Raw genomic sequence first — 52,705 nt, forward strand, 5'->3', positions numbered from 1 at the left:
TAATATATGTTGTATAATTTCAGGTCCCTCAAAAAAGGTAAATCTATCAGAATTAGAATAAATCATATCATTTGAAATACGATTATCAATAATACACAAATTGATTTTCTGTACAAATTAATTTGAACTTACTAGGGTTTGGGTAAAGGAAGATAACATGTAACATGAGGTACCTGTCTTAGTTTCCGTAATTTGGAGCATCGATTCAACAGTATTCACTTTTCTAACGTTATCTTCTTTAAATATGTCTTGTATATATTTGCATTAAAGCTAAAAATCATACACATACACACAGAATGTTGCAAAAAGGTCAATTATTTTTTTTAGAATCCGCAGCTTTTGAAATTGTTTATTAAAATAACGATATGAAACAGAGAGAAGTTTGTAAGTTTACTATGTAATGTAATTTCTGAAACAATAGCTTCTTCCTTAAAACATTTTTTCTGCATCAATATTTTCTTAATAAAATTTTAACAGGTGCAGACTAATGGCAAGTAATATTCAGAAAATTCCTGCAATCCTACACTTGTGTTCAGACTACATTGTGATTGACAAGCCGTTTGACTTGCCCATCAACAGTGATGACCCCCACATGGTAACTGTGGAAACATTGTTGAGTAAATATCATCCACATCTCAGGGACCCCACAGTCAAACATGGATTCAGGTTAAGAAACAGTGTGCACTTTCCAATGTATTTTAGTTTGGAATGTAATATTGAGATGGGATGTTTTAACCTATAATAAAGTTTAGAAGTCTGTCCCTGCATTTAAAAAATACTGCTGTTTATCATTTAGAATGTACCATAGACAAGTCTTTGAAAACAAAAAATTGACAATATCATTTTTGCACAAACATGACAAATACATGTTATTTAATAATTTTTTTTAAATCCAAAACTGTTGTTTGTAGTTCTTCATCTATAATTGCAGATTCCAGCACAGGCTAGATTTGGCAACCAGTGGAGTGCTGTGTTTGTGTCGCACAAAGAAATCTGCAAAGAAACTGCATAATGAATTTCAGAGACGATCTGTAGTAAAACATTACATTGCCCTGGTAAGGAAAAGGTTGTATAACAGTGTCTGACCTATTTAATTAAAATAAGACTTATTTAGATACATTTATATATCTTTCTTTCAAACTTTTTGAAGTAAAAGTGTGTTATTTAAGTTTAAGTTAACCAGCTCTTTCTTAGTCATTTAACTAAGTTTATCTAAGAGAAAATTTTTCTTGCCAGTAACTGAAAATTCTGTGACATGCGTATGGCACATTTCAAAGGTGTATGGGCATTTAAAGAGTGAAAACCTGACACTGAACATCGCTATCGGTGAGGACTCGTCAGTGGAGGACATTCACAAGATGTGTACTTCTGACTCAGAAAGTTGTGTTGGTCCCAGAGAAGCCATCACTGAAGTAACACTCATGGAAAGGGGCACTTACAACAATCAACCTGCCAGTAAAGTTTTACTAAGACCTCACACAGGTCAGTTTACTTGTACCGTATTTAGCTTTTCTTGCCTAAATGAAAATTTAATTCAATTGTTCATATGTCTGTTTATCAACTCCTCTTAAATATGCGCTGCAGTAACTTAAGTGCTGTTTGACGAACACATAAAAACATACATGCAAACACATTTCGTGAAATATGCCTTTGTGTAAAGTATCATACCTTCATGAACTTTCAAGACTAAAATACATTTCTTAAATTTGAAGACATAACTGAAGTAAATGTCATTGTGAATTATGTAAACCTGAACTGTGCAAAAAAGACAGAATTTCTTAAAATTCTAGAAATGTTTCAATTCCAAAAGAGACATAAAGAGAAACTTTACAGCAAAAAGAATTTTTAAATCTTTGTGTTCATTTGGATGATTCTGTGAACAAATTTATTTAAAATGCATGCAGATTTTCACAAGATGAATAGGGCTAGCTGACATACACATTCTTAGCCTGATTAAATTTCTACTAGCTTCATCTTTATTAATTTTTGTGCATGCTGCATTAAAGGGGTCATCAAAGTTTAGATAAGACTGTGTATGAAAGGTATTTTGATATTTACTTCTCAAGAGCAAGATGTTTTTGTGAAACTTTGATGCTCCCGTAAGGCAGCTTATGGCGTAGGTTAAAGTTTCTCAAATGCAAGTCAAACTCCAAAGTCAATGTCAAGAGATCAAAAATGTTGTTACCCATAGAAAGAATACATGTCAATGGATATACCAGGTAAATATGAAAGCCCAAGCACCAACCATTCAAAAGTTATGGTCAAGATTAATGTTTTCTAAAAGTCAAACTCCAAGGTCATGGTCAAAGGGTCAAAATAAATTGTACACAGGGGAAGACCTTGTCATAAGAAATATACATGCAAAATATAAAAGCCCTAGCACCAACTGTTCAAAAGTCATGGTGAAGGTTAAAGTTTTTCAAAAGTGGGTCAAACTCCAAGGTCTAAAGGTCAAATTGTTTGTATCCAAAGGAAGGTCTTGTCACAAGGAATATACCTGTGAAATTTGAAAGCCCTAGTGCTAACTGTTCAAAAGTTATGGCCAAGGTTAAAGTTTTTTTAAAAGTGAGTCAAACTCAAAGGTCAAAAGGTCAAAAATATTTTCACCCGTGGAAAAGTCTTGTCACAATGAATTCACATGTGAAATATGAAAGCTCTAACACCAACTGTTCAAAAGTTATGGCCAAGGTTAAAGTTGGGTAAATTTTTGAGAAAGTGGGTCAAACTCCAAGGTCAAGAGGTCAAATATGTTGGTACCCAAAGGAAGGTCTTGTCGCAAGGAATACACATGAGAAATATGAAAGCCATAGCTCCAATCAATCAAAAGCTCTGGGCAAGGTTAAAGTTTTTGCGGACAAACAGACAGACAGATGGACAGGGCAAAAACTATAAACGAATCTTCGATTGCGGGGGCATAAAAATAGGACCACAATGGATGGAATTAATGTGCCCACATCCCTCTGTCATTTACAACACATAGCCACTTTTAACTCTGTTACATATTGTTTGTTTTTTTTTTTTAAAGAATGATCACTTTTCCTTCTGAAAATTTCCAGGTCGCCCTCATCAACTGAGAGTTCATTGCAACCATATTGGACACAGAATTGTGGGTGATTACATGTACAGTAATAGACAAGACATTTTGCCATATAGGATGATGCTTCATGCTACAAGACTAATCTTTGATGGACTAGACATATTTTCAGAGGATCCATTTACACCTACTACTGATAATTTATGGAAAGCAACTGATGTTTTAAAAACATACAGCAGTATATGTTTGTAAAAAATAATTGTCAGATATATAAAATAATATAAGAAGATGCATATTGATTTTTTCATATATTTAATCTCTGAGAAAGTGAGAAATGTTTGGTATTAATATTTTATGTATCCAATACTCAGAGGGGGTCCAGAATTTCTGGAGGTAAAGATTGGGTGGAAGACAAACAAAATTCTATTTAAGAGCTGTTGTAGTGGTTTGCTAGGTAATAGCTTAAGTTGGTTAAAATATTGTTAAAAGTGCAGTACTATAACTCATTCTTCAAGGACTACTAAGGTTGCTATTATTGCCAATGTTTGTTTCTTTTCTTTTTTTGGGGGGTGGGGGGGGGGTGGGGGGGTTAAATTTGGTTCTAATTATAACAATGTGCACATGCAATGCAATTGCAAAATTGAGGTTGCATCCACCAAAAGCTTTATAGGTTACCTGGTAAGTTAGCAGACTAGTCTCCAATAATCATGTCAGGGATATATTTTTTTTAATTCTTACATTCTGTTGTAGCAAGAAGTAAATACATTACTGCGCAATATATTTAAAAACAAATGGAAAGATAATTTTTTGCATTAATCATGTTCAACTTATGTAAGAGTTATGGTTCTTATCATATTTGATTTGTATTTAAATGATTGGCAGTGCTGAATGGAGTGATTAGAATTAAACTAATTATTATGCATGAAAACAATGTGCCTTTTAAACTTTTTGTCTACAGAACAGATAGACACTTATAGTCTCTGGATTAAACCAGCATGTAGAAGCCCCCCCCCCCCCCCAAAAAATGTACCTTAAATTATTTGTCTCAGATTTTTATTACCAAATACATTTTTAAGAATACACTATTTGGTATACCTTTTATTTGTTTTTCTAAATAAGCAATTCTATTAGCATTTTCATATTTATGTTTTTGGGGGGAGGGGGGTGTACAAAGGATTCAAGGTATATTTTACTTGCGTTTTGCGTCTGCTGATCATCTTATTTTCCTAGTTGATACCAAATTTCAAGGTCGATTTTAGGTCTTTGAAAATATACTATCTTTTTCGCATATCCTCTCTTTTTTCTGCATGCACCCCCCTTTTCACTTCTCACAGCTGATTTATATTGATAATAAATATTTGAACTGCTACTGTTATTTGATCTTATGTTTTCAAGAAGAGTACACTATCAGTTTGTCTGTGTGACAAAATTTAAGTTTTTCTGTTAGTTTTCATCAATTCTTTTTACTTTAGTGGATCAAGGAATTCTTGGTTACGAAGTGTCGAAACTTAGAGAAATAAAAAGAAACTCGTTTTAATCTTCCAATGAAGTGTAGCAATCGTAATTTTGAGATTAGTGAACAATTTCAGTGCTCGTCCTTTTAATCTTATCTGGTCAAGGGCTGTCATCAAAGGCCATTCGATACCCACTTGAGGGAAATCAGGTCACAGTTAACGCTACGTTACGTCAGGCCCAGCGATTGGCGACTTCCGAGGTCTTTGATGTTCCATACAGTTTACAGATAGTTGTAAGAATTGATATGTATCCGCCACTGGTTAAAAAGGGATTAAACGGACCGCGAGGCTCTTTGCATGCAGAGAAAATTTACTAAGAGTTGGTGGTGTGAAGAAATTGCGCTTTATTGATTATGTGGTCCCCCAAGGATACACTTGCCGCAAACCAAATCTAATGCTTTGACCTTATATTTGCACTTATTACTACTATATGAAAAGAGAACGTGTTAAGTTTCAAATGAATCCCTTGATAGACAATTAATACAAATTTCCAATTGAAAATTATGTGCATTTTCAGAAAATGTTAAATTTTGAAAAAAAAAGAAAAGAAACTATAATTTCTTTTTTATTATAAAGTTAAAAGTGAAATATTTTAATCATTTAAATTTTGATTTGAATTTAATTAAAAGATAATAAAAAAAAAAGGAACTTTGAGAAACCATAATTTCTTATTATCATAACTCTCTGATAACGTGTAGAAAAAAAATAATTACTATATTAGATTAAACATTGTCTAACGTTTTTCATATTATTCCTAGAAAAAAATTCAACAATGACTTCATTTAAACTAGTCTTTACAAATCTCTGTCGGTAAACATCAAAGGCAATTAACAAGGTGATGTAATAGGCGATTAAAAGAAGGAGTCTTTGAAGCCGCTGACAAAGAGATCTTTAGTAGATTGTTCTGCCTTTTGTAAACAAGCAAGATCTAAACACGAGCATTTGAACTCTTGTTACAAATAAAATTATTAAAGAGACATATTTTCACAAAGTTTATTAGTCATATTATAATCGAGTTCACTCAGACGGCATTCCCTTTGAAGTCCAACGTGTTTTGATCTGATCACAAGCCATCACGGACTGATAGATCTATCTTTTAATCATTACTATTAATGCTGTTTTCAATTTCCTTAAGATTTTTTTATGGATCTTCTTCAGCACGCTCAGTCTAACGTTTTTATTTATTTTATTTTTTAAATTTTGGTAAAAAAACATGTTTGTACAGAAAGTGGCTAGAATCATCAAACGATTGTAATAATCCCTCTGTGAAATCTTATAGGATCTGTGTTAAAATACTTGTAAAGATTGAATAAGCATTATAGCACTATTGTTCTATGGTCTGCAGGTCCTAAATCATTAGAATAAACAGACAACATACGTCTTTATACCAATATTTCTTTGTGAAACATATTTTGTATCTATCGAATCTTTGTGAAAATAGCGATTTAAATAAGACAAAAATGATCAAAGATTTCTTATTCTCCCAACTTAGTTTACTTCGGAAGTTTGAAATCCTTTGAAAATTTATTGGGGGTGCAAAGATCAATTACATTATATGTGAATGACTTAAACCCAAAATATTTCAATTCCTAAAATTTACATGATTCTTTTTATATAATTTTCGTGTATATATTTATTAAAATAAGCCGTATTTTGGGCTTATTTACAAAGATTTTATTTACTTGCTTAACCTGATCAACCCCATTAAATAGACTAGCCCCAAGATATTTCTGAATGTTGATTCTATCTGAAAGCTGATTGGTGCGGTACATCAAAAGAAGTGACGTCACGGTGTACAATCCTGCTGGATCGCCGCATGTGTCTTTGATGTTAAATATTCGAACACTTTTAAATAAAAAAATATCGTGGACGCCATTTTTTTTAAGAATTCAAGTTGATTATGACATCGAATAACTTTCGGCAAGGTATGTGATACTGCACAAAGCTGGTCAACTGTGTATCAGAGTTTACGAAGTTAATTATTTTGGAAAAAGGAACGTAACTCCGTTCGTATGCTGTATCAGATCACACAACACGGAGTAAGTTCATATGTGATTTGTTTACCTAACTGGATTACTCTCATGGATTTTATAATTTTTACTTTATGATGTGTTTTGTGTATAGAGGATCATTTCGACTTATTTCAACGGAATAAGTGTGTTCTTCAACATTCACGTGTACTGAAAACATTATTTATCGAGAGGTATTTTGTGTTTAGATATTCACGAGGTCATCTTTTAAAAGAACTTGGTAATTTTGAGGTCTATAGTAATGTAATAAACACATGCATATTGCATAACGTAAGATAAACACAAGTTTTATGATAATAGCAGGTGCTCGTTGTACATGTATTTTTGTTTCATGTGTAGTGTAAGTTATGGCCCTTTGTGTGCCCCGATTTGCATAGGCCGTAATGGCGGCGATTAAACTTTTGTACTCATAAGATATATTTTTGAGTTTTCGGGTGCTACTGAACCAGCATCGTGAGTATTTTATGTAATTTATATGTGTATTGATGAAAGAATTATTTAAAAACATGAATATTATATGTGAATTTCGATAAGATAATGTAGAATTGGCATGGCTTCGTCGCTCAAAAGAAAGAGGTCACGGAGAAAATGTGAATGGCTACCGAAATGTTTGTTAGGAATTCGCTTTTGATATCAACATTTATTGATTAAAGTGATAAATTTTCTATAGATTGAATACGAATACAATTATAAAAAATGTTTAAAACATAGTGGCTCTTAAAAAAAAACATGTAACCGAGGTTTGTTATTTGTTGAAAAGGTAACTTAAGCATGCACACTCTGATAGACTAGTGCACTCTTTGATACACAGTGTATTGAAAGCGAGGAAAGGCGAATCATTTTGCAAATTGTAGAATCAGCATTTTAGTTTGATATGGGTTCAGGTTTTAATGATTGATGCATTTGATGGAATTAATCATCTGCGTGCCATGAGTAGGTGATATATTTAAAAATTAAGAATAAAAAAGAATGTGAAATGCATTATTATTATTCGGTCGGCATGAGTGAATTTACAATTAAGCTGCTAAAAAAAAAAATGGTAATGCCCTTTTTAATGTTTTGATTTATTTTTTTGTATTTTTCAAATTTCTTTTTTAGATGAGATGAGAGTAACTCCTCTCCCCCTGTGATTACCACTGGCAGCATGACAAGCAACAAAGTTTGTCAATTTCTGAGTGAGTCTGGGGGGAACAACTTCACTGAATCTGCGCCACGCCCTCCTGTACCAGGGGAGGAAAATGAAATAGTGTCGAATGGTGGCATGTCTACCCGTTCCAGTGAATCTATGAAGAGTCATGTGTCCACAAAGTCCAACAAAAGCCAAACATCCAATAAGAGTACTACATCCAATCGGGACTTGACAACACATTCTCCGGCAGCCACACCAAGGCGATCGGCAAAAGAGAAATCATTGTTCTTAAGTGGTTGTGACACTGAGGAGGCCCCCTTGGGCTTTGAGCCTGAAGGGAGTGACTCAAATTCTCCTCCATTTCATGAAAATATGGAAAATAGTTCAACTCCTCCATTCATGAGATGGGCAGAAAATCTGACATATCTTTTAGATGATCGTGATGGATTATCTTTGTTCACTACTTTCTTGGATCAGGAGGGATTCGGAAAGAACTACGTTGAATTTTATTTTGCGTGTGAGGGCTTGAAGAAAAGTGAACTTGAGAAAGTTCCACAGATTATTAAAATCATAAATAGGAAATATTTCAAAAGTGATAAACTACCATGTGTGTCTGAACAAACAAAGTGTGCTATTCAAGAAAAAATTAAGAGGCAGACTGTGGACAGGACAATTTTCGATGGTGCCCAATTAGAAGTCAGAAATGAAATGAACTGTCAAAGCTATCCTTTATTTATAAAAAGTGACCTGTATGTGCAATATATTCAAAAAGGAGGGGGCAGCCCCAATAGTAACAGTTCTAGTGGCTCCAATAGTGCTAGGCCTATGTCCATGCCGCTGCCCACGTTGCCAGAAGACAAGATGCTGGCGGATGTTTCCACAGGCAATGCAGCAACAGTGTGTGGTCCTCCCTCCAGTAGTAAAAGAACCACTAGTGCTAAAAGAACATTAGAATCCTTTACAAGTACAAGGTGAGGAACTCAAGGCCATAACATTTTCTTTCCATGGATATTTTTGAGATCATTTTTGGATGTATACAAAGCATATACATGGTGATCCTTGACCTTAGCAGATTCATTGTCTGTAAATTATGTAAGGTCAAGGTCTCTTACCCATTGACCCTGTTGATTAGGTACCATTTCATTATTGTGAGCGTGGGGTGTCAATGTTTGTGCCAGACGAGATCAGTTCAGAACACACCAAACTTGAAAGCACAGAGTTCATGAACTGGCAGGTCATATTTCAGTGCAAAAATTGGAATGTTGATTTTTATCACAACTACCACTTAATAGTAGAGATTGCACCCTGCGTAGTCTTCAGCATTTCAAAGGAAACTGGAGAAGTTCTGAGCAAATATATATCTGCAGCATTAGAATCGGGGCTTAAATTTACCATGCCTATCATAACACAAAGTACCTGGGCTTGTAACATGCAGGTTTTACATTAGTAAATTTCTAAGTCTGTACCAAGTAATTGATACAAAGAAAATCATACAACATATCTTTTCAGATTTTGCAGAACAAATGTGTCCCACACTATACAACATATGCTGTCAATCATGAAAGTAGTTTGATAGAAAAAGAATTTAAACATAGTCCATTTTGACATTATGTCAGATCTTGGGTTAAAGCGAGAGAGAAAGAGAGGGGGGAAAAATAAGCATCATAAATTTTTTGCAATCAGCCAGTTGTAGTTTGGGCGATCATCAAAGCTATGGCTTTTTCATTGTTGAAGTGGTAAAGGGCTTGTAAGCAAGATGAAATATGATATGGCTTGGTTTACTTAGGTCTTAATTCACATACCAGGTAAATTGGAAAGGGCACCTGGTGCAAAAATTAAATGTAATATGATCTATATCAATGTGAGGTAATGTTTTTGAGTACTTTGTCAATGGAATGCTTTTCAATCACACACTCTTCATAGTTTTGTCAGTTTGATTGTGGCTCAAATGTATTAAAGTTTTTGATCACAATTTGTGTGCTCAGAAATTTAGGTGAAGAGCACAAAATTCAGAAAATTGTTAAAGTAAACATCAGGTAACACCTGAATAAAAAAGAACGGTAGGAAGTTACAAAGTAAATAGATAGATAGATAAAATTTTGTTTCATGTAGTGATTGAAGTGAGGAGGATCTGTTGATATAGCATTAGGTGATAAAGTTATCGGCTGTACATGCAACTCAACTCGGCAATTCTGTTGACAAGGCATACCTGACCCACTTTTGGTTGAAGCACACCTTTATGTGCACACTCACACACACACACACATACACACACACATAAACATATGTGACAGCTTCTATAAAAATGTACAAAATTATTTACCAGAACAACATAATATTTTAAGAGATTCATAAGATATTTGGTTGCACAGGACAATCTTTCCTTATAAGTACCATACATTTGCTGAAGCAACTATCTTGATTCTCAAGTGAGTACTGAATGATTGGAAATATCATATAATGAATCTTTGGTAGAGAGCGAACTAGGTCCACATCCATGGCAATGTGCTCTTACAGCCAGACACTACTGGGAAATTCAGAGGATCAGATAAACTGTTTATTATGGGATCATCTTATACATGTCTGTCTTCCCGACTGCAGATATTTTAATCAATGAAGCATGATTGTTTATAAAATTATTTTTATTTCTATAAGTAGCATATGATGAAATAAATAGTGCTAAATTCTTGAGTATCTAAAAGTTAACTTGATTTTGAAAAGCTGTAAATGAGTTAGACTGAGAATAAGCTAGCATTTTATTTGGCTGTGACCTAGTTTGAACAAATAGAGCCAGATCATTTCAGTATATTTATATGCATCCATTTATTAGAATAAAAAAATAATGTTAATTCAGTACATACATAAATACACATAATTATATAATACCAGGGATAGCCCATGAAAGCTCACAAGCTTATTTCCAATGTGTCCTTTATTGCATGGATGTTGGCTCGAGAGGGTCATTTCTATGGGTGGAAATAAGGTTCCAAGAAAACCCACATGTCAGAGCGGATGACCACCTTACCCTCTCAAATACAACCACTGTCCATCACAGGGATCAAACTCTGGACTCCCAGGGGCGAAAAGCTAGTGCTCTAACCAGTGCGCTACACCCCTATCACATTAGCAGCAAACCTTTACTGGATTCTCTATCCCTGTCCATTGAAATGCTAACGTGATTCATTTGACGTAATCATTTGCAGAAAAATGCTCAAAAGTCATTTTTAATTATTTTCACTATCATTAATTTCAATTGTATTTGTGCAGTTTAACATGCTTCATTGTTAGGTTTACTAGATGATTTTGTATTCTGCGTAAATCAAACATCAAACAACAGAGTATAATTAATAGTAGAAAAAATTAATTGTGTGCAGTTAAAATCATGCGAGTGATTATTTTGATTAAAAAAATTTTGCTTGCTTTGAATACCATACAGTATGCATGTAAATTTATTAGTATAATTACGTCAGTCATTATTTTTCAATACAATTAGTAAAATAGATTATGTAAATGAAATTTAATGATGTAAAACAAAAAGAGGATATATTTGACTGTTGATTTTGTCTTTTCAGTTTTCCTGCCCCTCCTCGGGTTCCCCCTCACCCCTACCATGTGTCATACGCCCCCACCTCAGAACAGGAGAGTGAGATCCAGAGTCTGTCCAGTGATGCCCTTACTGAGGACACCCTCTCTATCACAGATACCTCCAGCATGTAAGTACTTGTGTACTAAAAATTCTCTCATGGGGTGAAACGTATCTTCCACTCAGTCGGTACTGTTACAGGTAGATCTTGTAGTAAAACTGATAGGTTTTTGTAAGTGATGATGAAAAATTGTGTATCATTACCAGAATTAGGACTGCAAGAATTTACACTTAAAATTTTTCACACTGTGGTACTGTACATATCTCTCCCTGTGGGTAAATCAGTGCACATCTTCGTGATATGGGAAATTCGAAAAATTGCACTGGTACTTTCAATTGTTAAAGTGACTTAGTGAAGGAGTTGAAAAGTATGTGTTTTGGTCATGTTCTGTTTAACTGGGAAAGGAAATGTTGAGATATTTCAAAGTATGGGTTATGAGATAGTACTTACGTGGTAATAGAAGAGGAGGGGGAAAATCGAGGCTATGAAAAAGATTTTTGTATATAGGTATAAGTAACTACTTATAATCCTGCCTGGCATAAATCAATTAGTTTTTTTTACCCTTGAAAATACTTGAGTTAGAAATGGCCATTCCCTTGGTCGACATTTTTATGTTACTAAGCAGCTGCAAATGTTTGATGGGAGAGAGAGGAAAAGAAACTTCCAAAGGTTCAAGACCACAGAAATAAGTTTTAAAAGTCGTAAGACATAAAATAAGAAGACGGAACAAATGCAGGTAAAGATTGGTAACCAAGATGATCGGAGAATGCCCGTAGAATAGCAAAACATTGACAAAACTGTTCTGCTTTAATTTACTGATAAAGTCGAGCTCTATCCTTTGAAACAGTGGGGCAGTAGAAGATTCAAAGTGGATAGGGATCCTTGCCCAGTGTTGACACAGGACTGAATGCACTCCTTTGATGTGCTTTTAATAACACTTAAGGCCAAAAAATTTTAACTTTGAAAGTCACTGTGATCTTTTACACATGTACTTTTATGAGTAAGATATGGGAGAAGTTGTGTGCTGGCTAGTCTAGAACGTCTTCAAAGAAAAATTGATTTGTTTCTTATCGATTTTTTTTTTTCAAAACCTTTGACAAAATAGGAGGTTGTTTTATTAGGTTAATATCTTTGTAAACTCTTCTTTTCTCTTTGCTATAAGATGTGTATCATAAATCAAAAACCTGCAAAGAAAGAAAAAAAAATTAGAAGATATCAATTTAGTTGTTGATAATTTCGTATTTTAAGAAGGCTTTGTGAGCACATACTACTTTTAAGGTGGGACACTGTCGTTTTTTTGTCAGACAGATAATTTAATTGCCAGATGGCATGCGATTTCGTTTGAGATGAATGTAAATATTGTCTGTTACATACAGCAAATGGGTTAACAAATTGGTTGCATGTCTTCCATATTTGCAGTCTTCACGCAACAATTAAAAGAGCTGGGTGCATTACGAAAGGTTTCATGAGCTGGTGTTTTGTTCTTCAGTTCAACGTTTTGCATCATGAATGACTTGTAGGTACTTGTGCTGCAAAGCCCCTTCTTTCATTATAGGGAACTGCATGTTGAAGTTTATATATATATTTTTTCAACTCAACAAAATAACCAAAGGAGTTGCCGACAAAAGCTCCATATTCACCTGTGTGACTGGTCATTAAGAGTATTGACTGTTCACCCTTTTGATCACTGAAGCATAGCAATGTCATAATTTTCCTTTAAAATAAAGTTCCTGCATTGCCGCTTTTACCTTTTGTTGGGGACTAGACTTCAAACACTTGCGATGGCTTGCTTCATAAAAAAGACGAAATTAAGCTGTATAGCAGATTTAATAGGAGAAAAATAATGCCAGCACAGTGTTATAACTTGCTGAATACAGAAAGGGCTTTTCAGTTAGTGTCTTTTTCATGGTTTTTCTTCTTCGTTTAGTTTAGGTAGATGGTTGTTAAAATTGTCCATGTTTAGAAGAAAGGCCTCGCTGCTATTAAAATCCTTTAGAGTTCATGCCATAAAAAATTTCAAAGAAGAAACTGTTTGTTTGATATTTGAAATTTAAAGTCTGTGTTTTCATACAAGTTTTGTATTAAAAGTAAATAAAACGTGAAAATGAAATTCCTGGTCTTTGCCTTCGATACTGAAGATTTTAAATGTGGGTATACTTTGTACAAACAGAGTTCAATTTATTCATGAATTGTTACTTTTATACTAGCTATTAACATAACACAAAAGAGGCATTCTGTGGCGATGAAATATGTTTTGGAAAAGATAAATGTGTGATAAATGTAGATCCCTTGATTAATGGGAGAGTTACATGATAAGATAAACTATGCTTTATAATCCTTTAGTCTGGCCACTCGACTTCAATATACCATTATAGCCTATGTCTGACCAACAAGGTAAATGCACAGTATGAATGACCTTCTTGGTCCGTAGTACAAAGCAGTTTCTCTCTTGACAAAGCACCCCAGGGCATACAGTTTAATGTTTAATGCTGCCTTTCCTATGGGTTTTGATAGTGTTTTTGTTGGCCCACAAAATTGTTCTGATTTCTTTCATCTTGCAAGGAAAAACAACACAAAAGCAAATCAAAAGGGAATTCTTAACAAGGCCTGGTCATATTTCAGCCCAGACCAAAAAGTATCCCGTCTAATTATGTTTGTAGTAACATTTTTATTGAATCATCAAGACCTATCAATCCGCACATTGAGTAGGCTAAATCGTTTGATGTGTAGCTTTTTATGCATCGCCCTTTGATTCATTCTTTGGTAGATATAAAAGGTAGTTGGTGATAAAAATGACCAAGGGAAAATGAAATTTTTTCCCGTGCCAATATAGAAAGTGTTTTTCTGACATGCTCTGGCAACAAAAAGTGGTATATTGAAGCATGCTAATGAAGCAGATGGTAGAAAGTATGTGGCTTCTAAATTTGTCTCATTTTATCTCTTGCCTGATAGGCTTTGATCAGTTTTATAGAAAGATGTCTTCGGTGTGTTTGAATCTCTTCTTCTTCCATCTTCAAACAGTTCTTCATCTAGATAGCCTGAGTTTTTCCCTGAACTGAATTGGGCCCTGATCTCCTGAGGTCTTTGTGTTTGAACTTCTGGCGAAAGCATGTGCAGTTGTTCTTTTAATTAAATTGGAATTCTGGTGTATTAATGCTGAACACAATCACAGTGTTGTTTTATTTGATAGAGGATGAAGCCTTTTCCTTTTGATGTGTAAAAAACCTCAAAATACCCAAACAAAAGGATTAAAAGGAAAAAGAAAAAATCTTGGGAGAAATATTGTTTAATCAGGCAAATCTTTTGATCAAGGGAAGAGATGCTAAAACAGGCATCAAATGGGGGAGAGATGGGGGAAAGTGAAGACAAAATAAGAAAGGAGAGAAAAATCAATATCAGGGACTTGGTGATAGGTACAGTAAAGGGAGCAATGGACCTCTGTGTCTTTTGAAGGTAGAAAACGAGATGAAAGCAAAGCATACAGATGACTAGATGATCTTGTATCAAAGGAATATAGTGTGATTATGCAGCTGATACAAGCTGATAAATTATTAATGATACTATGATATCATCAAGGGGCAATGTACACCACTTTATATTAAACAAAAAAAATTCTGTCAACCACTTGGAGCATTTATTTGATAGGAGATGTCGGCTGGAGATTTTGATGTCCATAATCCAATGTAACCAATGACATTTCTAGCTTTTCCGGCCTTATCTTTCTTTTTTCTCTTTTTTTTTGCTTCCCGCCAATGAAAATGAAAGGAAAATAATTTCAAAACTTGTTTGTTGTCCTGATAATATCATCAAAGAGGTTATTTGTCTAAGCCAGAGCTTTTATTGAAAAAGTTTCTCATTTTTTCCCTATTTTATCTTGTATTATTCCATCTTTTCTTTCTCTTTGTAACTGCTGATCACACAAAGCGAGCCAGCTTTGTGTATTTAAATAATGCATCTCCCTCTTTGTTCACATTTGTCTTTAATGTGATACTTTCAAAAGAAATGACAAATGCCATAGGAGGATTGTTGCCTTTTATTTTTTCCACCCTCTCCTGATTTGTGTGACTTTTGTCAAAGACATAGACAAGATCAGAGAGATGAGTAAAGTTGTCAATCTATGGATAATAAAGATGATTAGTAACAATGTGGGTTAAGGTATTGATGTTACAAAAAGGTGTTTTGGGACTGAAATTTCCCTATATCCTATCCTGCAACTCCCTTTCCAGAACACATTTTAATGATAGATTTTAAGATAATGAAGGTAAAAAAAATCTTTCTGCACACATGACAGAAATCAATAAATAAAACAATCATGTATTATGGAGTTTTGCTCATTTAGATTCAGCATCTTATCCCATTAAATTGTGTTTTGCAGAGACAATGATTCCAAAAGATGCAAGCGCCAAAGACGGTACATGCGAAGAGAGCACATGAACCGAAATCCAATAGAAATGAGCGTCATTCCTGTGAGTATTTAAAATTACACAGATAAATTTATATCTAGATTTGCTATTACTGGAAAGATTCTTACGGGGGGGGGGGGGGGGGGGGGGGGGGGGGGGGGGGGAATCTGAATTTAATTTTTCTACTGTTTTTTTTTTTCTTGTCACAATTTTGGAATATTCAACCAAAAAAAAAATGTGAAGTGAATGAGAATATGTCCAGAAAAGAAACAGAATTATTGCTGAAAGTGGAAAAGATGTCACTGTTGTAGGCAGAAAGAAAAAATTTATTATGCATACACTCCACCTTTGATATGGTGATTACGGGATGATATGTTGTATTTTACATTTCAAAAAAGAACATGATGAATATGAAAAAATAATGAATGAAGAAATGTTTGACCCAGTGTTTGTTAAACTGAAGCATCTGACAGAATCTGACATTTTGGGTGGGAGGATAAGTGATGTTCATTTCTTGGATTGATGAAGGGGAGCCATGTTGTAAACAGATTAGTATAGCTTAGGTATGCCAGTTTATTGATAAAGAGCACCATAGAAGAAAAAAATCTAAAGGGTTTACCACACAATTTAAATCCAAACAAAACCAAAAAAAAAAAAGATATCTACATAATACTTTGATATTTTGTCACTGACATGGTAGGGACATTTATGTGAAATGTGAAATAGTTAAATTTTTTTTTTCAGTGTTTATGTTTGACCTAAAGGCATGAGGTACCTAAGGCAATTCTGAGTCTTTAGGTGTCATTTTCTCAGAAAACCTGTATCATTACTAGAGATATTAGATTAAGATCATATTTAATTGTTCAGCAATTAAAACAAAGGTGCTGAATAAATAATATTTGAATTGGCTTTCCTTATTACACTTAAATTTCCTTAAAAGTCCAGCATTCCTTTAGGGTATGACCTGTCAAAAATTTTAACACTTCTGGAAAAAATGTCGCATATATTTTAAGTTTTGTGTTCATTTATGTCACAGAGGACTGACAGACTTCCCAAAGACCGCAACTTAGCAGAGACAGACCCTCCCAGATTTGCAGCATTAATCATAGAGAAGTTGGAGAAGATTTTACAAGACCATGAACGGAATCGTCGCATAGAGGAATCCCTCAATAGAGTGATATATGACGAAGTATGTTAGCGGAATTTCGCCTTTTTAATCCTGTCAACTTGAATCACTTCTTATTCAAATTTATGAATACTTAATAGTGAGGATTACATTGATGGTTGTATTTTTTTTTTTTACAACACAGAGATGTAAATGATTTACACTCGTGAGAAGGAAATACAATCGCGTGTGATATTAAAAGGATTGTTGAATAATAAGAGTAATAAAATGAGTATAAACTTACAAAGTTAACTGAAAGAAAGCATGTATTGTGGTTACTTTGTGGAAAAATGTATGTTTTAGTTTTTTGAAACATTTTCAAAACAAAAATCTTCCCCTTTTTCTTTTAGTGTCATTAATTTCACTCTGTGACATTAGAACAAAAATAAGTTGTTACAATGATTAAGTACATGTTTTGAAAATCATCTGACTGCAATTAAAGTCTAAAATGGTTAACATAAATTTTTAAAAAGAGAGTTTCTTGTTTAATGAGAAGCTTTAAATTTCATAGGATTTGCATGATTACTGAAAAAAAACATAATTTATATTTGTATAATGCATGTATTGGGAAAAACCTAGACAACAAATATATTTTATGAAGGTAAAAAAAAATATTGAAGATTAATATTCTAATAGACCACTGTGTAATAATAAAGAAATGTTTGAATGTAAAATAGGGGGAAAAAAGTTGTTTTGATAAATATTTATAAGGTTTATTTCTACGCATTGCATGAGGAAAAGTAAATGCGATTATAGGTCCTGGTCAAGATCAAAGTTTGACTAATGAAAAGGAAATGTGCAAAGTAATTGTAAAGCCCCCCGCAAGTTCTAGGAAAAGTTTTTTTTTTTGACGGAACAATAAGTGAATTGCAAAGTTCTAAAGTACGCTATTGTCTGTTTTCAGAAGGACATTGAGGAGAGTGATCGATCTCTACTGTCCACGTCTATAGCACAGAAAGACCTCTCTTCTACCTCCTTTTTACCTCTAATGACCTCTGCTGTGATAGACGAGGACAATCCAGACTCCATTTTGGAGGAACACTGTTCTCGAATCTGGGAGAGCTCTGTGGGTCAGACACCTAGCAGGTCCCCTGGGCGCCATTCACCTCCCAATGCAGATCATAGGTCACATGATCGATCACTAAGTCGCAGCAAAAATCAATCCCAGCCAAACTTGCCTTCACACAAACAAGTGCACAGAAAGCGACCAGATTACTACTCGTCCTTTGACAGTGGGATGGGGGAGGACAAACCTGCACTGGAGACGCATCGTCACATTCATCATCATCATCATCATCATCATCCCTCATCCAAGTCTCGGGCCTTCCCCGAGTACGACTCGCAAAAGGTGTACACAGCACCTGAATTTGACCGAGGCCGAACCCCGAGGAAGTCAACAAAATGTAAACATTCAGACACAAGCTCTAACATAGACAGTGGCATAAGCATGATTGAATCGATTCCTCCAATGCCAAATCCAAATGATCCATCAACAGAAAAGTAAGTACTTGTATACTGTATTTCTTTTTTATCTTGACCTTGAAAAGATCAAGATTCAAATTTAAAAAAGTAGTACAAATAGTGATTATTGAAAGGAAAATTGGAGGGTAAAATTTATCCTTGGTATGTATAACTTTGACCCTTCTTTAAGGTCTGGACCTTGCCTGCAGAACTAGAGCATTAATATGAGTAGTTAAACACTTCTACTTGATATTTAGAATTTTTTTAATAAAAACATCTTACACAAATGATAGATGGTGAAAATTTGTACTAGAATTACCCATTATTCATAAAAACACAAAGAATAAAGTCCTGTTAGCATGCCCCAGGCCGAGACATTTACAACCTCAAAGAAAAGTAACGGCTTGCAATTTGTCACTTGATGACAGTTTTGCAGGTGCTGATTAGAGTCGAACTAAAAGGCTGATTAGTGTCAATATTGGAGCTGAAATTCTAATGTACTGATTTCAATGAATAATTCATCCTTTGAAATATTTATAAATGAAACTTTGTACCTAAAACACATATCCAGTGTTTTTCTTAAGATGAATTTGTCTCTTTGATGGTTGAAATTTGCAAGTCTTTTAACTTTTTTTTTTGAAGTAAATCATCATAAATAAGTGTCTTTGATAGGTCCCAAGTATTGAAACACAGCAAGGGACTTTGATGTGCATTGGGATCAGGCTTATTATGAATCGTGCAGAATTTTATTTTCCCTTTGAATTGAGAAGGGGAAAAGAATATGTTTTTTGCAATTACAAAATAAAGACTGTCCACCTTATTTCAATGTTGGGTGTTCTGTTCTGTTGCTATTACTAATTATCCTGTGGTTGATTGCTGCAGATGCACTCTTGACTAGAAAGTTTACACCGTAAAATTTTCAATATTTATACGATTTTCTGCCATTCGGGAATTGTTTATGTATTACAAAAAACATCAATGAAATCTTTACCACTTCAAAGGAATTACATCATAGGTTTGGGGTAATGTTTTTTTCTCTTTATTATCTATGGGGCATGGCTGGCGATATAACCTCTCCAGTTTTCTGACATCACAGAGGAATTCCTCGCGATTGGAGCACTTGTCTACTGCCTTAAGTCTGAAATTGTTAGGTTTTTGATGATACCAATTGCTAAAATAATATACAAACATGTATATAAAGACAACAAAGGAAGAATAGATGTTAAGATAGGGAAAAATGTGGAGAAACAAAATGATTGCTTGCCTGCATGAGTATTGAAATAGACCAAATTACATGAATTCAGCCTGTCTGCCTTTTTTTCTGTCTTGCATGATCAAAGGCTATGGAAGAAATGGCCCACCTTCTCATTAAATGTTTGCACCAATTTGTAGAGAAGATCAAAGTGCCACAGGCCAGCACAAAGTCAAACTAAAATATTCTCTCTTTCTCTTTATGGAATAAATTTACTTTTATGGTTGAAAGCTTGTGTTATTTCAAGATTGCCTTACTTAATGGCAAGAGTTGGAAAATGTCTGTAAAACAAGGCAGTTGCTGCAATTTTCAAAAGATTGGAATCTCCTCTGAACCTACTTTCAGTTTGTAGCCCTTTATTTTTGCCTAAGTTAAGGATCAGTTTTGAAGTAATCTGGGCCTGTAAATCTAGATGTACTTGGTGACAGGGTGACCCTCAGCTCCCAATGTTTTATATTTCTTTGTACACTGCACGAAAGTCTGAATTTCTTGCCATGGAGAGTTTGCTGTGATAGCGCGTCATGTGTAACAAAATATATCTTGTTTTCTTGGTTAGGAAATGGATACATTTAGGCAAAAGTTTTTGAGGAAAATAGTTTTTTTTTTTTCAATTACCAATTGAGAGGACTTTTTAAGTGTTTTTAACCTTGGGACTTGGGACATTAATCAGTCTATATGCATTAGCGCTTGATCTGTTACAATCTTTCTATAGTGGTAGATTCTTTGATGTTTGTTTTGTCGGCTTATTCCTCACAGTTAGGTATATGCATTTGTCACAAAAGTATTGTTTATGAAAATCAAACGAAAGGATACCTTTGAACCAGTGAACGTTTCCCCAACAAAGGCATGTTGCATTTGAAGTCATAATGCCAGAGTCTCAGGACAAATCAAGTATGTTCAGATCGGTTGTAAATCCGTAACATGAAGGTGCCTTATTAAAGGGATATTATTATACTTTTGGAGGGAAAAAACACACACATCTGTTACCAAAAAAGAAATACAGAAAAATGAATTGAATGACACTCAATATGAAAAAAATCCGCCTTTGTCATTGGATTCTAAACGTTTTGCTTTGATGTTGGTAAATGAGATGTAAATTTGAATCCCATTAAAGATCTAAATGCTTTTGATTTCCTCTTGTATAGGAATATTTTGGTTGAAGTGCTGATTGATTTTGCTGTAGTCTAGGCAGCCCTAATTTATTTTGATTTATAATTAGCAATTGAATGATGAGCAGCAATTAAGGCTCTGTCTCATTTGCATATTGTCACATTTTGGATTTCTGCAGATAGATAAAAGTGCTTTGGGAAATATATCCATATAAGGAATTTGTTAAAGATTTGATGATAAAAGACTTCTGTTAAAGGTTTAGACTCAAAATAATATTTCAATGCCTCCCTTAGGACACTTAACCGAATTTTACTTGGTATGCAATTCAGCCATGACCAACAAAAAAGAGTCTTTCATTAGAACAAGATATTTTTAAAACTTCACAGTAAATATAATTTGAATCCTTTATCCTGAAGTATGGAATATAAATAATTCAGAAATTTTAAACATCATTTAAGAGAAGACTCTCATTGGATGAAGCTAAACATGCTTTGATTTCAAACCCCCATACTTTGTATCCCACACAACATCGGAGATCTATTAAAAGATGTTCAACTATAACCTGGTAGTGGTTTGTAGTGCTTTCATTTCTCATCAGCAAAACAGGTCTTCATCCAGTTTAAAGTGTACTAGAATAAGTGGCTGTCTGAAACATTAAAGAGGGCCATTGTAGGATAGTTGCTTTGATGTCGCAGATGAAACAGAGAATTAATTGGTCCAGGGAATTTCTCTTATTACTCCTATAGAGTATCCCGTTTCAAATGAAAATTTTTCTTTCCCATTGTTTTGAAGGGAAATAAAGAAAAGTGGAGGAATAAGATGAAAAATTAGCATTTTGCCAAAAACAGAGAAATTGAGATCTTGAAGGGGGAAATTAGTAGAGGGAGAAAAAATTAGCTGGGTTGATTGTTGGAAGAGCTAGGGGCAGCTGTGATGGAGAGTTAAGGAAAAACAGCAGGAAGGGAAGCTCAGAGAGACTTGCAAAGAAATATAAGCCAACTTCAAACGCTCAAGTTCCCAGGGCAAATGTTCTGAACCCTATATTGCAATCTGACCAGATTTCTAACTCAAGATTATCTCCATAAGACATGTATATATGTATTTATTTATATCTCTTTACCTATAGAGTAAGAAAACCAATGGCTTACGCCTTGTAAGATTAATGATAGTGCTGTTTATGAAAGGGTTTCAAATTCGACACTTCAAACAAATTGTAGTGAAACCTGAAGTAACTAGCTATTTGTTAATTACAGGGTTATGTATACTGATAAGAAAACTAACTATAAAAACAAAAGTACACGTGTTTAACTATTTGAACATAAAAAGTAATGAAAAACAAGAAAGGAATGCTAAAATCAGTGGATAAAAATACATTTTAACCAAAAACAAAACACCAGATCATGAGCATGTGGTTTTACAATGTTATGTATTTTTACAATCTGCAGGGTGCTTAATTGGATGATGGACAATGCACGAGAGAACTCAAACTCAGGTTGTGCAGACTCGGACAAAAGCTCATCCCACAAGCAGCGGTCACGCCCCAGTGCATCAGCATCTTCTTCAGCCCCTGCATACAAATCTGGGTAGGTGTTTTGGCAGACTCATAAGCAATCTGGGCTTTCCTAGAGAGATTAATTAATAGTACACATCTCATTCTATACAATACCAGATGCCTACTGGGTATGCACAGGGCCTTCTTGCTTCTACAAAATTATTTTTTCCTGGCTCTATAATGAGTCTGCAAGGATAAAAAAAAATGTTTGCTAACCTCTGTCTCTTTTATGCATTATCCTTGAAAACCACTAAAGTTGCCAAAAGAGATAGCACATTTTAAAAACCTCTGAAGCAATAGGAGATTTTTTATATTATCATTTCTAACCCAGACTTTTCTGATTGAGTTGTAACTGAACACTTCTTCATCTTAAGTTCATTGACATGTGGTTTTGTACCTTGCTACTATGAGCTTTGTAATGGAAGTGCACCTATATTGAAGTTCTTCCATCCTATCAGTGTTCCTCAATGGAAACTCAAGTTTTCACTTATAGCCAACCTTATCAGTTTGACAAGCTATTGAAAATATTTTTATTCACAGCTAGTTTCATTGATTATTAGGAAGGTTACCACCAATTTAATTCTCTGTTTGAATGAAAAGATACATAGCTCTCGGTATTAGAAAGATGATATAATGAATATTGAAAATTTGAGATTCATTTTATTACCATCCCAGGCAGATGCCTGCAAGTAATTAAGATTTTTAGAGCTCTTAAAATAATCATGCAAAAAAGAGCACTGTTCTATACGTGTATTTATACTCACACCTATCAATGTTGGGTTAATTTTGTAGGTCAAAGAAACAGAGCTTGGGCACAAGCAGGTCAGGGTCAGTTGACCGAGGAGGAGGAGGGATGCAGCCTTACCTTGGGACTGGGGGATTCATGCCCTCCCAGCCTTTTGCTACAGACCCTTCCATGCCCCTCCCCACCCCTCCAAATACCACGGTGCAGTTGGAGGAGGCAAAGAGGAGACTAGAGGAGCGCTCTACTCCTGTCAAATCTAGGTAAGTACTTGTAGGCACTTTAAGGGAGAATAAATAAAAATAGATAAGTTGCTGGGAGAATTTTGGTGTAATTACCTGTGGCATTGTATGTGTTAAACACCATGAAACTTGTTGTTTGGCATCAAGAAAAATAGAACCAAAAACATCTCATCCAGAAATGAAGAATTTAAGTGATTCCTGATTTTTTAAAAGAGAAAATTCTGGATGAATCATTTTTTGGAGGGGAGAATTAATTTTGCATATCTTGGAAGAGCAAAGATTATTGCCAAACGGTAACCATGTGAAAAACGGAATTCAACAGATGCTGAGAGGAGCTAAACATCTTAGAACTCACTCCACCCCATGTTTCTTCTTGTTATAAAAAAAGAGGAGAGCACTTCAGATGGGGGAATTTGTGAAATTAGATTTGCAGATGATCTTTGATGCTTCTCTTTTATGCTGCTGCATGAAGGATACTATGTATAGCTTGTCTTTATCAATAATTTGTATATACTGCTCTCCTCACACAAACTGCAGAGGCTGACAGCTGAAGAGTTTCAAAAAGATTCAAAGGCAACCCTCAAAAACATTATCTCCAATTTATTACCACACCATTTTGTTTGATGTTTACGGCCACGTTCAGCCTGCACTAATACACTCCATACACTTCTTTGTCAGAGTGTTCCTCTGCATTCATTCAGGGCAATTGATTTTTATGTGAAAGTTGCATTAATTTCTCTTTTGGAGAGATTTTCTTCATTATTATATGATTTTTTTCTTAACAGATCATTTGGCGGTATCACAACCAAAGAGAACAAAAAAGTGGCCTCATTGTCTCAGGGTGCCACAAGAACAGCTATCCCTGGCGCTAAGACCGTACCCTGTGAATTAGACATGTCCGGTGACAGTAGCACATTAGAGTGAGTGCCTCTTCAGACATATGGAATAAAATTTCTTATGAATAAAATTATATTTGCAGATAACTAGTTTGAGAAAAATAAATGTACAAAGTGAAGGCAAATTCACTTGCAATAATCCAAGTTGCATTGCATTTTTAAATGTCAAGGATTTGTGGCTTTTTGAATATTTTAAAAATACATACATCAAAAAACGGAAAAAAAATGAAGAGTTGGAGGAATAAATTTCAAAGAAATGTAATTTCAAAGAATAATTTTGTGGATTAGTGATCATTAAATGACATATTTTACTTGAACAGGAAGAAGAGCAGTAATAAAAAGTCTGGATCCTCCAGCGCCAATACAAGTGGATCAGCGGATGAGACCGTGATTGGTTACTACCTGTGTTCGGAGCCCATTCCATACAGAATCACTGTACAGGGCAGACATATCACTCTGGCTATGTTCAAACAGCTGATCGGCCGCAGAGGAAATTTCAAGTAGGTTTTTCTCTATTTCTCTCTCAAAGTATTGATTATTTCATTTCAAACTCCCTGCTGCATTGTCTGTAAAATAATAAACTGCAAAGTTTTAAACTTGTGAAGAAATTTATCAGGATTCCTCAGTTTCTTTGAGCATAGAATAAAAAACATCAACACAAAATCATGGTTTCGTTTCTGCCATTATGTCACAGGTGACTTGTAATTGAAGAAATGTTAAAAATCTTAGATCACCTGTAGAGATAAGATAATGTAAAAATGTGGTAGGTAGTCTATGATGAGCAATTTGTAATGACAAGGGTTCGTTTATAACGATGAATGGTATGAAATTTATGCCAGGATGTTTTCTAGCAAGGACAGGTATAAAACGTATTGGACAGGTGTCCGATTCTGAGTGCATTGTATATTAGAAATGAGGTGTGCTGTTCAACACTAACTAATCTGACATCTTTAGACGAGAACACATTTCAAGAAAATTTTAACAAAATTGATGTGTCAAAAATATCTGAGGCTAAATTGTGATGGGGTCAGTCTTTTAATGTGTCGACAATGCAGCTTTTAGTCTGATGGATGAGTTATATCTTGTTACATTTCTGCAATTTAACGTTAGTCATTGAATTGTCATGGCAAGAATTCTATGTATATCTCATTTTATGTTTTACAGGTATTTCTTCAAGAAGAGGAGTAACGAGTTTGAGAGCGAGGTTGTGTTCGAGGAAATCAGCAATGATGATGAAGTGCTCCCATTGTGGGATGGCAAAATTGTCGCAAAAGTTGATAAAATGGATTAGTAACTAACTTTTCATATCTTCCACTGGGACTTTGTAGTGCAGATGCACTGAAATCATTTAGTCCTGCACTTTTAGTGCTAATTTCAAGTGTTGGACGCAGACTAATGAAAGGAACCATTCTCTTTATTAATTTATTCATTGCAATAAGCAGTACTATATGTATTAAATTATTGCAAACCTTTTTTTTTTTTTTTAGAATGTCACTCTTTTTACCAAAATTTTAAATTTTGTGACTTTTTTTAAACTATTGTTTGTTTCTTTTTAATACAAAATGAAAATTCTTTTGTGCCAATATTGTATATTGTTCATGGGAGTTGTTAGCTGAGAATATGTATGTCTATATGTGACAAGTGAACGTGTATATAGAAACATGTAAATAAGCAAACTCAGGGGTATTTTTGACATGGAATAGCCAGATCCATGGACAAATAGCAACTAAAATGTTCAAAAAAAAATAAGAGTTAAGAGTTAACCACTCTTGGATGCTCTTGTTGCAGGGTACATCAAAATTTCGTGTTGGAAGTCTGGGTAACAATACATATCTGTTCAAAAAAGCATGTATATCTTATTTATTATCAGATATCAACCATAATGATACATCAGTATTTTTTTTCTTCATGCAAGAAATCTTTTAACTTTCGCTTGCCTTTTCTCCTTCTTTTTATAACTATTCTTAGAAGATTTCTTTTCTTGAAGAAAGATGGTGCCTAAAACTCTTTTTATCATTGTAAAAGAAGAAGTACATTGGTATGTTTTGATATTCATTTAACTTTTCTCAGTAAATTTTACCATTCAAAGTCTACTACAATTGCTTGTTATGTTGGATGACAGCTTTTTTGTTTTACCCTTTTTTAAAGGATTAATGAAAAAAGGGGGAGGGGAGGGGAGGCAATACAATGTTTTAAGGAGAAGGATTTTCTTTTTTTTCAAATTAGAGGAAAAACTGTCAAGATAGTATTGAATATTTTTATATGAACAAATTAATTTTTTTGTGAAATGAAATAATGGCATTGATCATGTATTTATTTGTATGTTGGAAAACAACTGTCTTCAGATGCTTGTATGCCTACAGAGTAATCATGGTAATGTTTTTCCTGTAAAACTGCTTAAATTTTGTATGAACTTGTGCATCTGCCAGTAAAGATGATGTCCTCTGGTTCAAACAACCAGAAAAATTCCTTGAATTATCTGTGATTTTTTTCCTACGTAATTGTTGTATGGTTGTGTGTATTTATGTTGACAGCTTTAAGATTATTACAATTTATGATATTTAATTATAAGGATATACTGTATATATTGAACTATAAGTATCATTGTCATGGATGACTGACTCTCATTGCCATGGAGTCTTGTATCATTCACCATCATTTAGGTAGAAATGAAAACATTTCCATTTGTGTAAAAATAGAAAAACACAATAAAGTTTGTACATTATTTTACATAAAGTTATGTTATTTTTGGATTGGTGGCAGGTGTTGAATATGACAATGAAGAAGGCTCAACAACCATGGATATTAGTAGTGTCAAAAATGACTAGAATTGTCCCCACCCCAATAACAAAAATCAGTAGAAGAAACCAGCTTCAATGTTTTAGTCCTTTGCTTGATAAACATCAACATTGGTATACTGGTTTTCTCTAAGGAGTAATTGAACAATATTGATTTTGAGGTCACAAGGTCAGGGTCAATCTATCTTGGGACATGAAGAGTTGATTGTATGTTGTTTTACATCCTGTTTGAGAATTTTTCACTCATATTGAGATATCCATATACCAATGAAGGGCTTTGAATTTACACCTCACTCAAAAATCTTTATTCCTGCACAAGCAGTAAATCTGTTAGCATGGTTGTAGTAAGCACTGAACTCTCTTCCAATATTGTGAAATTTATGGCCCTAGGTCAGGGTTTCTGGTGTAAGGGTGGGGCTCTTTTGTTCATATAGTAAAAATTCTTGAATTCTTCAAAAATCTGTGATCCTGGGGATGTACCAGACAAACTAACTGCATGGTTATGATTTAGCAAGGGTGTCTCTTACAAAATTGTTAAATTCATGACTCCTGGGTCAGGGGCTTTGGTGTTATGTTTGGGATCTACCCGGTATTGATCATACTGTGAAAATGCATTGATTCTTTGAACATCTTTTTTCTCTGGTCTTGGGTATAAAACAGCAAATTAATTGCATGGTTATGATGAGCAAGGATGTCCCTCTTACAAAATTGCGAAAGAAATGGACCCTGGGTCTGGGGTTCTGGTTTTAGAGTGAGGCTCTGTTGATTATACAGTGAAAATGCATTTATTTAATTCTTTTAAAATCTCGTCTGCTCTTGGGTATTCAACAGACAAACTAAGTGCATGGTTGTGATGAACAAGGTTGCCTCTTCCAGAATTGCAAAACTCATGGCCACTGGGTCAGGGGTTCTGGTGTTAGAGTGGGTTTTTATTGATTATATTGTGAAAAATGCATTAATTCTTCAATTTTTTCTTCTACTCCTGGGCATTTAAGGGCAGAGTACAAAGTTTTAATGATCAATGGTGTTTTTTTTAACGAGATTTTTGATATTCTTGGCCACTGGGTCGGAATTTTAGGGGTTCTGGTGCTGGATATGGCTCTATTGATTATGAAGGGGAATTTGTACTTGAGAAAAGTTATTCCACTTTGTTATTTACCTTTAATATTTAGTCATTTTAAGAAATGCAAAAAGACCAAGAGAGTCGAATGTGCTGTATTTACTGTTTTCATACAGTTATTTAAGTAGAACTAGCGTTTTTGGTGATAGTGTCAAATGAGAGAGTAGATTGTAATTTTACTAGGGGTTTGGGACATAGATCTACTTTATGGGTTGTTATTGTGTATATATCAGAGTAACTATTTTGTTGATCCCTGATCTTCCTATTTCCCTTGTATTTGGGCAACACATCTGTCTGTCAGTTTGATTATATACTTATTCAATTGCCATTCTATGGGTGCGCTACAGGATTGTATTATCCTCGGGTGACCGTTAACACCCTTGGGCCTCTTGCTTGAATCGGTCAAATCCTTCAAACTCTCCATGAAAAACAAATATATACGTATAGGATGGGCATGTATGAACTTACACTGTGAGATTGTGTCAAATATTCACACCGAGTAGTGAATTCTCTTTGGTCAACCGAGCGTCCATCTCAAGTTTGATGGGATGAAATATGATGGATGTGTACGACAAAAAAGTCTTAAACAGTGGACATGTATCAAAAACAAACAGCGGGTTTATAAGCTGCTTGAATGAAATGCCTGGGTATATTAATAAAAATGGTGAAACAGGACTATAAAAAGGAGTATAGTTTCTTCGCTAACTCAATGCGTTCGAATGAGGGTTGGAATTCTCTCTCTCTCTCTCTCGATATCTCTTCCTCTGTGTGTGTGTGTGTTACGTGACTCTAGGTCTTTAGGATTTTTTCGTCAAATTTTTGCAATGACATGCGACAACAATTATCAGCTTATCATTATGTTTGATGTTTTGTGTCCCCGGGTTTATTAATTACTGCGGATATAGCAGATAGAAAATCCATAAGTCGCCCTAAAACCATCAGTTTTAAACCAACAAAGCCACTCATTTGCATATTATTTTAGTATCACACGATTTTTAACCGAGAATTTGATACAGACGTACGAATCCTCTAGCAAAATACTCGACGTCGAGTTTCAGATTTCAAAGGATCGCTTTGATTTTATTTCGTCATTTTACGATATGTGCACACATTGGAATTATGTTTTTTCCGATAATTTTCAATTGTCAAGCTATCTGAGTTAATATTTAATCAATTCTTTGAAGGTATTTGTTACGGGTCTCTAAAGCAAATTTGTCATTCGTAGTGGCATGAATAATGAAACACTAAGGAAATAAGCAAACTGAATATTAGAAATATCAAAGCTTTCATGTACCACGGCCGTGGGTCCAATGCGGATGTAAGGTTGTCAATTTAAGTGTCCATTTTCTTCCGCATAAGCATACATCACCGCGGGGGGCTTTTCGTCGGAAAGCAAATATTTATTTGTCATGCAGATGACAAACGGACAAAATAAAAAACGTTAAATAGTATCAAATATTGTGCATATATGAATAAAGTATTCAAATTTCCTTAAAACAACGAGTGCACCTATAATCCACTTGAAGGTATGCAGTGGGCTTTAACATTCGAACAGAAATTATGCAAGGCATTTAGTATATCGAGGTGAGGCTGCCCCCCACCTTTCCCCCGATAACGTTTTGCTATTAAATAAACATGGATATTACCATTTCAGGCTGGCCCCCTCCCCACTTTTGTTGCAGTATGGTCAAATCCTCCCACTATATATGTAATACTATCTAAAAGAAAATTCTTGTCTGGAAAGTTGGACCCCCCCAGCCCCCGAAATAGTCCTTTTGCTTGTCAAAGTTTTTCGGGGATCTTCTCAATTATTTTTTCTGGCTGACCCCCTTTCTGGAAAAAAAAATATGCTACGTGCCTGTAATATACATCAAATCTGAGGGAGGGGGATTTTCGAAAATATTAATGATTAATTGAAAATAGCAAAATCTTACATAAAACATTAATAAATACCCCTTGATCTCTAGAAGTTAAACCATCTAGAATTTTCGATTCTATTTCAGTCATTCAGATACCCACCTTTCTATCCAGAGAAATCTGGTGAGTGTGAAAATTACGTCGAACTCTAAAATATCTAGTCGTGTACATATGTATATATGACATATCCCCTCCTACGATTGAACATTGGCTACTTTTCTTTTTTTCTTCTTTGTAACTGCTTCTTTTTACCATCGCTTCTTTTGAATTTAAAGTTTGATGCACACCCCACCCCATCTTACTCCACCCCCGTGGATTCTGTCACTGCATTGATATTTCGGGGTCATCATTTCAATCTTCCACTTCACTACGAACTTTGCGGTTTTTAGGATGGGGCATACAGTGGATCATATCCTTCTTCCTGTCACACATAGGACTGGGGCATACATACAGTGGATCATATCCTTCTTCCTGTCACATATAGGACTGGGGCATACATACAGTGGATCATATCCTTCTTTCTGTCACACATAGGACTGGGGCATACAGTAGGGCTGGGACGATATATCGAGATATCGATTCTGTGTGAGGACGATACGCATATCGATACGTATGAGGAAATATCGAAATATCACCCAGAAAGTTCTGACTTATGTTTTTCTTTGTTTACTTAAAATTTTAGGTTAAATATATAAAATAAATACGCTAAATATCAATATAAATATGAAGTAAATATAATAAATAACACCACTTGTGTAAATTAATTTTGTTTTAGAACAGATATACAACTTTTTTAATCAATTATTGTTATTTGTGAAGACATGTTTTGTTCATTTCAATGCGGAAAAAAGATTTTAAAACCAATTCAACATATCGTGATACATATCGTATCATGGCTCAAATATCGTGATACGTATCGATATAGAAAAAGTTGTATCGTCCCAGCCCTACCATACAGTGGGTCATATCTTTCTTCCTGTCACACACAGGGCTGGGGCATACGGTGGGCCATATCTTTCTTCCTGTCACAACAGGGCTGGGGCATACGTTGGATCATAGATCCTTCTTCTTTCCACCTGTATGTCTGTATTAAGGAACATGAGACAAACGTGAAAGACAAGATTGGTAGCCAGTTGAGAACTCCCTCATCTTGGTGGCCAGAAGACTTGGTTTGATGGCACATGCCATTCTAAAACCAGGGACGCCATTTTCTCATTTTCTTAGAGAGCACTTCGATTTCCGTAAACTTTTCTCATGTTGTAAATTTTAGTTGTAATGGTACTATTTTTATTTGATGCCGTATGACATTCTAAAACCGGGTACACCATAAATTCTTCGTTCTTTGAGAGTGCTTCGATTTCCGTAAACTTTTCTCATGTTGTAAGTTGTAGTTGTAATGTACTTGTTTGAATGTAAGAGCCAACAAGAGGGACATATTGGTGTTGTTTAAGATTCTTATCTGTCTGTCTATCTGTCTACCTGTAACAAATTCGTGTCCGGGTTATATCTAGTGAATAATTTATTGGAATTGATTCAAATTTCAGTATGTTATTGGTTTGTTGTCATAATATGTCATGACCTTTACACAGTGATGTGTCTCAAAGGTCAATGTTGTTGCTATGGGTAATGAGGTGTCCGGACTCAGCACTGGAATCCTTAAATGGAATGAATTCAAAACTTGATTCAAGGTCATATCAAAGAAGTCACTGGCGATGAATTGTCGAACACGTGTCTAGGTTGTAACTTTGTAATGAATAAATGTTGATGCTGATCATCTAAAGGTGTCATGAACCTTATCTCTCAGGTCAAGGTCATGTCGTCAACGTTATTCTATACTGGCCAAGTGTATCTTTGGGGGACATTTGTTTTATTCAAGTTGTTTCTTTGATTTTGAAACGTTGTGTGCATCTTACATAACATCAAACAAATCTATGTCCCTATTTGTTAACGACAAAATCCCTTTCTAATTTGTCGCTTTGCTTATTTGTTTGACTCCGATGTCGTTAAATTTCAGTACGCGACAATACACAAACGGCCAAAGAATGGGGCAGTCTTCCGTTCAGAGTTACGACGTTACATTAGGGAGATCAAAACGAAACGTGTAAATTGGAATCTATTATGTATACTTCTGTATAAATTATGCTCTTTGACGTTATTCTCTACATAGCTATTATCAAATCAATTTGATCATAAACCACTTTTTTAAGAGAAGACTTCTAGAAAACTAATTACCCAGAAATTACGTTTGGTTGATTGTCTTTTTAGCAATATTATTAAAACATAGGGACATATAAGCTAGGGAAGGAACTAGACATTACATACATTTTTCATAAAATTGGTTTACAATCTGAATAAACATCCAGAGACAAATAAAATAATCAAATATACATGTCTATTAGGCTACATAAAATTGATGTTACGATTGTAATTCCAGGTCTGGTAACCTCTAACAATAACTATTTTAACTGTAAAATTCAGAAATTGTTTTCGTATCCGATTTTCACGTTTATTTGTTCGTCAAGACCATTCAGAGCATATTACTCTCTCTCTCTCTCATTGTATTTTCCGTTGTTTTGGCTTGCACAGTAGTTTTTTTTTCTTTGTTGGAACAAATTTTTCTTTCGCTGAGAACAGAATTTAAAAAAAGAAAAGAAAAGAAAATTCACTCCCCCCCCCCCCCCTTAATTTGGAAGAGGAAGAGAAGTGTTATGAGACTTAACTATGTTAGTTGTTTAGTGGTACTGCTCAAGAGAAGAGAAGTAAAAGCTAGGCTGAGGGAGATAACACCATATAAATGGAATTTAACAAGAGTTCAGTGTTGATGAATACCGAAGATTTGTGGGCCACTTTTGCATGGAATCATGAAGTTTCTCTCTTACAGGTCTGTAGGAAGCAATGTCGGTTTTTTTTTTTTTGGAGGGGGGGGGGGGGGGCATCCAAACATTTTCAGAGGAGCTACCACACAAAATTCATTGACAGAAAAAAACCAAAAAAAAAAAAACAAACAAACAAAAAAACATCAAACGTTATTATCTAGGGGAAACATCCATAATATACTTTTTTATTGTATACTATAGATCGGCAAATTATTGCCCCCCCCCCCCCCCCCCCTTCTCTCCCCCGGTTCCTACGGGCCTATCTTAGAACGGATGTTATACAAAATTTACTTTTTAAATAGAAAGGAAGTATAATTTTACGGAAAATCTGTGACCTTCATGACAAAATATCAAAGCACTGTGTGATCTTGTGAAAGCATTCTTTTGTACACAATAAATCTACCAGTACATATGACTTCATCGTCTGATTACACTCCTTTCCACCATCTTGTGTTTAAGAGAAAGAAATATCAAAGCTTTGATATACGTTTGTTCAAAGGCTTTACAGGTGTGATAAAACGGCAGGTAAATATCTATACGACAGAAAGTCGAGAAAAAACAAGACTGAGAAACTGTTACCATCAAACGATTACGCGCTTTGTGGTGTTGTAAACATGAGATTTACTTGCTTTGTTCCACAACCCGACAAAGTTCTTCACACAAACTTATATAAGTTGATTAGCAAGCACTTATTGCACCTAAAACCATCTTTTTGGGGGAGTCTGGGGTGGTCGAAGATGTTGCAACTTGCTTTCTTAGGTGGTAAGGGCAATAACTCGAAGGGAAATATCAGCATTTAGATCAAGGAAATCTGCAGAAAAAAGATTAATACAGCTCTAGCTAATAACCTCAGGGTCAGTTTCTAGTAAAATAAAATGGTGGTTCCAATGGTAAATTCATAATCAATTACTAAACACCATACAAATGATCTTTTTGTTTTTCATTTATTTATATTACATGTAATTATTTCTATGAATAGTTGATTCATTCACACAAGTACATACATGTATGTATAAACATATATAAAACACTGAAACTATTTGTACCATTATAATTATTTACAACACTTCTGGAATAACTTTCGTATAATTGTACAGTATCTGGGACTTAAATCTAAGGACAAGATTGAATATAAGATTAACAGACAAACTGCACTAATTAATATTAATTGCCTGTGGGCAACACTTGATCAAAGGATACAATAAAATACATTTAAAAATAACAAGGAGAAGAGAAGAATTCTATTAAGAATGCAAAGTGAAGCATTAATCAATTAAGAATTTTAATAAGAAAAAATGCTCAGAGGGTAATATTTTTAAAAGGTAAAATAGCTATAACCTAAAGCCCTTGACAATTCATTCATCACCTGCCAAAAGATCAAACATAAAGCAGACCTACATTATTTAATACAAATACTCATTCTCTCATTCTTCACAACCACTTTATATTTAACACCCCACTACCTATTTTTTTTTTAAAATATAAATCCAAAAGAATTTCAGAAGTGTTTTACCTCAGCTATGATTTTTTTTCTTAAGTCCAGCCCTGTAACATGATATCTAAGTTGTATATAAGAGGACAAACTTTTGAACTTCCATCCTCACAACATGATAGAAATGTTTAAAATTTGTTCCAAGCAATTTTGTTTGTATTTAGTCAGATTTTATAATTCACAGATTAAAGTTACAAAAACATATAACTTTGGTAATCTTGTAATGGCAATATGATAAAAATAGAAATAACAATAATGAAAAACAGCAGCTTCCATTGATTTGTATACAAAAATTTCATTCTTGAACTATACATTACTAAGAGTAGTGAAAAATCTACATAAAAAGTATACGTATCAGGGAAAAATCCTGACCCTAATGAATGTTAATAATTACAACAGCTAGCTCATCACATCATAAGAATACATTTTGCTGCTATTAAGAGAAGGTTAACAAGTGAAATCAATGTTGGGAATGATGGACAGTGGTCAACTGACGAATCAAGTTGTTGTATCCCTCTGTAGAAGATATGGTCAACAAGAAATATGGGGCAGTCTGAGAGATCACTTGACATTCAGAATGGTGTTGTCCAGGACCATCTCAAGGAACTGGGAAAAAAAAAGATTTGACATGAAAACTTTATAGAACAATATAACATTAACAAGGACTTCCTCATCAAATAGAGAATTGGGGTGAAAAATACCCTAGCTCAACAAAATAAAGTATTAAAACTATGGTGAAACATGCCCCAGCTTAACAAAATTAAGCAAATTATGGTAAGAAATGCCCAACCTCCAAATTAAGTAAACTATAGTGTTACACGCCCCAGCTCAACAAAATTAAGTAAACTATAGTGTTACATGCCTCAGCTCCAAATTAAGTAAACTATAGTGTTACATGCCCCACCTCCAAATTAAGTAAACTATAGTGTAACATGCCCCAGCTCCAAATTAAGTAAACTATAGTGTACGTTATATGCCCCAGCTCAAACAGAATTAAGTATACTTGGTGGTATATGTTCCAGCTCAACAAAATTAAGTAAACTATGGTGACACATGCCCCATCTCAACAAAATTGAGTATATTGACACATGCCCAATCTCAACAAAGTTATGTAAACTATGGTGACACATGCCCTGGCTCTATTAAATTTGGGGAGCCGATAGGGCCATCTAAAAAAAAAGTTTGCTTGCCCTCTCCTGACTCAGGATAAAAACTAGATGTGTTTGTGAAACACTGATGCCCCCATATGGCAGCTCATGGTCAAGTTAAAAGTTAAAGTTTTTCAAATGTAAGCCAAATTTCAAGGTCAAGAGGTAAATGTTGTTGGTACCAAAAGAAATGTCTACTCATAAGGAATATACATGTGAAGTATGAAAGTCCTAGCACCAACAATTCATAAGTTATGGCCAAGGTTAAAGTTTTTCAAAAGTAGGTCAAGGTAATAATGTAAAAAATGTTGGTACCCAAAAAAGGTCTTGTTATAAGGAATACATGTGTGAAATATAAAAACCCTCGCACCAGCTGTTCAAAAGTTATGACCACGGATAAAGTCGTTCAAGAGTAGGCCAAACTCCAAATTCAAGGTTACAAGGTCAAAAACAATGGTACCAAAAGAAAGGTCTTGTCACAAGGAATACATTTGTGAAATATGTAAACCCTAACATCTACCAATCAGAAGCTATGGCCAAAGTTAATGTTTTTCAAAAGTAGATCAAACTCCAAGGTCAAGATTTGGGTACCTGAAGGAATGTCTTGAAACAAAGAATACACATGTGAAATACAAAAGTGGCTTTAGCTCCAACCATGTTCAAAAGTTATGGCCAAGGTTAAAGTTTCGTAAAATCTTGCAAAAGTAGGTCAAATTCGAAGGCCAAGGTCAAATATTTTGAAACCAAAACAAAGATCTTGTCACAAGGAATAAACCTATGAAATATAAAAGCCCTAGAATGAACTGTTTAAAATTTCAACAGATAAGGTTGAAGGTTGGGCAAGGTTGAAGTTTTTTCAGACTGATCAAAAGAATCTTCAATTATGGGGACATAAAAAGAATTGGTATATATAAGTAAGGGAATTTTTTCCCCAGAAATTGTCAACATCAATAATTATTTTTCAAAATTTAATGAAATTGAAGGTATTAAAAAAATTTAAAATAGTTGTTAACAGGATAAGAAAATTCCAAAATGAAAAAAAATTGTTTCCTGAATGTTCAAAAAAAAAAGTTTTGAGTCGGGCCATTTTTAGCAAGTTGGTTGGGAGAGGGCAAACAGACAATTTTTCAAAGATGGCCAGAGCTAATTCTATTTCTATGGTCTCTTTGATCTCTTGTTAACTTGGAAAGCTTCACTCCAAACAACACTGAATTGATAATTAATGCTAAAGTGTCTGGATTACTTCCCCTACCCCCATTTTTTTTTTTTTTTAAAATATGAATTGATAACTTTTCTTTTACATAAACTGAATCATATTTATAGCAAACTGCTAGGAACAGTCAAAATTGGTTCACCAATTTTGCAAGTCATAACTTTCACTTTTATTATAATAATATTTTACTACATAGTGACAAAATATGATGGTATTATATGTGTAAGGAGGAGTTCAAAATGTTTATTGTATTGTAACTTTAATACTGTTAATACAGTATGCTCGTACTTCAATCTGAAGAGAGAATATTTATAGACATTTTCAGCTGTAGTTCAATTCCTTAATCATTAGATCAGAATACAATACTTTGGTCATCATACTGTATTGCTTCTTTAAAAGCATTCTATGGTCAAACCTCCTTATTTCAAAGTTGGTGGGGCTGAAAAAAACTTCAAGATATCTGGAGATTCTAGATATCAGGGTTAGGAAAAGGAGCAGTTGGAACCTCCAACAAACTTCAACATATGTATGGTATTCAAGATACTGTATGTGTACTTAAAAAAGCGGGCTTCATATTTTAGCAGCTTTGGCGCAGACAACAATGCACTAATTTTAGAATACCGCTATCACTTATATATATACAATATACGGCACAGACCTGTGTAGCACTAATTCATGATTATGCCAACAACTCCATACCCAGAGACTGCGCTAAATTTTGAATATGCCAATATATGTACACGTACAGTATTGATGTTAGAGATACCAAAGCTGAACTGTATAACATGATAAAAAAGGGTTTTCAAAATATACCTCATAGAAGGGTGAACTGACCAGATTATTAGTGTCTGGATTATTAATGAGAATTTTCACTTTTAAAATGATTTTTTCTTAAAACATTGTGGATGGACAGTGGAACTAAAAGAAATTACTAACATACAGCATATCCAACTTAACATTAATTGGGCAGTCAAAAAAACCACACGGTACACTTAATACTGTGTCACATATGATACTGATGAAAATATGACAGACTATACATCATTGCTTCTCTATCAGAAAAATGAAATGAAAGGGGCATAACTTATTTTACCATATATCTAGTAGTGACAGTGATTCAGCCCTGATACAGGTATATCAGACCAGGTGAGACAGCTTCTGGGACCTAGGGTTCTCTCACCCTTGGGGCCAAATATCACTGTCTCAGACCCTTGTCAAGGTGCTGTCTAACCCTCAAACCATTATTTTTGTTTAATTTGTCTGATTTAACAGTAAAATTTGTATTAGCATGTTAAAGAATATATTTTGTGAATGAAATAAGATCTGAATTTTTCAAAATGATTTATGCTAAAATATTGAGAAAACTGTTTTTAAAAAGTGCACCAAATGATGGTACTTGTGACGTAAGAGAGGTAACTTTTGTTTACTTAGAACATCAAACAAAAAAATGAATGTTTTGTTTTGACAGTACAATACTGAATTTTCTCTTTATATATGTGTCATTTCTTAGTTTAATATATATTGTAAACAAAACAATCAGTTACTATAAATCTTGGGCCTTGTTGTTGCAACCGGCTTGATTCAAAGTGAAAGTAGAGCTACCTAAGGTTTGGAACCTTTAAATCTTTGTTATCTAATGTACTCTGGAAAGTAACATGTTTCAAGACACTTGAATAATCTTTTTAACAACAAACCAGGCAAATTCTTTTTCTGCATGATAAATTATCAAGCAATATCTTTACCTACTTGATGAATATTGAAAACAAAGAAAAATAACTTTAAGTCTTATATTATTTTTTTTGCCACAGAATATTTTTCTCAGTGGGAAAAAAACCCATCATGTTTGTTGTTTTATTGCCTTTGGTTTTAGATATATGATATAAACAACATCACATCACTGTTTTGATCTCCTCCCTGGTATCAGCCCTTGGATGGTCTTGGCCCACGCCCTCTGGATACCAACCGCTTGGGGTGATACCAGGGCCAAGATCAAAACAGCAGTGTGATTTTCTATATAAAGCCAATTTATTTTATTATACTTTCATGTTAAATACTAAAATCTGATTGGTTTAGAAACATTTAACAATCCGTAATGTTACCCTCAGCGTTAGCAACACACTTGACAACGGGTAACATTACGAAAATATCACATGCGTTCAAATCATGCGCGTACGGTTCACCGTAGAATTCTCAAAACGTTGGTTGTGCGTTTGAAAGAAGCCGAATAAACGATGTCAATAAAAGCTTGCGTCCGATGTAGCTTACTTGAAAACAACAAACGACAGACGAAACATCCTTGTGAGTGCAAACTTTAGATGATAAAGGACTTTTTGAGTAGGAAACAAACAATAGAGAGGTTGGTAAATCTTTTCTGAAGCTTTCTTATTGAGAAAAATAGAAGCAGGGAGTTTGAAAGCTTTCTAAGCGTGAACTTAACGTGATCTCCGAATTTTTTTTTGACATCTCAAATCAATAAGACATTCAGTATAATAAAATAAATAGTGCATGTTTTTGAGGGTAACAGTTGAAATTGACACCCTTCGGTGTCAGTTGACAATGGTTTTCCTTGGGGTGTCAATTTCAACTGTTACCCTCAAAAACGTGCACTATTTACATAATGTGTTCCTGGAATTAAATGTGCAATGTCTGTTGGACAAACTATTTAAGGTAAAGATCTAGTAAATGAACGGAATCTACAGATTTCTTAATATGAAAAATGAAAGAATGAAGGCGTGCAAGGCGCGGATGATCCCCCGCTCTGAGAGAGGACATTTTTCAATTCTAAAAGTTCATGAAAAGTTATATTTTATCAAAAATTATATTGTCAATAAAATCTTTTACACATTTGTTTCCTATATTTTGTTGAATAAATTATTGACAAATAATTTATTTTTCACAAATGTTTTTAAGGTATGTGAAAAAGAAAAAAAAAAACTTCATGCATGATTCGAACTCTCTCCAAAGCTCACGGTTAGGTGTAAGACTGAATGCGTTAACCACTATGCTAAAAAGTCTGCTTGTCTTTTTTGATGTCAGTGTGATTTAAATAAACGAGTTTGTTGAAGTGTAAAATTTTTTCAGAAATGTTTGATTTTCGTATAGAATGGGTTCAGACTCCATTTTTTGGAAACATGAAATAGATTTTACATTTACTTTTCTGTCATATTAACGTTAATGAAGAATGGAGACTTCACCATTCATATTCAAAAATCATATTTTTATGGCTCTAATAAACCCTTTTTCCACTAAATATGCTTTACTGTCAACTTTTAAAACAAATTATCGATCAAAAAGTCATTCAATAAAATAACTGGATCAAATTTGTTGACGATGACATTACGGAAAACATTATTTTAGAAAACTATAACTTTTCCGTGAACTTTGAAAATTGAGAAATATATTGTCCCAGAGCGGGGAATTGTCCTCGCCTAGTACGCCCCCTTTCTTTTATGATTGCTATTGAAATTTTATGTATTCCTTCGATGCTTAATATTTAGAGCTTGGTCAAATAAGGTGTAGTGTGGCATCATTTTATGTAATCACATTTAAAAAAAACTTTTTATCAGTCATTTTCAATGAAAATAAGTCAGAAATATTCCAGTTTTCAATTTGAAATCATGGGAAAAGAAGTACAGATGCCCATATTCATTTATTATTTGAAATAAGAGGCCAAGAAGATATAAATTACTGTATCTTCTTAGAGTCTGTAGGCAATCTGGATCTGGATTTTCCCATATCAGGGAAATAAAATGTATCCAGATTGCCTACAGTCTCTAAGAAGACAGTAATTTATATCTTCTTGACCTCTTATTTCAAATAATAAATGAATATGGGTATACATACTTTTTTTCTCATGATTTCAAATTGAATTCCATGAAAATCCTTCATTTTCTACATAATTCCTTTTAACTAAGAAGTACAGGATAAAGAAAGTTTAACCTAAATATGATGTCATACACTGTAATGGATCTAGCACCAAGATGCCAGTCTAAACTCATTTATTAGATCTTTACCTTAAGTATATTAAGTGGTATATAGTTCATCAATGGATAGTTACATATTAAAATTCCAGGAAACCCTGTATTTTTAGTGTTAAAGCTTACATCTTCATAGCTAATGTTTATAACTCCTCTTTGTTGCGTGTCCTTCACCCTGAATTTGTCTGTGAGAGTCTTTAACATCACACAGGCCTGAATGAAGTCATCAAAGTTGATGTTCCTGGCACCCCGGCGATCAAATACTCTGACTACAGTATCACAGAACTGCGGAGAACTGAAATTACAATAATTAAAATTGTTTTCTTTGTATGTTGTAAATACCTTGGGTACCTTTTTTCACCTGTATTTAGTGACTTTCTATTAAAATTGCTTGTGTCAGATTAATCCTTCAGCACTGACTTAATTAATCTGTGCTTTATTAATGATGAGACGTGTGTGCTGAGTCTGGGCCAAGTCTTTAAATAGCAGCAGGTAATTTTGCAACAGGGACATAACTCATGTTGTCATTAAACATTGCCTCTGGAGATATACACATTGTGAGCAGTATGAATGCATCAGAATCACTTTCTTAAACACAATGACGTAAAATTAATCTGTGACCAAATGCAGCTTAACAGACATTCCTTCAATATTACTTAGCTTCAAACTTAGTGCTAGTAATTATTAAGTTGCCTTAGATAGTAATATTTCTTACAGGTTATAACCGAATGTCTGGAAGGCAGTATGGAGTTCTCTAGCATCGATGTTTCCTGATCGATCTGTATCAAACCTGTAAACATGAATAGCACAATATCAAATTCCCTGTTACAGCGGTAAACATGAATAGCACAATATCAAATTATCTGTTACAATCGTAAACATGAATAGCACAATATCAAATTCCCTGTTACAACTGTAAACATGAATAGCACAATATCAAATTATCTGTTACAGCTGTAAACATGAATAGCACAATATCAAATTCCCTGTTACAGCTGTAAACATGAATAGCACAATATCAAATTCCCTGTTACAACTGTAAACACGAATAGCACAATATCAAATTCCCTGTTACAGCTGTAAACATGAATAGCACAATGCCATATTTCCTATTACAACCTAATACATGTAGTATGTACTTATTTTTCTCTACATGTAAATGTATCATCATAAAACGTATTCATACAGCTTAAATTAACAATTCAAAAGAAAACATGTTAACCTCTAATTTTGAAGAGGAAATTGTTATATTTTAAAATACAATACAAATTTTAATGAGGATATTCTTGTCTAAGAAAAAAATGTTCATGAACTGCAATTTGAAACATTGATTCAACTGCACAGAGAAATTTGAGATGTTTGATAAATCATAAAGTTTTATCAACCTTTCGAAGCAAGCTTTCCAATCTTGGATATATTTCCACAAGGCTGCAAACTCTTGCGCATCAATTGTTCCATTTCTAAAAAGAATATTTTTAAAATAATACTTCATAAACAAAAATTTAACATACAGAGTTAAAAAATACAGTGTTCTTTAGCTTTCCTAATTCCAAAATATCAACAACAACAAAAAAAACAACAACAAAAAAAAAAACAGAAAAAAAGAAGATAAATAACTTTGCTATTTAGTGAAAATTGCATATTCTAAAAAGGAAAAACAATCCTTTTTCCTGATAATTTTATCTACAAATCAGAGTAGTTTCATTGACTGATAAATTGTCTCCAGTGGGTCATTCAAAGAATCAGTTAATTTAACTGTCCATTTCCTAAGAGAAAGTGTCACATTTTGAACTTTCCAATGAATCTATGGACTAATTGTATTGTCTTTGGTATCATGACAATTGACCTTGGTTTTGAGGGTCTCATACACAAACAGAATCATGACAGGTCCATCACACTGAATGTCTAACTCTGTTCAACATTGTAATTCAGAATAGGCCAGGCTAAGCTATATATTCTCGATAAGAATATCAATGTTTTTTTTTATATAATAATCTTTTGGATTCTCATCCTTCTTGATCTTAAAAAAGAATTGAAGAAGGAGAGTAAAATTCAAGATTTATAATTTATTTTTTTCCAATAGTTAATAGGTGTTAAACAGCTGAAAGACTGAAAATTTTAATTATTCTTATATCAAAAACTATATATTTAATTGTGTTATTTGTCCTCTAACTATACTGTTATTAAAAAAGCAAAAAGTGCTAGCTGTGTACAAAACAAACCTTAAACTTTAATTTCTGAACAGAAATGAATTAAAAGTATATATATATATATATATATATATATATATATATATATATATATATATATATATATATATATATATATATATATATATATATATATATATATATAATTATGTATCAGAGAACAACAAACAATCCAAAATTTTATCAAAAATAAACAATCATTATAATACAACCTGGCTGACCCAGACTGGGAACAGGTTCTATAAATTAATTTTATGCTAATTTATAATTAGCACATAATTAACAATACAGTTTTATAATAATAATGCTCGGTTTTAATAGTTCAAAGATCTGCAACAACAAGAGAATCTGAAACAAGACTAAAATTAGAATAACATCATCATATGGGTAACCTATCAAATCTAGGACGTGTACATACGGTATATGTAGCACCTATGACAGGGTAGTGAATGACATGTCTGAATCTATGATTTTTCAACATGTAGTTTAAAAATATATTCATGCAATAACTAATCATTTGATGTTTTATAAATGCTCTTTTGACTGATATTCAATAAATAACAGCTCATCCACAACCTCATACGAAGCAGAAGTTTGTGGTTCCCTTTCATTTCCATATGAATTCTTGAAAATCTATTTAACATAGATTTTCAATGATTGGCTTTACTGTTTCAAATTTTTTTTCATTTTTTTTCTAAAAATTTTACTTTAGGAATGATCATGGGCACATCTAAAGGTTCACAAGAAATTTGTCAACTCACTTGTTTCGATCAAACATGCCAATCATGAGTCTACAGGTCTCTGGGTTGACTGGAGACCAATTGCCATTCATTAGAGCAAACTGGAGCTCTTGAGCACTAATTTGACCAGATCTATCTTGATCTACTGCCTACAAATAACAACAACATTGTCATGCACATTATCAGGTGTATAAACTCACTTGTTATGATCAAACATGCCTATCATTAGACGACATGTTTCAGGGTTAAAAGGTGACCAGTTTCCATTCAATAATGCTCTCTGAAGCTCCACAGAAGTTATCTTTCCTGATCTGTCTTGGTCTACTGCCTAAATTAAATAACAATTGTTCATACAATATTCTTATTAAATGATAAGAAAAATACTGAATCTTACAATAGTGAAATTTTTAAAAATATTTATGATTATATTACCATAGTTAAATGAAGCCATTTAAAATAGAATTGATACATGTATAGTAATTCATCAATTCACAAATACAAAGTCCTGATAATTTTTTCTTCAATGTAAGAAAAAAAAACTATTACTATTTCAATCAATTCTGTTCAAAGGATAAAACAAGGGGATATTTGTGCATTGTTAATAAAGAGGCCAAAAAACAGGTTTGGGAACAAGAGAGACCTGGTAGGAGTTGTTTTGAAGAGGGACCCTCCACAGAAAACTTTTTTTTCAGAAATTACTAGATGTTCTTTCACATTTTTAATTTGATTACATGTATTTTTTTCTTCAACTGAAGAGTACATGTATTGTTACTAAAGGTAAGAAAAACTTAAGGGAAGAAAAACCATCAAATTTTCTTCATTTATATTTGTGAGTATAACTTAATTTTACTACAAATAAAAAATGAGATTTTAAAACTTTAACAAGTTAATTCAAAACAAATGTCTTAGTTCAAAAGTACAGTGTATTCTAGTATAAAGCACTTAGTGTTCATACCTACAAAACCTCCCAGTTTGCTCTGAGGGTTAAGAAAATTTTTAAAAAGCATCTGGAGAAGGTTGGTTCCTAATGTGCATGTTTGCTTGCTTACATACCAATTAATAAATTGACTAACTAAACATAAATACTCAGACAGGAATTGAATCCTTATACTGGGTAACAGCAAACCTGAAACATGTTCCACACTTCTTGACTGACTCCTGGAGGTGGGGGTGGGCCATACCCTCCAGGTGGACCCCCAGGACCAGGACCACCATACCCCTGGGGAGGGGGTCCACCATACCCTCCATATCCAGACTGTTGAGGTGGTTGCTGGTAGCCACTTTGTTGGTATCCTCCTCCACCATATTGAGGGGGAGGTTGTCCATAACCTGATGGTCGCTGTTGTTGATAAGGTGGAGGGGCACCATATCCTCCACCACCAGGGGGAGCTGATGGGTTGTATCCTCCACCCTGTGGTTGTCCATAGCCACCCTGTTACATAAAATACAAGACTATCTTTAAAAATATGTTTTTATCACTGCAAATTTTTAGTACAGGATTTCGGATCTGTACATATATATGCACATCCCCCTGCCACAGTACAGGCACTTGTTTCATATATGGGGGCACCCCCTTTCTTTTCTCAATACCTAACTCAATTTCAATCAATCATTAACCTACTTTAAAATGACATTGTTTGCTTCGAGAGACTTAAATCATTTCAGACGTCTCTGGTCGAGCCTCTTTATTGTAAACCACTCATTTATTCCTTAAAAATTACCTTGATACATTTTAAGAGGCTAGATGAGATATAGGAACTTCCAGTTAGGGTTGTAGTGTACGATAAAACCAAAGACCTCAGAATGGAAAACTCAAATGTCTCTGGTTTTATCCTACATTTATTATCCCAACTGGAAGTTCTTGTATCTTGTCTAGAAACAAAAAATGTATTGATGTAATTTTCCAGGAATAAGTGAGTGCATGGTTTACAATAAAGAGACTCAGCCAAAGACATCTAAAACAATTTATTTGACCAAAAAGTCTCTCGAAGTGAATGATGTCATTTTAAAGTGGGTTAATGATTGATATATTAACAAAATACAAGCCTGAAATTGAGTTAGGTAAGGGGGTGTCGGTGACCAGGCCCATATATGAAACAAGTGCCAGTGTCCCCATGTGATCAGAACACCAGCTAAAATGGTGAAGAATTCCATTGATAATTTTCTTATATACTTATGCCATAAACTATATTAATCTCATCTTTTAGATTTTATCACATTTCCTTATCAATAAATCCGCTTTCAAGAAATTGAAAGTAGTTTCCCTTCATGATCAGTTACACTTACATATTGAGGTCTTGCACCAGGCGCTCCCCAGGACATCTTAAATCTTATGAAATAAACTTGTATGTAGTGATGGTATCAAACTTTATATATACACCAACGTGTAATTTAAAAATGATTCATCCTACGACTATACATCAGATAATTTTTCACTTTCCAAGGTTGATGTTTTGCGTCTCACTTTGCAGAAGAGTTCATCAAAGGTAGATGACTCCTTTTTTCAGCATTGGGTAAAACTAGTTACATGACATAACATATTAGATTCTGAATATAAAAATGTCCTCATAGCTAATATTCGTTAAAGTATTTCATTATTTAAAGACCTTGTACAGTATACATTCCAAGCAAACTCTCACATACAAGACCAGGATCTTAAATGAAACCTTTAACTTTTCTCCTTTAAGCTGATAATTTATGAACATTTTCCCGATAAAATTTACATAAAAGGTTTAAAGGGGCCTGGACAAAGATTTGAAGTTAATAAGTGTATAATAGTAATTTACTGTACATTTTGGAAAAGAACACTTTGATTACTTGATCACTTACTCGTTTTGTAGGCCTTTTTTTTCTTTTTTTTTTCAAAAATTTTTATTGTAAAGTAAAAATCCACTTCCAGTATCACGATTCCAGAATGACGATACGATATGCGTATTGTTTAGACACATGATCAATACGACTGATATATCACTGTATCGTTTCAACTCTATTATTAATGTTTAAGTCTCAATGGGTATGTTCAATTTGTTAAACTCTGCTCACATCACTGAGCATGGACTGACAATACTGGTGAATTGGTTTTGCTTTCTAATATTTCTACTCTGAATTCTCTCGATTATAGTTTCAATATTTTTCATTAATACTCAACAAAATTTCTACTTTTATTTAGTATCAAGGATAAAATTTACTTTGTGAAAGTGCAAGGATGTGTCAAACAAATGGGTCCCAAAATTCGTAGTTTCAATAATTTCAATAAAATAAGTTTTTATTATATTTCCATGTGAAATGCTATAGCAACATATGTCATATTATACAGAAAATTTGAGAAAATATTAATTTCAAATCTGTGCCCAGGCCCCTTTAATCGCATTTTAGAGAATTATAAAATGATACAAATTTCTGTCACTAGTGTGAATGGTGTAAAAATTATAATGATTAAACATGTACATGTCTTTATTTTGATCAGTATTTTATTTGTATACATTTGCAAATTGTTTTCAAGCTTCATAAAGTAATGCTTGCATAAACCAGGGATCTTTAATCTATATAGCTACAACCACTTTCCATATGTTCTCATTTCCTTTAAAAAATGCAGACCTACGCTTCAGAATTAACCCAATGGAAGTTTTCTTATGAAACAAACTTAAACATAAATAAAAGATACATCAAATTTTAAAGATTTTCTTGTTGTAACAAACATGAAAATTTCAATTCAGATTAGTCTCTCAAGTAACCATATATAAACAGCAATTAGCTCTATCTAAACGTACATTGATTTTGGTGCTCCATATATTTTTGCGCCTTTACATTGAGGTTAATTAACTGGTCTGTTTCACACATCTGATTCCCATTGATGGGAAGTACTCATAACAAGATAAAACAAGCTTTAAATTTTTTTATTATCTGCAAAATTATAAATAATCTGTAGTTCTATGCAACGGAGAAGTGGAGACATACATGTCAAAAAATTCTAATCAAATAAATAAAATATTAATATTTATCCTGTTTACATTCTTTGTACAAAATAATTTAACATACATTACAAACCAGAAATATTTCTCAACTCCCATCATACATGAAATTCTAAATCTTTGGATCAAAGAATTTTTTCGGATATAGACTTTAGCTTCAGGTCCAACAAATCAATTTGCCCTTTATACCCAGTCAATAATTGTATATGCATATTTTAATGAGCTAAAATTATATAAATTGAATTACAGAATTTTAATTAGCTCATTGATTTTTTTCAATTGTTTATGAAGATTGAAGTGTGAAAGATAACAATTCATACTAACATATAAATGACAGATTAAATTAAGTACATGTACTTTATGAATGGCTTTTCATTCTGCTTTCATTTACCATGTTTTGAATTCTTTTGGTTCTGACACTGTATTTAAGTACTTCAGATAGAAGAAAAGAAAATATGAATGAATCTTGTGAAATATTTCTGGTTTTAAATGTAAGCATGAGATAAAGTTAATTCACTGGTGACAAAAGAGGTTACACCCCTCCACAAAACATTCCCTGAATTTGTACTTCATACAATTCTAGTGAAGAAAAAGCAAGTCTACTAAAAACTACCTCCTTTAGATAAACAAAAAATGTTTTCAAATATGAAATCACTGATAACATTTGCAACAAATCAACAATAAAATTTAACAATTGGAAAAAAAAAGATAATTGCCTTTTAAAAAGAAATAGGTTGCATATCACACAAAATTACATGGGAAAAATATCTTTCAAAATTCCTTTGCAAGAAATTTAATCACATATAAAATTTATTATAATAATTTTTCCTATTATTTCTAATTCTGTGACACTGAAAAAACATCCAACCCAGAAAAATATAGCATCATGGAGATTCTGTCCAAAGAATTATGCTCCCTTGTTATGTTCATTCTTTCATAAGACAAGCATTAATGCACATGTTGCTTTAAAATGGAGAAAAAAATAAAAGTGCTGAAGTCAAGAACAAAACAATTTAGGCACAATCAGTGGCATTTGGTGTTATGGTTTTGATTTCAATCTAACATTATAGAAATTCTGTTCTGGATTCAAAGTTTCCTTTTCTTGCTGTTTCAATAGAAATCTGGATTGCAGACATTGCTCATGAAGGCGTCCAGCTCCTGTTCGTGAAGTTGTTTGTTACCTGCAGCTGGGGAGGCAGCCGGAAAACGACCCTCATACCTAAAACAAAAGATTTTTATTAATTAAGGAATGTTTTTAAGTTTTGTGTGAGTTATTGGTGTGTAAATCACACAGACTTGTCATGTAGGCATATTTCATGAAGCTCGCTAGCGCTTCATGAAAAATATGCCTACGTGCAAGTCTGTGTGATTTACACACCAATAATTCACACTAAACTTAAAAACATTCCTTATATTTACATTTTACAAGTTTAAAAGCTCCAATAATATACTCAATATTTGAATTTCTTGCTGCCCTATATCGTTACATTTTTATTTATGTCTCTGTAGCCTCATTGTGACGTCACTTTAGCGCGAGTTTCACCATGTATATTTCTACGTGTGAGTATACAAAAAAATGACTTTCAAATCAATTGCACAGTTGGCTTAGTAGAAAAACACAGCAAATGTAAATATTGGGATATGTTTTGTAGTATAAATAGATGTTTTCATGTATTTAAAGTAGGGATGGCAATTGGATACAGAATTGCTAATCCGTTGATCGCAAGACATTCTGACCATTTGTATCAAAATGCACATTTTCTTGACATATTTTTTTTTAAATTAAGCTCTATTCATATTCACGCAAAGAGGAAAAAAAGACAATACTAGTAGCTATGTCCTTCATCTGTGTGATCAGAACACTATACATGTACATATTTTACTTCAATTTAAATAAGCAAGAAAAAATTATAACAAGAGGCCCATGGGCCATAACGCTCACCTGAGTAACTTTGGCCTTGCTGTTTTTCACCTGATCCCCCCATTGTAGTACTTATTGTGGCCCCACCCTACCCCCAGGGGTCATGATTTGACCAATTAGAATCTACACTACCCTAAGATGCTTCCATATAAGTTTCAGCTTTTCTGGCCCAGTGGTTCTTGAGAAGAAGATTTTTAAAGATTTTTCTTATGTATTTCAATGTAAAACTTGGATTCCCTATTGTGGCCCCACCCTACCCCCGGGGGTCATGATCTTAAGAATTTAGAATCTACACTATCCCAGGATGCTTCCACATAAGTTTCAGCTTTTCTGGCCCAGTGGTTCTTGAGAAGAAGATTTTTTAATGACCCCACCCTATTTTTGTCTTTTCTTGATTATCTCCCCTTGTAAGGGGACTTGGCCCTTTATTTTAACAATTTACACTCCCCTTCACCCAAGGATACTTTGTACCAAGTTTGGTTAAAATTGGCCCAGTGGTTCTTGAGAAGAAGTTGAAAATGTGAAAAGTTTACAGACGGACGGACAGACGGACGGACGATGGACAACGGGTGATCAGAAAAGCTCACTTGAGCTTTCAGCTCAGGTGAGCTAAAAACTGAGAAACTGCTTGAGAAGCTGCCTGAGTTTACAGAGACATTTTATTTTTTGAAACCAGATGCCACACAAGTTCATTCTGCATTGTTACTACCACCAGAACTTAAGTCTGAATTAATCTTATTTACAATGTTTGTTTAATAATTTTGATGATAGTAGGGATAGACATGGAAAGATACGCATTCAGTTCACAGTACTCATCGGTTATTTAATTAATATCATTCAAAAAATACATGATAAGCTGGGTAATGACATTCTGTTTTAATAGTAGTTAACACCTCACAAACTGTCCAACTACTCCCAATCTGGAGAATCTTATTTACAGCAAAATCAGCTTAAATATATGTGTGAAAATGCAAAATAATCAATGTTCAGAGATTTTCTTCTGAATTTTTAAGGAAATTGTGTTGATATTTACATATATTTTAATTTTTTCAACTAACTGATTACAGATTTTCCAACCTATTACCATTGTTCCGCATGAGTAATCAGAATTGCCATCCCTAACTTACGAGTAATCCCATTAAAACACATTAAAAAAATGACATTTGATAAACAGTTCATGCCTCCATGATAAAAATATCAGGGAGCATTTTTTTAACCATCTCTTTAAAGGTGCTTGGACACAGATTTGAAGTTAATATTTTCTCAGATTTTCTGTATAATTTCATGACTTATATGTTGCTATAGCATTTCATACTTAAATATAATAAAAATCTTATTTCATCTCGAAGTTATTGAAACTTCAAATTTCTGGACGCGTTTGATTGACACATTCTTGCACTTTCACAATTTTTAATTTTATTCTTAATACTTAAGAAAAGTGGCAGTTTTGTTGTGTATAAATGAAAAGTATTAAAACTATAATCCAGAAAATTCAGAGTAGAAATGTTCGAAAGCAAAACTCACTCACAGTATTGTCAGTCCGTGCTCAGTGGTGTGTGCAGACTTTAACAATTGAACTCACCCGGTGAATCGTAAACATTAACAATAACAGAGCTTGTGCCCTGTTTACAGAAACAGTTTACGTTTCACGGGTGTATTCAATTTGTTAAACTCTGTACACAACACTGAGCACGGGCTGACAATATTAGTGAGGGGGTTTGCTTTCGCACATTTCTACTCTGAATTTTCTGGATTATAGATGCAATGTTTTTCATTAATACAAAACAAAACGCTTCTTTTCTTAAATCTAAAGGATAAAAATAAAATTTGTGAAAGTGCAAGGATGTGTTAATCAAACGCATCCAGGAATTCGTAGTTCCAATAATTTCCAGATAAAATAAGTTTTTAATTATATTTTCGTGTGAAATGCTATTGCAATATATAAGTTGTGATATTATACAGAAATTTTGAGAAAATATTAACTTCAAATCTGTGTCTAAGCACCTTTAACTGGTAACCTTTGCATACCTAAAGACCAATATCAGACCAATATCAACAAATCAAAGGTGGAAAATTAAGTTGTAAAGGAGGCTTCATATCTGAGTGAGGTAACATACCAAGGTCAGTTTTCAAATTAAAAAACTGTCATCATTGCAGAATTGTGTTTAAGGACATTGGCAAGTCAGGGTTTTCCAGAGAAAAAAGGTTTAATACATGGGTTTTTTCACTTATAAAATAGTGATTGAGAGTGATCTCCCGTGTAGAATTCTCTAAGCGGTGAAAACCAATAAAGCGTATGTTACAGAGGTAAACATAAGCACGTGTACCTCCCTCAATGGGTAGAATCATCTATACAGCAAGAAAGAAAAGCTGTAATGGCTTTGTTGTACATTATATTCAGGGACAAAGAGCCAACAGGTCGTTATTTACCATAGTTATGCTCAGTTTGCTTGGAAGGGCAAAGATGTGACATATGCTGAAAGGTACAGTAGGTCGACCATGCCGACTGAGAACAGTTCTTAGGTCGTGTGAAGGAATCAGCATTTAGTAACTACGAATAAAAGTTGAAAATAAATCCATGACAATATTTTTATGACAATGTGTTTCAATTCAGTCAATTACATGATAAAAACAATCAACCAGTCTCTTGACCAATTTTAGCTGTAAAGGGACGCAACTCAAAAATGATGATCGATGCCGGTATATCCATGTCTTGTTTCTATATATACATTTTCTGCCAAAATATCTAGAAGTCATAGGAAATGAAGATACAATAATGCATATAATACAAAAACTGTATGAAATAAATGGGTTTTGAAGAAATATTATGGTGAAAAATTATGTAGGTCCCTTTTATCAACATTTTACATAGGAAATGCATTAAGAATTGTGAAAACACTAATTTGACAAAATCTAAAAAAGAATGTTGGATTGGTAGGTTAAACGATCAAGAATATGGCCTGTTTAGTACATTTAAACCTACTCAAAAGTTCTTGAAAAATTCTATACAATAACCAGGAACCTTGCCAATGTCCTTAACAAATACAATTTATTTTCATATAACTACATAAATAATATATAATTTAGTTTCTTATTGAATTCATCATCAAATTTAAATTTCAAACATCAATGATGCAGAATCTTACAT

The 52,705-nt window shown here is 33.7% G+C and overlaps 3 protein-coding genes across 9 annotated transcripts in view; 1 reads left to right on the plus strand and 2 right to left on the minus strand.

The window, feature by feature from the left end:
* The first annotated feature begins 477 nt into the window (after window positions 1-477).
* Window positions 478-26,904, plus strand: LOC133190297 (axin-1-like). 4 transcript variants are annotated; one of them, XM_061325839.1, is made up of 13 exons: window positions 478-666; window positions 932-1,055; window positions 1,278-1,486; window positions 7,755-8,678; window positions 11,280-11,420; window positions 15,727-15,817; window positions 16,791-16,943; window positions 17,824-18,419; window positions 22,188-22,325; window positions 23,087-23,299; window positions 24,064-24,198; window positions 24,495-24,674; window positions 25,339-26,904. In XM_061325839.1, the coding sequence occupies exons 1-13, from the start codon at window positions 488-490 to the stop codon at window positions 25,463-25,465; spliced, it is 3,210 nt and encodes a 1,069-aa protein (XP_061181823.1). In that variant the 5' UTR covers window positions 478-487; the 3' UTR covers window positions 25,466-26,904. The 4 variants fall into 4 exon arrangements, with proteins under 4 accessions (XP_061181823.1, XP_061181822.1, XP_061181821.1 ...); XM_061325838.1 differs by lacking the exons at window positions 478-666; window positions 932-1,055; window positions 1,278-1,486 and adding an exon at window positions 6,338-6,473 and having other exon boundaries at window positions 7,677-8,678; XM_061325837.1 differs by lacking the exons at window positions 478-666; window positions 932-1,055; window positions 1,278-1,486 and adding an exon at window positions 6,352-6,587 and having other exon boundaries at window positions 7,677-8,678.
* A 6,906-nt stretch (window positions 26,905-33,810) lies between these two features.
* Window positions 33,811-46,149, minus strand: LOC133190300 (programmed cell death protein 6-like). 2 transcript variants are annotated; one of them, XM_061325841.1, is made up of 7 exons: window positions 45,952-46,149; window positions 44,792-45,097; window positions 43,687-43,814; window positions 42,101-42,175; window positions 41,431-41,505; window positions 40,842-41,010; window positions 33,811-34,983 (listed from the first exon to the last, which is right to left on the minus strand). In XM_061325841.1, the coding sequence occupies exons 1-7, from the start codon at window positions 45,985-45,987 to the stop codon at window positions 34,939-34,941; spliced, it is 834 nt and encodes a 277-aa protein (XP_061181825.1). In that variant the 5' UTR covers window positions 45,988-46,149; the 3' UTR covers window positions 33,811-34,938. The 2 variants fall into 2 exon arrangements, with proteins under 2 accessions (XP_061181825.1, XP_061181824.1); XM_061325840.1 differs by lacking the exon at window positions 43,687-43,814 and adding an exon at window positions 43,866-43,993 and having other exon boundaries at window positions 45,952-46,146.
* Window positions 46,150-47,545: 1,396 nt separating this feature from the next.
* LOC133190301 (2-oxoglutarate dehydrogenase complex component E1-like) overlaps window positions 47,546-52,705 on the minus strand; it is a 26,198-nt gene continuing 21,038 nt past the window's right edge. For all 3 annotated transcript variants that reach the window (XM_061325843.1, XM_061325844.1, XM_061325845.1), the window contains one exon: window positions 47,546-48,855. In XM_061325843.1, coding sequence (XP_061181827.1) covers window positions 48,747-48,855 — 109 coding nt within the window. In that variant the 3' untranslated portion in view covers window positions 47,546-48,746. The remainder of the gene's footprint in view (window positions 48,856-52,705) is intronic.

The sequence above is a fragment of the Saccostrea echinata genome, unplaced genomic scaffold (genome assembly GCF_033153115.1).
Source record: "Saccostrea echinata isolate AGI-Se365-2 ecotype Australia unplaced genomic scaffold, CSIRO_AGI_Sech_v1 ptg000022l, whole genome shotgun sequence".
Lineage (NCBI taxonomy): Eukaryota > Metazoa > Mollusca > Bivalvia > Ostreida > Ostreidae > Saccostrea > Saccostrea echinata.

What these genes read in the sequence shown, in the direction of transcription:
- LOC133190297 (XM_061325839.1), top strand. Translation starts at nt 488, where the DNA reads ATGGCAAGTAATATTCAGAAAATTCCTGCAATCCTACACTTGTGTTCA. An exon ending in AATGATCCATCAACAGAAAA is followed by an intron (nt 18,420 to 22,187) that starts GTAAGTACTTGT and finishes TACAATCTGCAG; the next exon opens with GGTGCTTAATTGGATGATGG. An exon ending in GGCCGCAGAGGAAATTTCAA is followed by an intron (nt 24,675 to 25,338) that starts GTAGGTTTTTCT and finishes TATGTTTTACAG; the next exon opens with GTATTTCTTCAAGAAGAGGA.
- LOC133190300 (XM_061325841.1), bottom strand. Translation starts at nt 45,987, where the DNA reads ATGTCCTGGGGAGCGCCTGGTGCAAGACCTCAATAT. An exon ending in GGCATGTTTGATCGAAACAA is followed by an intron (nt 42,176 to 43,686) that starts GTGAGTTGACAA and finishes TATTCTTTTTAG; the next exon opens with AAATGGAACAATTGATGCGC. An exon ending in TGGAAAGCTTGCTTCGAAAG is followed by an intron (nt 41,506 to 42,100) that starts GTTGATAAAACT and finishes TCATGTTTACAG; the next exon opens with GTTTGATACAGATCGATCAG.